This window comes from Xiphophorus hellerii, chromosome 10 (genome assembly GCF_003331165.1).
Source record: "Xiphophorus hellerii strain 12219 chromosome 10, Xiphophorus_hellerii-4.1, whole genome shotgun sequence".
NCBI lineage: Eukaryota > Metazoa > Chordata > Actinopteri > Cyprinodontiformes > Poeciliidae > Xiphophorus > Xiphophorus hellerii.
In genome coordinates, this window is record NC_045681.1 from 7,800,862 (window position 1) to 7,861,809 (window position 60,948).

Consider the following 60,948-nt stretch of genomic DNA (forward strand, 5'->3'; position numbering starts at 1 on the left):
TTGTATACTTAGGCATATTGAGACATGCCAGTGAAACAAGTCTGAAGTTGGATTCTTCAGCAAAATACACAGCTAAGGAACTTCTCAACAAAGCTGCTAGTGTCACCAAGTCAATCATTTAAGTTGAATCCAACTGAAAATCTGTGGAAAGAACTGAATATCCTGAAGATCATAGTGCAAAAATAAGGGAGACAACATCATATATGTATAGTTTTTAAGTAACATTACCAAAGAACATATCATAGTTTTTTCTCATCTTCCTTCTTTCCTTATTTGGGCAAAACATCTGTAGCAACACTTAAGATTTTTGTAAAAATGTTCTGCAATATTTCACATTATAGAAAACAACTTGAAAATTCTCCGTCTTTGCTAAAAACTGCAACTGAATCAAAGCGATATGTCTGTAATGACAAATAACATAAAATACCAAAATGCATCTGTCAAAGAGTCATGTGTGCATTTAGAAGCCAAGAATCCCAAAGGCACGAACTCCACAGAGAATAAAAAATAGGCCATATGGCATCCACGTCTCAGGCCCCCATCCACGATTCCACCCAAGCTGACTTCCCCATGCGGTGAAGAAAAAACTGATTTCAGGGTGCCAAACAGTGCCGGTCTCCTGAGGATATTAGTGGGGCATAAAAGATAAAGAACAACCCATCCCAGACAGCCAGTTTCAACAGATAAGTGCACAGAACCCCCGAATCCCTGTACATGATATGAATCTCTACATGTCTACTGCAGGCTTGGGATCTCACATCCCTCTATGAAGCAGCCACTGTGTTAACATATTTATGTTTTCATTCATTTCAGATTATCTCCTGCTTTTTTAATTTATGAACAAAAGACTAATACAAACCTAAACTTGGATTTTATATAGCAGCACAGCATAGTACAGTGTATGCAACTTTTGTTGCGTTAGTTTTTTGTAGTACCTTTGTTTCTATCAGCTTTTTATGACTGATATTTCCAAATTCAAACAAATTGCAAGAAGAGGGCTTGTGAACATCAGCTTTCAAATCTTGTCTCAGATTATCAACTGGATTTAGGTCTGGACTTTGACTAGGCCATTTTAAAACAAGAATATGTTTTCATCTAAATCCACTGTTATTAGCTCTGGCTGTATTAAGGTCATTATCTTGTTTGCAACTGTGCCACAGTTTCTATTTTTGGAAACAGTGAGAGGTTTCTAGCTTGTGGTGGTTCAAGACTAACCCCGTCTGGTGTGTTTCTTTGTCTTCATGTTGTTTGTTCACTAATGCTATCTTATAGCCCTCAGAGGCCTTCACAGAACAGCTGTATTTACACTTGAAACAGGCAGAGTCGACCTCTATTTACTAATTAGCTGACTTATGAAGGCAGTCGATTAAACCTGTCTTCATCCAGGGGTATTCAAGTATAAAAGGGGTTAAACAAAAATGCACATTTTCATTTCTAGAATTAATTGTAAGCCATGTATCATTCTCTTATGCACTACTTTATGATTAATCAAATAGTCTCTCATTAAAACACTTTGAAGTTTGTGGGTGTTATGTGATGGAACGTGAAAAAGTTTAATACTTTTTCGACACACTGTACATTTACTCTGTGAGACGTTAAAGTTTAAACCACACTTCTATTTGTATCATTGCTCACTTTAACAGTGATATAGTTTGACACTGAAGGACACTGGGGAGATGGTCTTGTGTTGTAAGTGATTTATACCGTGGTCTATGAGGTATTGTTTTTGGTGTCAGCAGTCTGCATCAGTATCATTTTACTGAACGCTTACACATCAGTAAAATGGCTCCGGCCTCAACTGAACAAGTGTTAGCTCCTTTACAAACCGCAGCATCAGCAGAAACCAGATTTAAGAATAACATACATTTTTGTATTTATGTATTTCATTTATGTTTGGTTTTGTTACAACAGAAATAAGTACGATTCAAAATTTCCATCAGCATAGATACTATTTTGTTTATTTCTTTAGGTAACAAACAACAACAATGCTAATTGCACATCATCTGCCACTCTAAGATATATAAATCAGTTAAAAGGGATCTGTCATTAGAGTGTGTACATTCACAATTAACAACTGGTGAATGTGTATGTAGTACAACAAGTTTATGTTATATTTTAAATAGTTATGCAGCATGAAAATATATTTTTGTTGGAGAGGAGAGTTAGTCAGTAATGTTCATATCCTAAAGATCCATGGTCTTTATGACATTACTTAAAGTTTTTGGATTAAAACTGTCAGAAGTTCAGATTTTAATCACTTTTCATACATTCAAATGTAACACAAAGTGCTTTAGAATGATAGAAATGAAGGAACAAGGAGACACTTAACACTTCAAAATTATCTCAGAAAAGGTCAAACTAGGTAAAGTATTTAATATTATAAATCTAGATTGTATTTTCACTACCTAGATTTTCAACTGTATGTTGACCACTGGTTTTAAAGAAAGTGAGGTATGCAGAGCTTTATGTTCTGGATTCTTTTGTGACTTTCTGGATAATGTGTCGGCGCAAACTTGGAATAATGTTGGAATGACTGGGAAGATTCACCACTGCTCCATGTTTCTTAAAAATTTGTAGATAATTATTCTTCTTGTGGTTTGTGGGAGTCTCAAAGCCGTACACATGCCTTTGTAACCCTTTTTTGACTGCTATGTTAATGTCTTTATGGTCTTTATTTAGATATAAGAGTGAGTAGCAAAATTAAACCCAGCTTTAATTTTGCTGGGTGACTAACCGCGCTTTTTGTAAAAGCGCGGTTAGTCACAGTTTAACAAGGATTGTAATTACTAATAATTCACCACTTTTAACTATAGATATGTAGGGCTTAAAAGAAAAATGAAATACTATATGTATCACACTGATATTTTATTTAAATCACGCATTCCTCTGGATTTGAACATTGTTTTAAACCCTGAGGATCCTTCCACACATTTGCTATTAATTGGTCTTTCTACTTTATGGGCTGGGATTTTGAAAATGCTTTAAAAAAGGAACAGACAAATAAAAATCCTTGCTCCACCACACTGGCATTATACTCAAGGTTATTTCACAATCAAGATTCACAGCAACGTGAAATTCCTTGTGCCCTTTCACTGCTCCTCTCCCAGCTCTCCTTTCTCCCACATGCCTAATAAAGGCATTTCTGGCCAAAACATTGGTCACAACTCCCCCTTCCTCTGCTCTATAGATGCTGGTCGGTTAATGAAGTAACAACAAATTGGGCCGCAAACTAATTTGGAGTGGCGTTTCTTGGCCCCTCTTGGCCCGTAGAGATGTGTTTCATTTTCTCTTATCAGCGATTCAGTCATGTGGATTTACGCATGGACGCCTCTGTCTCCCCTGATCGTTGTGCTAATGGAAACTTCGTTAATGTCATTAATCTGTGGGCTGAGACTTGTAGCAAACACATATTTTGTTGTTTGTGCTCCATTTGTTAGATAATACTGAGAGCTTCCTTTATGTGAGTCTTTATAGAGAATTATAAATATGGGACCGCATGGTGATATTAGTACATATAGAAGTTGAAAAGGTGCTCCAGACTGTGTGGGTTAACAAGAATAACTTCTAATATACAGCACAGAAATCAAAATCTGTGCAGAAGATCTGTCATTTTAGGTATAAATGCTAGAAATAAAGTTCAAGCACCTAACTACTCAGGAGGGAAATCTCGCCTCCTCTTAATTCTGATTTTTGTCTCCATCCAAAGTAAAACATGAGACGACCGTGCATCTTACAGCATCCACCAAGCATAACAAGATGTGATCTGTGATTAAGCCACAACACTGAACTCTGATCTCTGTTGCCTGGACGACACAGGTTCAACACAGTTACTCACAGTTTAGCACCCCACATTAGTAAGAGGGCAAAATGCATCTGCCAAGATGAATCCTCATCATATTTATACTAAATACATATTCTCTATTAGAATGTTGGTGTGTTTATATAAGGTAAGTGCTCAGAGTCAGGCTCAGATAGGTGTGGGAGGATGAAGGTCACTCGCTTTACGATTGGGACTAAAATACAAGGCATGGGTCTACGTTTAACACGTGAAGCCCTCGTAAATGTTCTGATACATGGAGGAGATGTGGATGCTTTGCATGACAAAATATGCTCTTAGTGTTTGTGAGTACAAGTTGGCTATCACCCAGAGAAGTCATCAAATGTTTTAAAATCTTTACAACATAACTTTTTGGCACTTTTATCAAATTATTATGATCCTGATCAATTTGTAGACTTCATAAAGTAATGTTTATTCTCACTTTTTATGCAACCTCTTGTTTATTCTATATTTTTAATGGATTCATATTTAATTATTAATAATTCCCATGACATATGATGACAAAACAAAAGCAGAAATATTCATCATTTTTAGCCCTGTCCCTATTTTTGCTCTTCAAAAAACAGCTATTCATTTGTTCTCTTTGAAGCCTTGCGCATGTACTGTTAGAAATCCAACTGAGTGGCATGTTGAGACAAACATAATCCAGCCATGGGGAGCAGGAAAACGGGTCTCATTTTAAGAGCTACTTGTGTCATGAGTGCTCATTAATTTCAAGAAAATATGCTTCCATCTACTATATAAAGCAAGAAGAGTTTTACATCAAATTAATAAACATTCTAACAATGGTACCAATCATGTTTCCTTGGATCAGGTTTTGGTGGATGAACAAAAAATAGTGCCCTCACAAGTTGAAACTAGCTTTGTCTTCCTGGCTCTGAATTAATTTAGGACAAATGTCACAAATGTTGCAAATGTCACAATGATTAACACTTTCATTGTTTTTATATTCTCTCTGATTATTTGTGTCATTGTGTTTATTGATTTAATCTTTTTTTTCATGGACAGTATTGTCATTTCTCTTTATTATTGTTAATTTCTTTATTCATCTATTAATATTATTGTTTATAGTCCAAACATACATAGTCTTGTACATCTGTAAATAAATATTTATATCTCATAGAGCACTTCTGGATAGATGCAAACTACATCTCGTTGCTTGTACTTGTGACAGTGCAATGACAATAAAGTTGAATTCTATTCTATTCTATTATTTATTAATTTATTATTATTATTATTAAGTTAATCTAATCACATGCTTCCTATACACCATGCTCTGGAGCTCATAATTACAAAATGTGGCTGAAACTTCCAGATATTTTGCATCGTCAATCACTCCGCTCTGAGGCTATGCCTGACTTTAAGTATAGCCCGGGCAATTAAGAAAATTTGTTAAACCCTTACATCAGTGACAACCATAAAAACCTTTAAGAGGTTCATTATCTTCCACAAGAAGTATATCTCCACCTCCAAAATCTGTCTAAATTGAGCCTCACAGATTTTTAAACATCCATGTTTAATCATGCAGATTTTTTTTTTAAGTCCAACATTATTTCTTGCTTGGTTGATCGACACTTTGATGCCTGCGCTCACAAAGGCACTGTAATGTTGCCATTAGTTATGCTTCTCTGGTGGCTAAAAGATGGATCCTTAAGTCCCGGGATCCAATAAGTTTGTATGTGAATGGTTGGAGGAGATAAACTACATCACATAAATGAAATAACTGATGGAAGACGAAGGGGGGAAAGCCTCTTAATTAAAAATATGAAAATGAACAAAATCTCTGACTCAAATTTTAGGCCCATCTGAACAGCTACAGTAATTCTCTCTTCGCCTTATGTAAAGTTAATTTCAAAAACAGTGGAGACAGTGGGCTGAGAAAAAAAAAATCCATTTATTCAATTTCTTATTATTGTTCCTAAGCAAGACTTTACAGATGCTGCCTGAGTCCTCTAAGAAAACTGTATATGAAAACTATATACTGTATATATCTATATATAATATGTATGGAGAAAATTTAAATGTTAAGTTTCTTTGATTTTACTTTTTATACTACTGACAATATGTCTCAGAAATTCCAAGCAAAAAGTTTATATTAGCAGAAAATGAAAAATGGTCAAAATAACAAAAAAGATGCAGCACTTTCAGACCTCAAATAATGCAAAGAAAACAAGCTCATATTCATTTAGAAACAACAATACTAATGGAATAACCATGAGGTTTTCAATGGCGTTCAGTGCAGTGGTCTCTTAATTTTTTCCAGAGCTGTATACATGAATAAAGAGTTCTCATCTTGTACTCCATCCTTGTTTGTGTAAAAGAAGAAAGGAAATGGCACAAGGATGTTGGTTTTATTCTCTGGGGGGACTCAGTTTACTAGTGTCTGCCCTGTGCTACAGAGTGCAATAGACCAGGTGTAAACAGAAAGGTTGATCGTATAAGAAAATCACCCCACCTGCCCCATATCCCCCTCCAAAAAATAAAATCTAACATACGATGCACTCATCCAATCATTGCACCTGTTGGCAGAACATTCAATCTTTTCTATTTCATTCAAACGAAATTAATAAAATAGAAACTTTTCATTTAAAATGTCTGTTTCTATTACCCTGAATGTAACTTTATTCATCTCTCCATCAGATTTGACCAGCTTCCCAGTCCCTGCAGAAGAGAAAACATCTCCACAGCACGACACTGCCCTTCTCATGTTTCACCTTTGCATTGGTGTGATCAGTAGTTAGTTTTCTACTCCACAAAATAAGCCAAAAACTGTTAACAGGGCTTTTTTCCCCTCCACGTTTTATTGCCAAAAAATATCAGACTCCCATGTATCATTTTGATTTCAATCATAATTATGCACCATACTTTGTTGGTCATTGACTTGTCATTGTAATTTGAAGAGGTGTAAATAAATAAAGTTTGCATCGATTTTCAAGAGAATATACCTGAAATTGATTTCCTCATCCTGTTGAATCCAAATAAAAATCGCTCAAACATGCTGAATTACCAAAGAATCAAAACATTGATAATCTTATTAATATTTTCTAATATGAACAGAATGATGAAAGTCTTCTTTTATTCTTGTTATGTGACTCAGCAACCACAAGAAGCATAAACATACCCTCCAGATCTCTGGACAACATCTTTACTATATGCAGTCAGAGAATAAACTTAGATTTATTCATTGCTTTAATGAGTACCATATATTACACAATGCCTGGAGCTAAAACTGCTTCATGAACGGAATGGACCAACTTCATTGCTGAGCCTTTGTATAAAATGATCAGCTGCTATTGATCAATAATTTAGACAAGTGCCAGATTATTGACAGGAAGACAAAATATGTTTGGCTGGCTGTGTTTGAGAAATCCCCCCCATACACTCAATCACTGGAACAGAAATTGCTCCATGGAATATCATATTGCGGCAATGTTTCTTTTCCCTCCTGCAGATCAATGCTAATTGAGGTCCTAGATGATGAATGTAGCCTGAAATGTTTTTTTTTAACCCACCGAGCGCTGCTCAGCAACAAAAACTGCGGCCTTTTGGGTCGCTACAGAGATGACTTTTAGAGGCACAGAGGTTGCATAAAAAAGAATCAAACTTTTTTTTTCTATATAATGATTGAAAAATATGAAATAAGTCTGACTAAGTTGATTTGGATATCCTTAAGTGTGCATATTAAAAGCAACCAGCAACTGTACAGGCTAAAATTGTATGTTTTCTAACTAAGAGCACCATGCAGCCTCCTCTGAGGGACAGTAGTAAATTATGAAGATCAACACAGCCAACAGAAGGATGCTGCTCGATCCCTGAAGCCCTGCAAACACAACCAATGCGGACAGCACGCAGCAGATGGGGTAAACCATGCCATCATGTGGAAAATAGACCTGTTGTGTTGTCGCAGAGACTAGACTCGGCATAGTCTGCCAAGTGGACCACCAGAGGAAACTGCAAGAAGCTGTGACAACAAGGGGAAAGCTTTAATTCTTGTTGTGCATTCGCTCCGTCAGACAATAACAAGGCCTTTAAAGCTGATGTTAGTTGTCACAGCCCGCTAAACAAGTCAGTTACAAGATTTTTGCTTCCAAATCCCTGAAAAGCGCAACATTTTATGAACTATTGGTGATGTATCTGTGCTATAAAACTGTAATATTTCTGTCATCAATTGGAGTTTAAACCAGTGGAGGCTCTCAAACAGAACTAAAGACAAATATCCTGACTCGTTGCTGCCATCTTGTGTCTCTTTAGGTTTTAAAAAATAACTCTTAAGAAACTTGAGGAAATAATGTAGTTTTTGCATTCTTTTCGGGTCAACATGCCAGACATCTTTAGCTTCAAATTAAATTAAATTCAACTGAGATTTGTAAAGCACTTAATTTACAAAATTTACAGAGGAATGCCATTTCAATGTACTATGAAATAAACAGAGCCAGACTATATTCAGAAACATATAAACAAATCAAGAGAGGGCAGTTAAATCATGTAGAGTTGCAGTACACTGCAGTCAGTTCATACTGTAATTTAAGGAAATTGCTACATTTTTTGCAACATTTTAATAAATTATGTCCAAAATTAAATGTGGCACCACTAACAGTATTCACAAGTCAGTAAATCAAAAAATACACTCATTTTGTATTGGATTTGATCTCAGTAAACAGTTGATCTGTGAAGGCCTCTGAGATTTGTTAGATAACATTAGTGAACAAACAATTAAGGTTTGGATGAAAAACAATATTCCAAGTTTTTTATATCTAACAGAGCATTGTTCAAACCATTATTTGAAAATTACAAAAAACAGAACACCCTCAGATATAGCAATACATTGCTGTCCACTTACAGTGGGGGGAATGAGAATTTGATACGTCACAGAATTTTCACTATTTTCATCTGGAACAAAGAATGGAGAAGTAGGTAATTTTCTGCAGAGTTTTAGACTTCAACATTAAGAGACTAGATTATTAAAGAAAAAAATTACCCCAAAAAAGACACCACAAATTTTAAATAACTAACTGCCATTTTATTGCATGAAATACATATTTGATCACCTACCAACCAGGAACCTATTTGAACTCCTCACCTGTACAACATACACCTGTTCACTAGTGACAGCAAGACAAGGCTTTGAAGCACTGAAACTTTCTTTCCAATTGGTCCACTCATGAGCCAAAGCTTCATGATGCTTCATTTGCTCCACTATGCCATCAAGTGGACAATAAATGTAAAACAGGGCTATTATACTATTTTTACTTCAGTGTTTGAAGCTTTAAATTGAACTGACAAATGTGCGTGATGTCAACACATTAATTCTGAATATGGTGTGAATATGATCTTAATCTGTCTTTATGATACAATGTCTGGATCAAAAGGGAAAGTGGAAACAAATAGAGGAGGATCCCTTCAAAAATTAAAAAACAGTCACTCCCACAGTTTTTAGACTATTGATTTTTTTTTAAAAGACAGCATACATAAAAAAGTTTTGCTTTACAAATTACAGCAGATTAATACACACTTTTTGGGTGGTATTTTTTCATTTAACTGCTTACATAATTCATGTGCCGTGTCACAAGAACAGTAACTGCTTAACACGTTCTTATAAAATCTACTCAGACTTAAAGGGGGAAAGTCAGAATAAATTCTTGTGTTTTAAACAAGTGCTGAGGCTGTATATTTACAACAATATAATTTTAAGGGTCACTTCAATCACATCACAAAAACAACATATACTGATTCAGTTATTTCTAAGTGCTTCTGGTCTGGCAAAGTGTGATAAAACCTACAATTTTTCAAGAAAACATGTCAGTGGGAATACAAACACTGCATTCACCACTGTAGAGATATTAAATCTTAAATAAATTAAAACAAATATCTAGTGTTGCAGTGACAGCTTTGGGAATGCATTTGTGTGCCCTGGGTGAACTGACCCTTTCTGCAAGTAAACTCAAGCGAAACAAAATGTTTAATTAAACTCAAACATTGTAAATGTTTCTAAATGAAACATAAGACCATTTGTAGCTTTGCATTTTGTTTGGAACAAACAACAAAAAAATACATTATGGTTTTGGTTAGGAATGCAATCTTGCAACATTAAGTGAATAAAAAGTGCAGTAATATATTTTGGACAAGAGGCAGCAAGGCTAAAAACATACATGGCTTTCTTCTTTGAATGTTAAATTCAAACTTATTTTCAGTTAAATTCTAACTTTGCAGCGTTGACCACATTCCAGTGAGGTTCTCTTTTTGTTTTTTATTCCATATCCATACTTTTCTGAAAAGTCGAATCATTTCTCCATCACGTGATATGGGTTTGACAGTGACAACTGTCAGTCGCCTGCAACAAAAGCAAGATGAGTCTGTAAACCACCATGTCAATGTAACTGGTGAAAAAAGCTCAACAACTGCTGTTCTTACCTCACTTTGTGAACTCGTTCTTAAGTTTCTCCCTGTGGCTAGATCTGCAGATTGATAAAGGGAGCAAAACCCAGCATATCCTGAAGAAGCACCAGAGCCCGCGGTAAAGGCGGCTCAACATCAATCACTACGTTGCGCTTCCGGAGAGGATCGAGGCTCGACTCGGTCACGTTGTGACAGTGATTCACCCTCAGGGACTGCAGCTTTGGGCAATACTCTGCAAGAGTTCTTTGGGGCATAGGAGTAACAGGGAAACTTATGAACGGATGATCAAATCAGACGCTTTAAGAAAAATTTTTTTATATGTATAGGTGTACAGTATATGAAATTATTGCGATAAACAATAATATTGTTTTGAGACCATTTTCAAGTAATATCTTGATAATCAGGCAAGTTCACCCTATTAAAAACTAATAAACTTTCATTTTGTAAAGAACACTTTACACTGGAACTGGAAGATATCTTAAATATTCAATATAAACAACAACTGAAACAATAAATAAAATGAATTATGATGTCTCTGTAAACAAAACTGTCTGACAAAAATATTAATTACCGGAAATGAAAATTATCGAGCTCATTTTAATCATGTAATTAACTGCTTATTCACAATTACTATGTATTAACCATAACATAACAAAACTTGGAAAAAACCTCAAGGAGTATGAAAACTTTTGAAAGGCACTACAACTAGGCATGTTCTATTGTTCAAATTACTACCCTGACTAAAATGTCAAACATTGTTGCCTGGAGGAAGGTTAAATGTGTTGTCTTTTCTCTATTCATCTGTTTATGTATGTCTGGATAAAAGGCAGACGCTTTTATCCAAAGTGACTTACAAATGAGGAAATAACAATGCAGTTTACATCAAAGCTAACAATAAGCTACTTATGACATTGTTTCCTCTTTTAGAATCAATACATTACAAACCTGATGGACTGGTTCCGGACTCGCAGACAACCTGTCAGATCCAGCTGTTCCAGACCCCTGCAGTTCTTGGCCACCTCTTCCACCGACTCGTCTGTAATGTTGGCATTGACCGCCAACGACAGCGATTTCAGCTCAGAACACTTTTTGGCCAGGTAGCAGATGGCGTCATCCTTCAGCTGGCGGCAGGCGGTGAGATCGATCGACCGAAGCCCTCCACAGTGGTCAGCCAGGCTGCGCAGAGACAGGCAGTCCACCCAATCGCAGTGAGCCAGGCCGAGATGCTGGAGATGCGTGCAGCTCAAGGACACGGCCACCAAGGAGTGGCGGGTAAGGGAGGCACAGCCACTCATGTCTACCCTGTGCAGATGCTGGTTCTGGCCGATAACTGGAAGCAACTCCTTGTCTGTGACCCAGTCTGAACAGTTTTGAAGGGACAGGTTCTGGAGAACTTTATTGTCTTTTAACATTGTGCAAAATGCTTCCTTGGGGATGCATGGTCCAATCTGTAAATATTAAAACGGAACATGGAGCTGAAATATTTTTCAAACCAATACACTCCCCCTTGATTATTTAACCTACAATGTTAATAAATTTTTATATATTACAATGCAAATCTATGTGACAGATCAACACAGAGTAATTCAAATAGAAGGAAAATGATAAATGTATTTTTTTAAATAGAAGTCTGAATAGAGAGACAAGGAATTGTATTCACCCCTTAAACTTGACTAAAAGTTTGCTGGATATCCTGTGAAAAGTAGATGGGGATGTTGTAATCAGGATGATGTAGTGATTTGCAAAAAATCTATTGGATCTCCTGTAACTAAAGCACTTTCTTCCACTTGTTTACTGTGTCATCAACACAGCTTGTGGCCAAAAGTAAACAGGGCTTCATATGGCTTTATTAAACACCTGGGTTTCTCCTAGTCACTCTTCAATAAAGGACAGATTTATGGAGAACACAACTTATAGTAGTTATATATAAAGATCCTCCCCCCATAGGCTGTTTCCTCCACAGTGACCACTAGCCTCTTGGCTTGACTGGTCATGTCTTGTTTGGTCACTAATGATCTCTAACAAAGCTTTACAATGCATAGTAACTGTATTTATACTGAGATAAAATTACACAGAGATGGACTATATGAACTAATTAAGTTTCATCTGAAGGCAACTGGTTGCATTCAATTTATTTAGGCCATTGGTCTGCTAATTTCTCTTAGAATCTTCCACAATAGTTTTTAATGACTTTGGCTAAAAATTATTAACCAATTGATGTTTTTAAATGCGGGTTTTAGCAGTACATTACTGCTTACATCATTTTCCACAAATATCGACATCCCAAAATTTTATCTATTCTGTTTTTGCTATTATGTTTTTTGTTTATTCTAATTGATGAAAACTTACATAAATTGCTGTTTCTTTAAAAACGACAATGCATTTATTATAGGAGACATTCATTAGGAATTATGTTGTTTATTTTCAATATATAATGGAACAGTTTAGCCTCTGGACAAGCTATATGACCTGGACTGAGGGCAAACATGGTTCTTTGGATTCCAAATTCAATTCAGTTTATTTGTATAGCAATAAAGGCACTTTACAAGAAAAAGTCACTTCAATTCAATGAAATATTCGTTCCAGTTAATTCTAATTGTCAAACGTAGCAGGTTGCAATTTAGGTATGTCAGAGTGAAGGGGGATGAACACATTTGCACCTTTCAGAATTCTACTTTGTACAACTTTGAAAAGCATGCATTCCTTTCCCTCACATTTGTAAACTACTACAATGCACTGCTCCTTATTAAAAGTATGTACTTTATCATTACTTACGGTGGAAAAATTAAAAGTCCTGCAGTTGGTCAGGTACACCTGGACGAGGCTGTGGAACTGCTTGCTCACCCTCTGCAGGCTGACAATGTGCTGCAACGGCAAGTAGGACAAAATGTGTGGAACGAGAACATCCTCCCAAGGCAGGTCCAAGAGATGACATCTGCGGGAAAACAAACCCTGTTACAGCTGAACTTTGACTCTGCAAACCCTTAAACAAAAACAAACGAACACGAGTAAACGCACAATGGGCTAATTTAATGCATTAGCAGTGAGTGCTGTTGCGTTTGCCCTGGCGCTGCTGTATACAGTTAAAATTAATTCCAGCTATAAATAAATGGCACGAGCTGCGTTTCAGTGACTGTTAGTTAATATTCGTACGCTTCCGCTGTTAGCCGAAGAGCTAGTCTGCCGGGGCCACCAACTCAGCTGTTTTTTAGAGATATGCATTCCTTTTAAAAGCCACTTACGTCTGCCATCTGCCTTCGTCATCCATTGTGAACCAGCTGAGGAATAAGCTGTTTTTCAGGACGAGCTGTTCTTTACATTGTCACCTAAGGAGCGTATTTTGCCTTAGCATCTTGGAAAGCGTTTGAGGCGTAACCTAAACCAGAAGCTGCGTTCACTAACTGTCGGAACAATTATTGTCAACAAAGAAAAATGCTCAAATCGTCTCAGAAGATTACGGAACTTCGTAAAATTGTCAGAATGCATACTGCCACTAAAAAACACAGCATAATGGGGTACCTGATTAGACTGAGTTGCAATTTAGTTAGTAAATCATGTAGCCAGAAAAGCAAATGCACCTAAATTCTACTCGTTTACAAAAATAACGTGCTAATCCTTTCTGATGGAGTAATTTTTACATTTATTTTTAGTCAAATCCAGATTTTTTTTTTTTTGTAGTGTTTTAAAATAGTAACCCGGGAAATACATCAGTGGTATTAACATTTACGGTGAACACTTGAATGCGTCATGACTGATTTTTTGTGTTTTAGAGATGAGGGGATTATAAATAGACTGATTTGTTACAGCTGTCATTTTGTTAAAAATGTCACCTGATGTTATGCTCATTTCCCAAATCAGGATGTTAAATATTATTTCTTCCTTTTAAAATCCCCCCAAACATATTTTATTCTACACATCAAAATTAGGTGTTTCCAGAGAAACTTATATGTCATTTTAATGCTTTAAACATCAACAATTCAAACACAACTGGCACAAAGAAGCATCTTAAAAAGCACACACACACAATTATAGAGAGAAAAACAGCTAGAATGTGTTTATGAAAATAGTAAAAAATAAATTTGAGTTCTTTACGCAATATCTTCAAAAACAAGTGTTTATTTACATTTGTTTAGTAATGTGAAAGTATCGGCACTGACTATGTAACTACAATAAAATTATGCATTTTTCAATGTAACCACATTTGTTGATAATAACTAAATATTTTTGAATCTCATATAACTCAAAGTCACAATTCAAATAATATGTCAAAATATATCGAAAGAAATAACTGTTCTCTTAATCCCCCAGTTCCAAAGAGCTGTTTTAAGTTCAACAGTTAGCTACTCAGCCAGCTCACCTCTGTCCAGAGGAACAATGAAGTCAATCATGCAGAACAACTGCTGACCCGCAAGTTATGTTTCAGTGAATGAGAGCAGCCAGCAGAGTAGCTGAGTGAATGCTCACTCCTCAGTAAACATAGTCCATAAGCAAGCAATAGAACAAGAATGGCGTACAAGTCGATATATGATTTTTCCGCTGAGACGCTGGAAGGAGAGGAAGTCCCACTGAGCATTTACAAAGGAAAGGTGCTGCTCATTGTCAACGTTGCCACCTTCTGAGGGTCAACGATTGAGGAGGTGATTCTTCAAGAACATTGAAGAGCATAATGTTCTACATATTGTACCTATGTAGCCTTACTGAAACCATTATTTTCCATGTTCTCTCAGTACCACCGAATGAATGCACTAATGGAAATGTTTGGCAACCTGAATTTCACTGTGTTAGGTTTCCCCTGCAACCAGTTTGGTCTTCAGTCACCTGGTAAGTAAATCCTCTTATTTAATTAAGCTAATATTGCTTTCTTTATATCTTATTATATTCATCAAGCAAAGATCAATGGACTTATAGGGAAACGTTCTTTGCTTGCATTGTGTGTATACTGAACACTTGTTTTACTGATAGGTCCCTCATGATAATAAAAAGCCCTTGTTCAGGGCGTGCCGTGGTGGTGTAGTGGGTAGCGCGACCCGTATTTGGAGGCCTCGAGTCCTCGACGCGGCCGTCGCGGGTTCGACTCCCGGACCCGACGACATTTGCCGCATGTCTTCCCCCCTTTCCTTCCGCGTTTCCTGTCAGCCTACTGTCATATAAGGGACACTAGAGCCTACAAAAAGACCCCCTAGAGGGGTAAAAAAAAAAAAAAAAGCCCTTGTTCAAAAGTAGAGATTGAAAGTATATAAAAGGTGATTTGTTATCATATTATTTTGTCTTTTGAAGTGATATATTGAAATTGTTCTTTTTGATGATTAAGCAGCATGCAATTTTTATAACTAATAAAGAGAATCAAATGCATAGGTGTAGATTTATTATAGTTATTCTCTAATTTACACAGGTTTTAAATTAAATCAGATATTTAATTAAAGGCAGAGTCTTGGGAAGGAAACCAACCAATTTAAATTAACTCTACTAATTCAAAGGTTCATTAAACATTAAACATCTAGCCAGAACCTCCCTTTACCACTTCAAAATGTGGTTTCTCTGCATTTTGTTTTGAGGAATTTAATCAAATGTTAGTGGGTGCATATGTATTTATTTGAACCTGCATATAAGATTTATAAACTTAGTGGATCAGAGAAAATTGAGTTCAAACTTGTGAATCCATTTTAGATTTTAAAAATTTGTTGAAGTTGTTTGTGGTATTATTGTTACACTCTGTAAAAAGAACAATTCAAATGCAACTATAAAAGCCCTAAAATTAACATAACATTTATGAGAAGTGAATGGAAACTTCTGACTGGAACAAACATTTTAAGTACATTTCTTGAGAGATAGTTGACTTCTTCCAAATGTAACAGTCAGCACTTTTTGTAAGTCTATGATTAATGTCAGTTAAGAAGAGTTTTTATTTGTGACATGTGCTAACACAGAAATAAATAAAATGCATACATAATTTTACATGCATCTGTTTTTAGAGGTGAATGAAGAAATGCTCAATGTACTGAAGTATGTGAGACCTGGTGGTGGGTTTGTACCAACTTTTCCTGTCTTTGCCAAGATCGAGGTGAATGGGTTGAATGAAGAACCTCTTTTTACATATCTAAAGGTATACTGCATTCTACAAAGATTTTAGATGTATGCATTCAGAATTGTTCCTGTTAACACAGCTGTACCATCTCTTCTTGTTCTCCACAGGACTCTCTGCCATTTGTTAATCCTCTTATTGGAGATATAAAGAAGTTCTACTGGTCCCCAATATGTGTCAATGACATTAGATGGAATTTTGAGAAGTTTCTTATTAATTCAGATGGCACCCCTTTCAAAAGGTAAAGATCACATACAAAATCTTCAGGTAATTTAAGGCTGTTTTTTCTGTTACACGCTATCGTCCTTGTTGTGCAGGTATGAACTTCACTGCCCCATTGAAATGGTGGAAAAAGACATAGCAGACCTTCTCTGATGGACATTCAGGAATCACTCCCTGATGGCAGAGTGATGATCACTCAGTAAATGCATATGTGCACCTGAGCTGAATCTGATTGGAAGAGGAACATGTGTAGGAGATTCAGTGCATTCTCTCTGAGAACAAGTTCTTTTTCAGCCAATCAAGGAGTTTCCATGTCAGTGTCATGCTTCTTGGAAATGGACTTGGAATTGCCAGTCAGAATCTAAATTAAAATAAAACATGAGATTTAGAACCTTGTTTTTGTTATCGTCATTACTGATGAACCCTAGCTTAAGACATAGCTAGGGTTAAATTTTCCCTAGCTTTTTTTAAGCTAAGGTAAAATTTTCAAAGAGACTTTGAAAATTTTACTATCTTATCACAGTTATAAATGGTATGTTGGGCTTAAAAATATAGGGGCTAAGCACAGCAGTAGTTATGGCCTGCAAACAAGACTTGTGTTGATTTCTAAGAGTTGACTAAGGAAGTTGCTAAGGAAAAAGGTTCTGGCCTCTGACCCATAATATATGGTACAAAAGGAGTCTTACTCCTTTATGATATTTACTTTATGATATTTTGTCACATTACACAACCACAAATTTTAGTGTTTTTTAATTAAGTGTACATGTGCGATGCAACACAAACTCGTGTTTGTTTGAAAAAACTACTTTTTTCAAATATGCAAATAATACCTAGCTTCACAATTATTACTAAATAGTATAGATTTTACAATGTCCAATAAAACTTAAGAAGCACAATAGTTATAGTATGCTATAACCAAAGAACATAAAAGGGTGTGATAAAAAAACATAGCATATCATCACAGAAACTTGAATTGACCGCCTCTCTGGCTGCAATGCACGTTCCCAACACAGGGGGAACAGATTTTCACAGCTGAGTGAAATTGACTCCCCCCCCCCCCCCCCCCCACCCCCCCCCCCCCCACCCCCCCCCCCCCCCCCCCCCCCCCCCCCCCCCCCCCCCCCCCCCCCACCCACCCACACACACACATCAAAAAATTCAGCAAATAGTCTGAGTGGTGCTTTGTCATATCAGAATTTGCAAAAAGGAAAAAATAAATTCTGGTCAGGGGTATGTAAACATGGCATGAAGCTATTTGCCTTTGGTCTGGTCTTCAAACTTTCTCCCTCAATTTTTTTTCCCTCACAGATCTGCTGTGTATAGCACTGCATATGGCAGTATTTTCTTCTTTTCAGACACTGTCTTCACGACATTTGCTAGGTCATCATAAAGCTCCCACACAGATGGAGCTCTCCGGCAGTATGCAGTATAATGTCCCAGGCTATCTTTGGTCAAGCTTCCCCTGAAAGCGACGACTGCTCTCAAAGTAGGTGTTTTTCCTTGGAGAACCATAATGGAGGGAAATTCATTCAAGGCAAATTCAGTTGGATTTGTAAGGTCAGTGTCAATCCATGCTATTTCTCCAATGCTGTAGCTGTGGGTAACGGTTCCTGTGCAGAGAACATTTCCTGAGGTGCTGGCTCCTGTTTTGAATTCAGATGGACATTCTGATTCATTCTGCAGTGGTCAGAGGCAGGGAGACTGTGGAAGGAAGAGTCTTTTTTCTAGTGAAGTGCCAAGCTGAGCCATGCCAGAATTCTTCAGGACAGAAATGTCAGGTAAAACAAATGGTACTTCCCTGGTCATTCCTTTGTTTAGGTGGCAGTATTGTGAAGAGCAGTGTTTTGAGAGGTAAACGCTTGATACATTTCTCATTGTCTTCCCAATAACAGTGGCAATATTGCACTGGGCATCGATTTGGTGGGTGCCAGATCTCAACTGTGTTTTTGCAAACATTGAACTAAGCAGATCTGCCCTCTGCAAGTATGTCTTTGGGGTCACACCATCTGTAGTTATGGATTTCACCAGCTGCAAGAGTGGGTTATCACTGTCATTCATGACAACATTTTTGAAATGCAGAGCTGTCGCAGAAAGTACAGCATTAGCACTGACAAAAGGCATCAAAAGAGCAGGTGTTTAACACAGAGAGTGACAATTTCCCAACTTTAACACGCTGATGCATGTTTCCATTTTTTAATCGTCCTACTTTCACTCTTTTGGCCCCAGATGATGAATCTGCCAGTGATATCTCATAAGGGATAGCGGCACAAACTGAGCAGTAGCCCACTTTGGCTTGTTTTGGAGCAAGACAGGGGGTGGGAGAGCGGAAGCTATAGTTCTATTTTCGCGCATGCGTACTTCTCATTCTGTCAGACAACAGCAGCCAGTAAACATGGCTGGTGTTGGTTTCCAACGTTTGGTCAAGGCTCTCGCTAAGAGTAAAGGTTCTGGCCTCTCAGTCCTTGCATCGGGATGTAGAGCAGGTAGGTCGTGTTTTAATCTAGTGGGTATGAAAGCTTTCTTTAAACATATTTATCATGGTTTTTAGTTTGAAGCTTCTCATGGACGTAACCTTGACTAGCGAACATTAGCTCGAGCTAGCAGAGAGTCGGTGGCTGTTCAGAATGAGTGGAGCGAGTCTTTTAAGTTGGGTTGTGTACACGTTTATTATTGCTTTCATAAATGCACTTTTATTGCTGTTTCAGCGTCTGGTGCGACAAAGGGCAGTCTGCCTGGTCCATTCCCAAAGACCCCAGAGGAGAGAGCTGCTGCTGCAAAGAAATACAATCTAAGGGTTGAGGACTATGAGCCGTTTCCGGATAACGGAGAGGGGTGAGCTTCTTTTCGAAAACCTTTTAGCTTATGTCGCATTCCAGTATAATTTAATAGGCATTGCTCATTTAGAAGAAGCAGTGTTGTATAAAGTACTGGAATCTCAGAGTCAAGTAAAAGTACAAGTACCTCTCCAAAATACGACTTTGGTAAAAGTCGAAGTCACTGACTGAAATGTTACTTGAGTAAAAGTCTTAAAGTATCTGAAACTTCTTGTACTTAAGTATGGAAATTACTGTAAAAATGGATGTACTCAAGTAATGTAATGAAAAGTACAAGTAAAAAGTAAAACAAGGCAAGTTTGAATGACATTTCTTATATCTTGGTAAACTTGTCAAATAAACTTAAAATAATGTACCCAACCAAGTGCAGGCAAAATGAAACCTGCTAATAAATTGTTCCAGTTTTAAAGAGTAGCACATGTTAATGGTTTGTGGTTTTGAACTTGCATGCCTTTCCTATATTCGTTAAATTTAGTCTAAATTGCTATCGCTATGGCTTCTGTCCCCCATTGAACTAGGGTGACCAGACGTCCTCTTTTTCCCGGACATGTCCTACTTTTCAGACCTAAAAAGATGTCCGGGGGGAATTTAAAAATTGTCCGGGATCTTGGTCAATTGCCTCAAAACACATTACATAGCTTACAGTGGATTATAGGGCACGGCGCTGCGTGTCACGTAATCCCTGAGCCGCGTCAGTGCGGGCAGCACTCTTCTCTGTTCGACCCACCCTCCCACCCGATGCAAGGTGTTCTGATTTCCCCAACAATGGGAGAAGCGAAACAGGTGTATCCTATTGGAGGTGATGAACAAGCCAGGCAAGCAGGCTACGACTTTGTTCGGTAGCCTGCTTGCTAATCAGTAGGTGGGGTCAAAACACTTCGTTTCTCTCTCTCGCTTTTTTGTAACGAGTAACTAAACCACACATTGAAAATGTATCGGAGTAAAAGTACGCAATTGAGTTCGGAAATATAGTGAAGTAAAAGTGAAAGTCATCAAACATTTTCATACTCCAGGAAAGTATGAAGTACTCCAAAATGTACTTAAGTAAAGTAGTGAAGTATTTTTACTTCGTTACTATACAACACTGAGAAGAAGTCCAATGAATGAACAATCATGGACATTCGGAACTAACACTTTAATTTTATTGTTTCCATAGCTACGGTGATTACCCAAAACTACCAGACAGGTCCCAACACGAGAGAGACCCCTGGTACCAATGGGACCACCCTGACTTGAGGAGGAACTGGGGAGAGCCGGTAAGACAGGAATGAAATTCCCTTCTAAAAGACATTGTTTTATTGTAGATATATTATTATTTCTTGATCATTAACATACATACTGGCAATTTAAAGCTTTTGTTATTTATATGCATTACTTTCTTTTAAAAAATACAAAGTCCTATACCATACAATTTTACAGTTTGCATGGCTGGACAGCCATGAAGAAGTATTCATACATTGACAACTTTTTACTTTTTTTTCACCTTGTGTGTTTATTATAGGAATGAACTACACAAAATAATGTTTAACTGAAGTGGAAGTTAAAAGATATTCTTAAAACTGAACTTTGTTTTCTTGCAGTCTGGTGATTTTCTCCTTGCACTTTCATCTTATGGAACATTTCATACTCTGTTGTTTTTGGAACATTTTGGATCAAATAACTTGGATTTTTTTTCTTGTTCAAATAACACAATGGCTTTTAAATTAGACAGAGCTGCATATTAATGTTAAAATGGCACTGTCAAAATACATAACTAAATCCATTTAGCATTCTGTGGGAAGATGTGAAAACCGATGTTTAGATGCTCTCCACATAATGTAACATTGGTTGAGCTACTATGCAAAGAAGAATTGTGACCAAAAATTTCTGTCTATATGCAAATGAATGCTTAAAACATATCTAGAGTCATCAGATTAATTGGTTGTTCTGTTGTGTCAATATTTTAGATGCACTGGAATTTTGACATGTACATCAGAAACCGAGTGGACACATCTCCAAGCCCTGTGCCGTGGTCATCGATGTGGAAACAACTGTTTGGTTTCATCGGGTTCATGTTGTTCATGTTTTACATGGGGGAAAAATTACCATCCTATCAACCTATTGTAAGTACACACCCAATTTCAGTGTATAAAATTACAGTAGATGGACTCAAGTAATGTGTATTATTTTAGGCCATTCTATGGGCTTTTCTATGTTTAGATGGGCTTTTCTATGTTTAGTAATGCTAAACATAGAAAGTCCATTTACTATGGTTGTCAAAATAATCAATATAGCTAAATAATTGATACTACAAATATGTAATTATAAAGCATACTCATTTGGATCCTTACTGCAAATTTCCAAATCACACCACACTCTGCTCTAATCTTCCAAATCTTTTAACCTTTATTACTGTGATACAGTGAAGCTACAGTATTTTTACCAAGGGTTTTCATAACTTGATAATCTCACATCGACCGATGCTCACTGCAGGGTAATGCAATGTGCCAAAATGAGTCGTCTGCAGTATGTGCCTTGGGTTATCTTAAGGATTAGAGGCCAGCAGCTTATCTTGTATGGAAGAGGCACCAAAACAGTCTTCAAAGAAAACTTGTTTTGGTGATTTTGCCATCTTATAATGCCAAAATGAGATGTGCATTAATGATGCTTAATCCACATCTCACAATGAGATGTTCAAAACAGGTCTTAAAATCACATTGGGGAGAGAGCAGTCAGGGAATTTCATTTTAGATGATGGTGCTTTAACCTTGTCTCTGATAAGCTGTGGAAAACTTATTCTCCTGTAATGGTTACAGGATGTTAAGACAATACATACACACCCTGATAACTTTGGGTACTTGTTCCTTTTTCTGCTTCAGATTGCCTTATTTTTGCATTTATGTATTTAGTAATACACTCATTTATTTCTCTTGTTTCAGGCCCCAAAGCAATATCCCTACAACAACCTGTACTTGGAGAAAGGAGGAGATCCTGCAAAGGCACCAAAAGAAGTTAAAAATTATGAAATCTAAACCTAAAATACAATTTTGCTCTTGTATATATCTCTGGCAAAAATAAAGACTTATGTTAATGTCTAAAATATCTGTGTGGAATTGTATTTTGTTCTGTGTAAAGACTAGATTTGTTTCATGAAATAAAAACAGCACTTGATGTTTTTAAATATTCATATGAAAAAAATAATTCTGACAATTGTACTATCCCAGATATGGTTCCGATGAGTTCAGGGTGTTAGTTTAGCTGAAATTTGAGGCTATATGTAAAATGTCCCTGTGGACGATCCGTAGCTTAGTGACAACACGGCAGTAGCACTTTGGTCTGGGCAGCTAGCTTCGCTGATAAGTAGCACTGGAGCGCGTAGACGCAAATTGTCAAGCTGTGTAACACAGTTTACGTAAGTTGCTCTTAAGAAACACATTTCCCTAACCAGGAGATTTAAATTGAGTTTTTTTAATCCTATGTTTTATTTGCATTTGATGTACTGCAATTGAGGTGGTGGCTAACGGATAGCTAGCTAGCAAAAGCAGCATCGGCTGGGAGTATAAAATGAAAAACTTAAGATATAGTGTTTTCATAGATTGGTTGAATATATAACATTTTAACCCTAAGGCTAAATAATTAATATTATTGTAATGTGAAATTTAATTAAGGCTACGTTTGAGGTGTGCTTGCGAAATGCTAACTCGCTAGCTAGATAAACTCGCTGGCAGATAAACAGAAAAAATCTACTTTGGTAGTAGTCTGGCAACTTGACAATTATAGTACTAAGAACTACATCAATTTAAATCAATTGTAGATGAGCTATAATTATGGTGTGATTATTTTGTTATTCCAGTTACTGCTGTGTGAAGTAGACTGAATTTAAAGGCATTTCTTATGGCAGGTAACAGTCAGAAATAATCTGAACGGATGTTGCTGTACTTCAGCAACATGGAAAAGGAGGAATATAACCAAATCGCCAGCTACAGATGATTTGGGGAGCGATGTCGTCTTCTGGTGTCGGTCCAATGTCCATCCATCCATTTTCTGTACACCTTTCTCCTTAGAGGAGTCGGGAGGGGTGCTGGTGCCTATCTCCAGCGAACGTTTCGGGCGAGAGGCGAGGTACACCTTGGACAGGTTGCCAGTCGGGCGCAGGGCAACACAGAGACAAACAACCATGCACACACACACTCACTCACTCCTAGGGATAATTTAGAGAGACCAGTTAACTTGACAGTCATGTTTTTGGACTGTGGGAAGAAGCCGGAGTACCCGGAGAGAACCCACGCATGCACAGGGAGAACATGCAAACTGTCGGTCCAATGTGTTTTATCAAATCCAGAATCAGGACATTTTAGCGCTGTATGCATTTATTTTTCTACTAAGAGCATCAGATTTTATTCATCTGTATTAGTTATGTTAACCTGTGCAGGAAAAAAAATGCTTACGATAAAATAATATAGTGGTGGTCTCACTTTCCTAGGTTTTGAAACTTGAACCTCTGTAGTGGAAGATGAGGCTGAAGGAAATTCAGAGGACTGCCCACCAGGCATGGAGTCCTGCCGGACACCATCCGATCTACCTGGCCTTAGGAACATCAGCACAACAGCTTGATGCTTCTTTCAATACCACAGCTGCCATAGAGATATTTGAGATGGATTTTGCTGACCCCTCTCTGGAGATGCAGCTCAAGGGTTCATTACCCACCACAAACAGGTACTCTATCATACATTTACACATTTCAATGTGCAAATCCTGCAGTCTCCATCAGACAGTACATAGAACTCACATTGTGTTTTGGGTTTTGATTGTGCTTACTGGCGGCTGATGCTGCATTTTTATTACAGGCCATAGCTGTTTACTATTGTTGTAAATGGTGTATGATTTCTGAATTATTACTTTATTTGAGAAATTGCAACCGTAGTGCATTGTAAAACTATTCACACCCTTGGAACATTTTTACACTTTAGTCACAAGCTTTGATGTATTTTGCTAGCATTTTATGTGCTAGACTGACACAAAGTAGCACATAATTTTCAAGTGGTATGAAATATTGGGTGTATTATGTTTTTGTTTTAGTTACAAGCAAACTTAAATTGTAGTGTGCAATTGTTTTTAGGATTGTCTCAACCTTCTTTGCACATGTAGAGGCTGACCTTTTATTTTTTACAGGCTTTGGGGGTAATATAGTAATGCCTGTTTTGCTCCCATAGGTTGCACAGCATTGTATGGGTAAATTTCGGGACGGCGGAAGATGGAACTGGAGGGAGACTCGTTGGTGGAAGCGAAAATGGCACATTGACAGTATATAACCCAGAGGCTATTATAAGTTCTGGAGCAGAGGCAGTCGTTGGGGAGTCTGACAAACACACAGGACCAGTCCGTGCACTTGATTTCAACCCGTTCCAGGTAAATGCATTGCGATTATAGACAGTCTATCCAAAGGCACATCTCTTATAATTCATAATTTTCTATCTGTGATCTTTTCTTTTGCAGAGTAATCTTCTTGCCTCTGGAGCGAATGACTCTGAGATCTACATCTGGGATCTAAATAACTTCAGCAGCCCAATGACTCCAGGAGCAAAAACACAGGTAAGTACTGGATTTAGAAAAGTCACAGATTCTATGTACTATATAAAGTTATTTACAATTGAAACCACAGTCACTTTCAAATTAAATTTCATATTTTTGTAGTTTGAAACCTGAAAAGAGTGGAACCTCTTTTGTTTATAGTGTCTGCTTTGCTCTTATTTGCGAAACTTGTCCGCTTTTTTCAAGAGTTGTCAAAGTGCGCTATAACACTCTGACATTAATTATTTGATTTGTATTTGACAAGCAGCTGCTTTCTCTTGTTTCAGCCCGTTGAAGACATCAGTGTTGTGTCGTGGAACAGGCAGGTTCAGCACATCCTGGCTTCTGCTAACCCCAGTGGGAAAGCGGTTGTGTGGGACTTGAGGAAGAATGAGCCCATCATAAAGATCAGTGATCACAGCAACAGGGTTGGTTGTTTTTCTTTCTTTTTTCTATTATTAAAAATAGATAATAGAGATTTGCCTGTTGTCCATCAGGGCATTTAATATAGGCTCCCTTACTAATTTATTTTAAGCAATTTTTTTGTCCATTCGTAATACATTTGCAATAATATAATGTCTGGTAAGTGTTTCTTCTAGTACATAGAAATCAGACTATACTGTTCCCTAACTTTCCCAAGTATATCCGTGTACTTTAAAATATAATCAAAAAGGCAATAGTATTTCACTTGGAAAAAGGCTTTATGTTTTTATTTATTTAACTTTTTTACTTGCACAACTGAAATAAAGTAACTTATCAATTTTAATTTTATTCAGATCTGAAATTTTTGAAATAAAAGGTGCAGGCCAGTAAATAAAAATATAATTGAATAGACTTTGATGGTAAATGGGTGTTGTGATTTTTGCGTTCTACCTTATTATGTGACTGAAGATGCACTGTTCGGGAATGCTGTGGCACCCTGACGTGGCCACCCAGCTGGTGTTGGCCTCAGAAGATGACCGACAGCCAGTCATCCAGATGTGGGACCTTCGCTTTGCTACGTCACCCCTTAAAGTGCTGGAAAATCACAAACGGTACAGTTTTATCGATTTATCTCTCATTAGCATAAATTCGATTGAATTTTTATTAGATTGTTCTGAATTTTGTTCCGCTTGTGTCTTCCAGAGGAATTCTGTCCATTTCATGGAGCCAGGCTGATTCGGAGCTCCTCCTGAGTAGCGCTAAAGACAATAGGATCCTCTGCTGGAATCCAAACACTGGAGAGGTATTTGAGATTTACCTGTATGTAGTTCTGAAATTAGCTCTCTTGGCTACATTGATCTTCAGTGGTGTCTTGTTTTTTATTTTAGGTAATTTATGAGCTTCCAACTACAAACCAGTGGTGCTTTGATGTCCAGTGGTGCCCCAGGAATCCGGCCCTTCTTTCAGCAGCGTCGTTTGATGGGAGAATAACAGTTTACTCTGTGATGGGAGGGAGCTTGAAGGCTCAGCAACAAAGCACAGCTGACATGGTAAATACTAGTTTAAAGTTTAAATGTTAAAAGTTTTGAACATTTAGTTGTCTGTCCACAAGATGGTGCTTTTGTAAAGGAAATCACGCTGACTAATAACTAAATTTGAAAGAGGAAACAAATACTTCCTAGAGAACTGGTGTTTCCCCTGACAAACATCCATAGCAACAGTTTATTATAAGTGAAGTACTAAAAAGAAAGAGTTGATGCAAATATTTAAACATATGAAAGTTTTTCTGTGTTTGTATTTATTTGGAAATGAAAAAAAAGATATTCTGTTCTACAAATAACTTGAATTAATTTAGCATGCAGTTGTTAGTTAAACAAATCATGTTCTTTATAATTTACCAGATATCCTCTTCATTTGATACCATGGATCCCTTTGGTACGGGACAAGTGCTGCCTCCTCTACAAGTTCCTCAGCCCAGTGTGCAGGAAACCATCATTCCTCCTCTGAAGAAGCCACCTAAATGGGTGCGCAGGCCAGTGGGAGCTTCCTTTGGGGTAAGTGTGATATTAGAATATTTCATGCTGTGTTTGGTTGGCCTGGGTTTTATTTAAGAGTATCCAAACAAAGGGGTCTGAATACATATGCAAGGCTGGCTTTACAGATTCTTTTATTTCTTTTTTTATTATTATTATTTTAAGTTTGAAAACCAAACCATATATTTTTTACCTTCCTTTTCGCCATTATGAACTACTGTGATCCCAGTAAAATACATTTAAATTTGTGGTTACAAAAACTTGAAAAAAATGTGAAAATATTCAGGGCAGAAGAATTCGATTTGGATTTAGATATACACCATGTTTTTTCATAGTATTGAACTTGTTTTTCTTCTGTTTTTGTTGTTGTTTTTTCAGTTTGGTGGAAAGCTGATAACCTTTGAGAACTCAAAGCTTCCTCTGGTGCAAAGCCCCCAGCCTGTCCCCAGACAAGTGTTTGTGAGCCAGGTTACCACAGAGACAGAGTTCCTCCAGCGCTCCAGGGAACTTCAGGCGGCGCTGAAGTCGGGTTCCTTCAACAACTACTGCCAGGCCAAGATTCAGAACGCCACGTCGGATGCAGAACAAGACATATGGAAATTCCTTCTGGTATGAGTCTCCTCATGTTTAGACACAAGCTAAATCTCTCACTCAGTCTGGGGTTATGATGTGTCATATTCCTCGAATTACAGGTCAACTTTGAGGACGAGGCCCGTATTAAATTCCTTAAACTTTTGGGTTTCAGCAAAGATGAATTGGAGAGAAAGGTATTCTGCTTTTTTAAAATGGTTTCTTACCTTTTCTTTGAGTCATACCATGTCGTAGCTGTAAAAACATTACCTTGATGTAGATTTCAAAATGTCTGGGGAAGAATTTTCAATCCAACGGCCATGGAGTTGATGCCAAAGATCTTGCAGAGAAGATGCAGCGTCTCACAACTGAGGTCAGATGTTCTCCACAGTTGTGTGTTTTGAAATCATAACTACTGGAAGAATTAAATCTCCTTTTTTCTGTCTCCAGAGATCAGATGAAGCTGCAGCTGATGCTAGAACCTCAGGGTCCATTTCACCAGCAGACTTCTTCAGTCACACTCCAAAGGAAAATTCCACCTTCCAAATCCCTGTATCATGTGGTAAAAACCATTCTTTAATAAATACAACAAGAATAACTTTCATCTCATTGCTGTTTGGTTTTACTGTAATCAAGGCAGTTTCTTTTGGTCACCTGATTCATAATGCCAATCATTTCTGCAGACACTGACGGTTTGATAAGCCAGGCGCTGCTGGTTGGCAACTTTGAGGGAGCCGTGGATTTGTGTCTCAATGATGGTCGCTATGCTGAGGCCATTTTGCTATCCATCAGCGGTGGAGAGGATCTTCTCAAGAAGACACAGCAGAAATACCTAAGAAGGCAAAAAAGCAGCATATCAATGGTAAGATTGTGATGCAGGTGTATCTCAGTAAACTGGAATATTATTGACAAGTTAAATAATTTCATCAGTTCAAGTCAAAAAGTTGAACTTGCACATTATATGGATTCCTTACATTCAGTGTGATATATATATTAAGAGGTTATTTTTGCTGATGATTGTGGGTTACCACAAAAAAAAAAACTTCAGTTTTTCAGGAAATTAGAATCTTACTGATGAAACAAAGGATTTTCAATAGAAATGTTATACTATAGCCTGGATAATAAGGTAATACATATTTTCTACTACACCTTTTCGTTCCTCTCAACTTTCCTTTAGTGTGCAATGGCTACAGTACTCTGTGAACAGCCAATTTCTGTAGCAGTGACTATTTAAATATATATGCATGAAGTAGCCTGAATATATCTGTGTGTAATCAGTCTATATAACTTTATATAACATAATGTTTTGCAAAATAATTTTTTATTCCCCACAAACTCCAGCTTATATCATCAGTGGTGACCCAGAACTGGAGGGACATCGTGCAGAACTGTGAGTTGGACAACTGGAAGGAAGCTCTTGCTGCTCTGCTGACTTACGCTCACCCTGAAGACTTTGCTTGTTTTTGCGGTAAGTTAAACATTTATTGGCGTGCAACTCAAATTCTGACATGTCTTGCTTCTGGGGGAATTGTAAAATTGCAGTTCAGTGTTTGACTTTCTCACTAACACCAGCCTATGCTTGCTCCATTTCCAGTCTTTCTTCTATTTTTAATATTTGGGAGTTTTGCCATTTGTCCCGCCAGATACCTTGGGAAACCGGCTAGAGCACGAGGGCACAGAGAAGCGCTGCCTGCAAGCCTGTTTGTGTTACATCTGCTCTGGGAACATTGAAAAGCTGGTGGAGTGTTGGGCCTTGCACAGAGACTGCTCTTCCCCTCTTGGGCTAGAGGTACAGTCTCAGTATGGATGTGTGCATCGGTATAGAAGCAACTTTAACATTTTTCTAGATCTTTTAAGAAATTACCAAAATGTAAAAAATATATTTTGTCATTTATTATGTTCATTTTCCTCATAAGAACTAGTTTTCTAGTTGATTGTTTTTGGAGTTAATCTGTGATAGTACAGATTCATACACTCATAAAAACTACGTAAAATTTTTTTTTTTAAAGTTATTTAATTTGGTGTGATGGCAAACAAAACTTTGAACTTCTGTTCTTATGAATTTGTACAAACTAAATGTTGGTTTCACAGATCAAAAAGTGAGTCGTGTTTTGTTTTAATACAGAGTAATCCAGCTCAGAAGTGTTTTAGTATTTGAAATAGACCTAATCTATGTTGGTCCAGTTTGGAACGAAAATTTATTTTCTGACTATTTGTTAGAAATCTGAGTCTTTAAAAGAAAGGAGTAGGAAGCCTGTGTTAAACTATGCATGGATTTATGTTTTTTGTAGGATCTGGTTGAAAAAGTAATGATGCTACGGAAGTCGATTGAGCGCCTCCGCAACAGTGAGGTGGCAGTGCAGAGCCCTGTGCTGGCTGAGAAGCTGACCTGCTACGCTGGCATCCTGGCTGCAGAGGGCAATTTATCCACTGCCATGACATACCTGCCTGACAACTCAGACCAAGTAAAAAAAAACTTATTTTAAAGCCTCTTGTTTGACTTTTTGTAATTTTTCACAAGTACAAACTTCAGTGTATTTGAGTGTGAATTAACCAAATATTGGTTTTTGTACAACTTTTTCCTCATCAGCCTGGCATCAGGATGCTGAGAGACCGGCTGTACCATGCTCAGGGAGAGACTGCTGCCCAACAGCAACCTCCAAGCTCCTTCAACAGGGTCGGCGTGCCAACAGCTAACCCCACTCCTGCAGCTCAGCCTCCTGCACCAAAAGCACCAATCATGGTAGAGATGGCTTAGCCATAAATTCAGTCATAATACCTCAAAGCATTTTGTTTAAATTGCTCAGCAACCTCTTTTTTTTTTCTTTTAACCTTAGAGTCAGTTCCAGCCATCTGCTCCACCACAGGTTCCTTCACAACAGCAGCCTCCAATGCCATCAATATTTACTCCTCAAGTTCCTCTACCCAACCCAGGCCCAGGTCTGCCATCATCCACTCATGCACATCCGCCCAGTTCCACCCGCCCAGTTGTAAGGCCTTCCTATCCGCAACATCCTGCTACAGCTCCAGGTTTGACAGCTTGAAAATTAGCTTAAAGAATCTGTCTTGCAAAATTTATGATATCTTCCTTTGAATTTTTTCATATTTCTTCACGTAATAACCACAAACTTCAGTGTATTTGAGTGGAACGTCCTGTGATAAGCATGCAAAAATTAGCATATAATTGAGAAATGAGAACGGTGAATAGTTAAAAAAAAATCTAAAACGTTTGGCATTTAGTGCCTTTTGATCGGATTCTCTGAAATTAAATCCAGTGAAATCAGTTGCCTTCAGAAGCCATGCAATTAGCATCATGACATGGACAAAGTTGTGGAGAATTTTAAATCAAGGTTAGATTATAAAGCAATATACCCCATTGCCCAAACATTTCCCAAATCGCAGCTACAATGCCACCAGCACATGTCTGCACACTTAAATATCCCTATTGAAGGCCATAGAGGCCACACCGCATGAATGTGGAAAAAATTGTTTTTGTCTGAGAAGACAAAAATTGACCTTTGTGGTTTACAGACAAAACTTTTGTGAAGTGAAACTAACACGCCACCCCCACTGTGCAAAATGGTGGCAGCATCTAGCTGTGAGGGAGCGTTTCATCAGCACAAATAAGGGCGCACAACAGAGTCGATGGGAAGATGGATTGATCTGAAAGTGTAAAAGACTCCCACCTGAATGCTTGCATACACACTCATATACCTGCTTGCACATTCGCTCTCTCATACACATGCTCATAAACATAAAATAAAAATTCATTTATCAGCAGCATAACAGTCGCCTTGTTCTTTCAGCAAGGTCAGACAGATTTAGCAGGTCATTCAAATTTGCTCTTACTTTGGCAAAGAGCTGATAAGGGTGGTGTTTTGTCAATTTACTTTCTGAAAACTCTGATGTTCGTCAAAGCTTTTGCTTTTAAATCTTCAGGACCACACTTCTTTTGAGAAGCATGCTACTTGTAAACTCATTAAAAGAGAATTAATTTGCTCCTAAATCACTGCTCAGAGACGGATATATTAAATTCTTAGCTTGGGTTTTATTCAGTGTTTGATTCACTGTGCTGCATCTGCTCTTTAGAAGACATTATGAGAATAGAGCTAAATATATGATTTAGTTAATACCATGCACTTATTGTTTTTTTTTATTATTTTATATAAATTTATAAACTTGGGACTGATAGATTAATGCATAAACCCGGAACATTATGAAGTTAAAGTTTACCTGTTCCTTCTGGTGATCTTAGTATTTTGTGGGGTTTTATTAAATGTGAAACACATGTCAACATTCTCTTTGACTTAAAAGTGAAGTTCCTACCAGAGCATATTAAAAAAAATAAAGTTTATTCATATGTTACAATGATCATTTTCTAGACTTTGTAGTTTAAGTAAATATTTCCTCTTTCTGTCCATTTCCAGCTTTCTCTTCTCATCAGCCATTCCAGCCTCAGCCCGTTTCCAGTGGTGGTCCCTTCTCTCCCACTGGCCCGCCAATGCCAGCTGCAAACCTAGCAGGGCCTCCACTGCCACCTTCATCCTCCACCGCTGGAGGCCTGCCCCCCACTCCAAGCCCTGGGGTGCCCCCTATGGGATTTGTACTGTCTACCTCTTTACCTTCAGGCATGACGCCGCCCAGCTCGCAACCAGGAGCACCAGGTCCAGTTTTCCCAGGCAGCTTCCACAGCCAAGGCCCAGCACCCCCCATGGCATCTAGTTCCTTCCCTCCTATTGGAGCTGGATATCCCCAAGGAGGCCCTGGAGCTCCTGCAGCAAAGCCCTTCCCAGCCCCTGTAGTTGCTCCCCCTCCTACAGGTACACATGGGATCAATTATGTTCCAGTCAGAAGTGAAATTCCTTTAATCTGGTTACACTTTTATTTTATCCTTTTAACTAATAAGGACATTATCTACAGGGTGATACTGATGAGAAAACACTTGTATTCAGATGTCACATCGTTTTTAATTTGCAGGAAATTTTCCCTGGCTGAATTTCGAGTGTGATCATCAAGGTGACGCATCGAGTGCCTGATATAGAAAATAGAACAGCGCGAACAGAAAAGCAGAAACATGTAGACTAAGATGCATATGCATAGCTGAAACAAGTTTCCTTTTTGCTGTTGAATTGCTTCTGCTTGTCTGTTGCTTGTATCACCCAAAAATGGAAGATTTCAAAGATTTAGATGATTGAAATGAGTTTTTATATTTTAAAATAATGTAACTAAAGTGTATTTTTCATTAAGTTAGAAGTAATCAATAATCCTAATTTTGTGGTCGATTTCTAGCTTTTATACACTTCTGACTTAGCCTATTTCTATTTATTTTCAAAAGTATAGTATTTAACAACAATATTCAGAACATTGTTCTAAGGAATAGTAATTGACTTTTTAAGGCATCATTAGCACCTTGTCGTAGTGATTAGCATGGTTAGCATTGCTGACAAAGCACTCTTAGAAAACTTAGATGTTTACCTTAACTGTCTCCAAATCCAGCGTATTCTGTGACAGAACTGAAAGTTCAAAAAGATAAAACACAGGAACTGTGCTATACTCCCTCAAGATTTCTTGTTATTTCATGAAAGTCCTGATCGTACAAACATCTCTTGATGTGTCATAGAATACAGTTTCCTTTTAAATATCTTCTAACACCTCTTGGCTTTCTCTGACTGATATTGAAAGTAGGTAACTTTGACTCTTCTGTCTGTAACAGAGCTGTTGTTACTGGTTAGATATTATGCAATCACCTGTCAGAAAAACAATTGGACTTTATTTGGTTTCTGCCAATCACCAAATTCAAAACTTGCTTAATATGGTTTATTATTAAATAAAAGTGTAGGTGTTAGATGTCACCATATTTTTTTTCTAGCTATTTATTAACCTAAACTGAATGTATTGCTTGTAGTTTCACTTGTTATTTATGAGAACTTCATAACTTCCCATATATTTTGCCTTACTTAGCTGTTTGAATTTGCTCAAACCCTTAAAATCTGAGTGGTTGAAAAAAATGTTTTAACTTGCAGTGTGTTGCTATGCAGACTAACATTGGCTCAAAGCTCACACAAGAAATTGAAAAAGTCAGATTCAGACTTTATCAGGTTTATTTATCACTTTCAAGTCCAAAAGCCAAAAAAAAGCCAAATAACTGGGATGGAGGAGAGCTAGAGAACATATCTGCCATGCTAAAATTCAGGAGTTGATATGCCAGCTACAGTACCTTGAAAATGTATTCATACCCCTTGACTTTTTCCTCATTTAGTCACATTACATCTACAAGCTTCCAGAGGTGGGAGTTATAAGTCAGCATGGTGCTGTGGGGATTTGTTGCTTTGGCAAGAACAGGGAGGCTTGATGGGGAGTTGAGTGGATCTCAATACAGATCAGTCCTGGAAGAAAACCACACACCAATGTACACTGCACTTTTTGTAATTACTTGGGAAAAAACTTTTGGAAACCATGAATCACTTTCTTCCTGTGCACAATTATGTGCGTGATTTGTGTTGGTCTGTCACATAAAACCTAATAATGCACGTTAACTTGACAATTTTGGAAAAATTCAAGGGATGTAATAGTTTTGCAAAACACTGCATGAGTTTTGCACCTCAGCAGCAGACAGATCTGTGGCCAAGCAGTGAGCTTCACACACAAGTCAACACAAGTCTTGTCTGACTGGTTTCGTCTGCGGTGTTCTCACAACACTGTTTGTACATGTTATCAATAGCATGTAAGAAAGCAGCTTTCTACTTCCATTCTTGGTCATCTGCTTCTATCTGTTGGCTTTTTTTTTTTTTACATGTAAAAACTAACCTTATAATATTTTTTATGTAGGACCACATGATGGCTGGAATGATCCACCAGCAGTACGCACTGGACCCAGGAAGAAGAAGGTATTTATTCATTCACTGCTTAATAATGGAAAAAAAGAAGTCAACCATTTAAGGTTAATGTTTATAGCAGGGATGCATATCAGCATCAACATTGGCCAATGGTAGTCACTTTTTAACATATGAGTATGTTAGAAAACACTACTGTGGCTCCTGAGGCCAAATCTTATTAAATAAATGACATAAAATGTCAGTTTGGTTTTTCTGTGGTAATATTTACTGTGAATCTAAAATGAGTAAATACTCCTGTTGAAATGTCATGTTTCAATACGACAAAATAAAAAACATGATAAACGTTTTCAAAGCTTTTCTGATGTTTCACTAAAAAAACATGCAAATGTGTTACTTTTTAGTTTTCTTTTCAGTTTTTCTTTTGTTTTCTTGTCATCCTATCATGTTTTGAGATATTTTTTGTCCATCCTGTCCTGTAAAAATTCTTCTATTCTGTCAGATGTCTGGACACCTCTTGTTCATGTTCCACCTCAGGAAACTGCTGAGATCTTGATTTTGACACTTTAATTCATTCAAAGTGATACTGAAAAAATGAAATCCCTATTCATCTTCAGTTTCTCAGTGGATTCCTGAAAGTTTTGTGTCAGAACTGATTGTAACAGTTCACATTCATCCTACTGAACAGAAACCTACAGTTCCATCTGAAGTTAAGGCTTCATGTTAGGAAAACAGAAGTGCAGCAACTCAGAAGATCATAAGATCTTTTATCTTCTACCTGCTTCTTTGTGAACAAATTGTGTTCAATTGGCATGACTATTTCTTTTTTTTTATTTTTAGTTTTTTACTTTTGATAGTCTGTTCAAAATAAATAAATAAATACTCTGAGGACAAACAGCCCCACTACCAGTTTTACATTTCACTTTTTGCAGCCGAGGAAAATAAATTAAAAGGCATATTTCTAGGTATCAAATTTAAACTTTGACCTCGTGCCTTGCTCAACAACCATGTTGAACCGTTCTCTGTGTACAGCTCCCTGATAACTACACTCCACCAGCCCCCATCACTGCTCCTGTGATGGGTTTCCCAGTGGAGGCCCCACAGCCACACAACCACACCCAAGTCCCACCTGGAGCCCCTCAGGAGCCAAACGTACAGGTTTGTTTCCAACGAAGGGGCGGTTACTGGAATCCTCAGCAGTAATGCGCTCGTCAGGAATGGCATCAGCTTTTATTGTTTTTTTCATTTGTGCGTGTTTGTTGCTCAGCTCCTCCAGCAGCTGCCAGCAGAGAGAGTGGAGCAGAAAGAGATCCCATCGGAGCACATGGTCCTCAAAACCACCTTTGACAGTTTGGTGCAGCGCTGCCAGCTCGCTGCAGGAGATCCTGTAAGTCAACATGTTTTCATTCTGCTGTTGGTTTTGTTGTCATTTCACAGCCTGTTTCCTCTGCAGAGGAAAGTATGTGGTTAGATAAAATATATAAATCTTTTTCAGCAAACAAAAAGGAAGCTTGATGATGCTGGAAAGCGTTTGGGACACTTGTATGACAAGCTGAGAGAGCAGTCGGTAAGGATTGTTTTGTGTTCAAGCAGAATAATTCATATCTCGAGTCAAACAGGAGCAGGGAGGGTTTGTTTTGGTAGCAGATGCTCTGCGGCAGACGGCTCATGGTCGACATGCAGGCTGCGTGGTGATCAATATGTTCTCAGAGACGTGATGTCAACTAATTGAAGATGATTAGTGTCTCCACGACGACAGTGCTAAACAAAAATGTCAGAGGTTTCTTGTCTACAGCATGTTTTTTTTAACTGATACTCTAACTTATAGATCAGAACCCAAAACCTTTTTTTCTGGTAGCAAAAAAGTAATCTATCTGTCTATCTTTTTTTATTAAAAGCCTGACAGTACTATAAAATGTATTTAGAAATGTAACAATTTTTACTCCTCTTCAGCATGAAAATAAATTGGGGGGGAAAATACATTTTCATAAACAGTTCAAGGAAGTCTCAGAGTTTATACTCTTAAAAAAAAAAACATGAACGGCAAAACAAATTGATTGTAATGGATTTATTGGCTTAAACCCAGAAATATATGACATCCATTCCAGTAGACTGGGGATTTTAGGGGTTAAACTTAAGATTAAGTTCCCTGCTTATTTGAGAAAAACATACAAGAATTGAATAATCTGGAAAACATAACTATGGCATAACAATTTACCAAATGCTACTTTGTTTTTTTTAGCTCTCTCACAACATTCTGGGTGGACTCCATGAAATCAGCCGCTGCGTGGCGAGCCAAAACTACCAGCGGGGCCTGGAGATCCACACTCAGGTGGTCAGCAGCAGCAACTTCAGCGAGATCTCTGCCTTCATGCCCATCCTCAAAGTGCTCATGACCATCGCCAACAAGCTGGGCGTCTAACACCCCGAAGACAACACCGACCACTCTTCAGTGTTACCATGTTGTTGTATACATATTTATTTCCTTAAAGAGCTGATGATGTGTCAACGATGCGAATAATGGCTGATAGCGTTACGGAACCCGCTCCCTCCCAGAGGACGCCGCGGCTGTTTGAGCCAATGAGGTGGAGTTTGTGTAGATGTCTGTTGATGTTGCTGTGCTAATTTTTACAAAAAAGATGAATGTATTCAGAAAGTGGCTGAGTATATGAATTGAAAATAGTGATGTAATACATAAAACCGGTTGATGCAAAGCAGGTGTATTTCCATAAAACGCGTTACATCGTACTGCAGTGTGTATTTTTCCTTTATGGCGCTTGTGGATTTTGGGGGTGGGAGGAAAAGTGTAATAAAGTGCATGCAGCGCTTCAGCTGCAAAAACAACACATCCAGGGGCTCACACTTTCATAAATCATGAGAATAAAATCTGGGTCGTCATTACAATCTACTCCGTCTGTGTACTCTGTGTGAGGGAGGCACAGACTGACACAACTGTGTGAACCATTTTGTAAAAACAAACGGCATCAAAAGCATTTGAACAAGAACTTCTGATTGTTCAGAGGATTTATTTCTTGTAATGACAGTGTGGGGAGTCTTTGGGCCAAAGCACTGAAGAAGAATGTTCCGTCAAATGTTTTATTTTCTATTAGATTGAACCTTGATAGCTTGTGTGAATGATTTTTTCCCCCCCCTTTTACCTCCATATTTGCATTAATGTGCATGCTTTCCTCTATTTATCCTAAGATGAATTCAAACAGTAGCTTTTAGAACAAAACTTAAAATAATTTCTGTTGAACCATCAAGAAATTAGCCACTCTCTCTGTTTAAGGTCCTGTTACTCCACCTTTCATGCAGACAGCAATGTTTCATTTTGTAACATCTGTTGTTTTAAAAACGGTCTTGGATGTAATGATCGAGTATTAACAAACTGACAGATTACAGATGATGTTCATAGTTTTGTAGCTACTTATAATAAGAAAAACAACTGGGCTTGTTTTGTGGCAGCAGAGGGCAGGAAAGTGCCTCACTGTGCCTGTTTTGGTTGCACAGATATTTATACAATCCATGTTGCTTACTTTACTCATTTCGGTATCTTTTTGAAATAAAGTTCCACTTGCAATATTTGAAGTCTTCAAACATAAAATGGCTCTTTGATTCACTGAGTGCAAGAGCCCCTTTTAGCCACAGGATGGATTTAATCATTTTTTCTTTTGATCCGTGAGATCAGACTGTTTTTTTTCCAATTGATTAAGATCCATCATAATTTCCCCAGCTGCATTTACCTTTTTGAGGATAATAAAAATCAGATAATGGTGAGGGTTGCATTTGTATGCATAAATGGGGATAGTCTAGTTTAATTTAGAAAGGGGCATATATTTATAGATTTGAGTAATATCAAGTAAAAGTCTTTAAGCAATAATTCAGGATTTTGACATTTTCAGTGAAGCATTCAGACGTCTTACCAGCATTGCTCAAGAAAATACTCTTGGCATCTTTATTTAATTTAACTCCAGATTCAGGTGCCAATACTAATCTTTTGTACTATGTTAGTGGAGTGAAAAGCCAAATTTCTATAACAGTTGTGTTATTTTATTTTTTTTCCAGTGACTTTTCTATCAGACAGTTACTCCGACCAAATACACATCATTTCTCAGCATATATTTTGCATGGGAACCTGTATGAATAAGCATCAAAAGCAAATGTGATGCTGATTTAAAGGTTCATTAAATCACATTTGAATAAGTCATCATTTTTCGGACTGGAATTGTTTTAAGACAATGGAGGTCCACTTTATTTTGGCCTTGTTTGGACGCTACCTTTAGCATAGGAGCTAATAGCCTGGATTCTCAGTAAGTAGCCAAGAGAGTTATATACTGCAGGTAAGATATTAACTTTGCATAACCTCGTAACAGCTAGAATCACTCTTGAAAAATGATGGACCAACTTTTTATTAGGACCAGCTGTAACAAAACAAGCACCAGTCTTTCTGTATCTGTTTAGTACATTTGAAAGAATCTTTAAATGTAAAATGTTTGCGTTGGGAAAACTCTCTAGGTTGAACTAGACATTTTTGGAAACTTTTCAGCACATTGCGATTACAGTCATGATTTCGTGTAAGCATCAAGTTTTAAGTAAACTTGTGGACAGGTATGGACAGGTAACCTCTGTATGCTTTCAATGGGGGTCTGTCACAGCAACCGCTCATTTCAGTTCCTACCCTGAGTCAGGGCACATGAATGCACCAGGCTAATTCAGGAACCTTCCCCGGCCTCATGTTAAGTGTTAAAGTCATTAATCACTCGGCCCGTGGGCCACTAATGTTCTTAATAAATTTAAAGTCTTTCCAGCTGTTTCTCACGCTCTGCTTCGATTGGTCCAGGGGAATCAGAAGTGGAAACCTGACTGCTGATTGGTCGCTTTCAGTCGCATGCCGCGAGCTGCGTGATGCGATTATGAACACGTGATGGTTTTTTTGGGAGGGGGGGAGGTTGAACTTTAGTGAACTTTGTCGCCTCTCTACAGGCTCATGGAAAGCTGATGAAACATCTCCACACATCACACCACGATGCGTTCCGGATCGTGCCAATCAGGCATCAGGGTTGACTCGGTTTATCATGTGGGAGAAATGTGCTGACGGGACTGAATATATCGCTGCAGTGCTGGTCGGTTTGTGGAGTCATGGTCCTGCGAAATCACTCAGCTGGGACCACTGTAGACATAGAAAGATATTTTATATATTTGCATAATACAATTAAGTAAAAATAAAATAAAATCCATCTTTATTTTTACAGAGTACCGAGTAACTGATCAAATCATTTAATATTTAAAAATCCCATCATCAGATGGATCAGAATAAAAAAACAAATGTTGGTTTTTTAACCCTTTCATGCATAGTGGTCACTACAGTGGACAGCTATCTAAAAGCCATTTTCTTGTGCTTCCTGTGGATTTTTATGTTATAAATGCACACAGACCACTGAAGTGGACACTAATGCATCATAAAATATACCATCAACTACTGGCCATCAGCTGCAAATGCAAGAAATTATTTTTGTTAAATACAATATGGCCGACAGACAAAAAAGCATGAGAACCGACCCGGTCCCTCCTTCTACTGTAGACGACTCTTGCAAGTAAAAAAAATATTGTGACATCAGATAACCCCTAAGGAACAATACTACTGATGTATTTTTCAAATAACAACTTTGTATTTGGACAAAATTACAATAGATCACATAAAAAAAATAAAATAAAAATTCTTTTTACAAAAAAATGTTCCTACCTTTTTTATGCCGTAAGAAAAGAATTTTAAAAAATGGAAAAAAAATTCTGACACAAAGGATCATAATTCATGCATCAGAGGGTTAAGAACCAAAATGACAACAATTCATATGAGAAACAAAAAATAACAAAATCAAGCAAAAACAATTTATTTATAAATCAGTTTGTTTCAATATAAAACTTGTGAAACTATAACAAAAACTGCAGTTGTGTGTCTTTGTCTGGTGAATTTTTGGTTAGAAGATGTTTGTTTTGCATTCAGTGAAGTCACTCAGTGGGCAGAGAATCCAGAAATTTTACTCAAGTAAGTAGCGATACTTCATGAAAAATAACCAAAGTAAACAGTACAGCATAGTAAAATTACTACTAAAAGTACATTTCAGAAAAGTTCCTCAAGTAAAGTAATTGAGTAAATGTAACTTGTTACTTCTCAGCTTTGCTCATAGTCAATTCCACATCATACTTACTGCTGCTGAGTTATATAAAGATGTTTAATGTGGCGCTAACTCATACTGTAAAACATACACCTCCTCTTTTTTTTGGTATTGTGACTTCAACATCTATATCAAATTACAGTTTTGAAAAAGGTTTTGGAAGGAGGGATATAATAAACCTGATGGCTGCACCTGTCAGTTAAGATATTTTTTACAATATAATGTAATATAATGTAGTTATTGTGCAATGTTTACTTTAATGTTTGCACAATAACGCAATGATGAAAGAAAAATACAAAAAGCTGCAAAAAAAACCCCTGCAAATCACATCTTTAGCATAAATTTAGTCAAATCAAGTTTATTTGCGTAGCCCATTTCAGCAGTTCGAAGTGCTTAACATTATAAAAACGTAACACACGTAGCAAATAAAGCAATAAATCTTCTTTACGTGACACTAGGAAATTATAACAGCTAAAACTAAATGATTTAACTTTTATGACGGGAAACCAAAGTAGTCCTGGCCTGGCAACCTGATGTGAACTGGTCTCAGACCAGCATGCTGGTCTTACATTCCTTTCTGTCCTGTGTGAAGCCAGCCAGTCCGTTTTAAACAGCAGGGTTTTATTTCACAGGGACTTGAAATAAAACCCTGCTGTTTCTCCTGTGAATCATTGGGCGAATTCTTAAACACAAAACATAAAAGCGTCTCAGGGAACCGAAAATCCTCTACAGGACTCCAGATTGACATCACATAAACATTAGTGGCATAAATCAGTATTATTAACCTCCAAAGTGCAAGAGGTTTGTGTTTTTCCATAATAATGCAGTCCTCTGTGTAAGTCTTTCCCTTCTGGGTGTCTGATCAGAAGAGACACAGAGTTGGTTGCTTTTGAGCACAGTGGCAGATTACTCATGATGTGGACTTATGTTTGAGGTTGCGCAAAGGTTGATGTATTGCAGGTGAGGAGTTTGGTGAAATACAACTAATTTGCTGAAAGAGACCCTGTTAGAAAGGTGAACAGGAAGATGAATTTCTCCAGCAATGCTGAAGCTTTAGAAAGAATTAGCTCAGAGCAGACAGATGACTGCACATCAAATAGTGTCACTAAGATATATAAATAAAACCAGTTACTTTGATTTTGTATTGTAATATGTGACCTTTTCATATTTCACTCAACCTGAGATTCGTATATATTACAGTGTTTTTATCAGGTGTTTGCAAACCTTTGGATGCTGCTGTTCAGGAAATAACATAACAGAGAATGATCATTTTGAGTCCATTATTCTAAATTATTGAAATTTGTCCGATGAGCATGCAGCCTTCACACATTTAGGTGTACCCATATGTTTTAATATTAATTTATTACACATTTATGTTAACGTATTAAGAGGTATATAATAACTGTGGAAATGACTACTTTTGTCTTTACAGGGCAAAACCAAATTGTTTTATTTTTGACATTCATACTGCTTCCTCAATGTAAACTAAAAATATTTTAAAATGAACCAGATGAAGATAAAGGAGGCAAATCTGCAGTGAAGTGTTTATAATACAATATGACACACACAAAAAGAAGCAACAATCAACATATTAGATTCCAAGTGTATTGAAAATATTGTCATTTTTTATTTCAGAATAGGAAACAGTTGAAATCTGACAAACTGGGAACCTTATCAATCCCTCCTGAAGCTATGAAAATGCTTACTTTTGTACTTTGGGGGAGCTGCACAGCTGAGTGACACTACTGGCTTGTGATGACATTTCTCAAGACAACATGGCGTCTCTGCTCCTGTCCTCTACCAGGACCCTTATTTTACGAGTTAAAACTCCCAAATGAACATTTGCACCAGTGAAAGTTTTTTCCAACACAAAAGCTTCCCTTCACTTTCCAGTTGTCCTCCCAAGATTTGTCAAATGGAACTAAAACGGTCTTGCCTTGTATTTCAGCCTGGAAGCTATTTTTTTTTAGTATTTGAACCTTGGAGCTGCTGGAATGTGAAGAAATGGATTCATGTCATAAGGCATTAGGAGGCACAGTACCTTGAAAAATATTAATATACCAAGAAATTTCACAATTTGTCATGTTTCAACCCTGAACTCTTTTTTATTGTTATTTTATTAGGATGTTAATTTCTCCAAAATATCATGTTGAAGTTAAAGGAAAATAGAACACAATCTCAAAAGTGTGGTGTGCATCTACGTTCTGGAGGAACAGCAGACATCCAGAAGGATTTAGATCAAATAAAAATGTGTGCCTACATCGCAATTTTACTTCACTTTAGCTGGTTTCTAAAGAAAACATAAAATTAAAATAACTGGCAGAGGACCACTGATTTATGGCAGTTAATATTGCCACAAAGTATCAGATTCCTTCTACTTTGTAATTATGCAAAACCTTGTGCTGGTTTATCCCAAAATCCCAATAAGATTCAGAAACGTTTGTAACTGTAACGTCACAAAATAGCTAAAGGAAGGTGTGAATATTTTTGCACGGTACTGAAGTCTGACTGCTGGCAAAGAAGAAAAGCAGGCGCTGCAGTTTGATAATATTTCACATATACGACACAAGACTCGGCCAAATCAAGGAGCGCAAAAACCATCAAGTTAAGAATATTTCAAGTCAAAAAAGAGAGAAATATCTTTTATACATAAATAATTAAAGCATTCCATAGACCAGAATCGCAGATAAACACTAACATTAAAGCACCTACAAATTGAAAATGGCAGTCTCTTTTTTCAGACCGTCTCAAAGAATCACCATGACAACAGTCCTGATGATACAACAGCAACAAAATGCAGTTCTGCCATGACAGTCACTGACACATCACCTCAGCACAACACCTACTACAGCATATGGCCATTCAAAAGGAGTGGCATGTTTTATTTTTCTAATAGATCTGTCACGTGACTGGCTGCTGCACCAACCAATGAGAGCCCGGCCTTCACAATCGTGATGTGAGAAAGAAACTATAGATTTTACCATAAAAGCGGCTGATTGGAACACTATCTGCAAAATTATGCAAAACTGAACAGGAAATATTTTGAACTTTATCGAAAACATATTATCACTGAGATTAGTTACATTAATGAATAAATGCAGCAAAACTGAACATTTTATCGAGAACTTCAAGTTTTGCTTTAAATTTGGTTTCGTTTCTCTGCACAAGGCAACTGTAGTAAACATCAACGCAAGCTGCACGACTTGGTTTTCAAATTTCAATAAAGCCAACGAGTATCAACTACGAAGATTTTTTTTTTTTAAATCTTAAAAACTCATGAAGTTAAGCTTTAGAACAGAATTAATTTTAGAAAGTGCTATACACAAAAATAAAGTCCAGTTTCCAATCAGCGTTAAATAAACATTAATGCAATACATAAAAATGATCAGCTACATTGTTGAATGCTGATGAAGACTGAACAGCGGTGAAGAATAGTCCACTTTTAAAACTCAACAGTGAAAAAGCTGAAACAACTGAGCACTGGGTCTGAATCTAAATCGCAAATCTCAAAATTGTAAAGCGTTCTTTTGAACTTCAAAATTTTGTGTGGCTACAGCTACAAAAACCCCCCACCAAAAACAAGCAAACTGTGGTAAAGGCCCTTGTGACGCTGAATTTCAACCTCAGAAGATGAGCAAATGAGCAGCTGTCAGAGCGCTGTTATTCATCTTCTCTTGAAATGGACATTGTCTGTTCTGTGTTTTATCCTTCCTATTTTTATTTTTTTTTTAGCCACTGCGGTGGCTTCCGTCTCCGGTGCGCTGTATCCGGGACAGGACCACCTCGCGGGACACCCTCTTGCGGTCCTTGGCCAGGCCCAGGAAGCACATGAAGTCGATGAAGCAGGTGGTGAGGTTCAGCTTGCAGCCGTACTCGCTGGTGGCGTAGTCGTAAGGGAACGTATGGTGGTAGTTGTGAAATCCCTCGCCTGGATTTTAAAACAAGAGTTTGAAAAGAAGGAATTGTAACATTTGTATTTCAATGTCGGAATTTCAATAAAATATTTAAACTGTTTGCACTTATGTAAACTAAAAAATGCTTTCACTGTTTTTTTGGTTTTTTTGACAGTTTAACCTGGAAGGGAATTTTGTCAGCTTCCTTTAGGCCTACTTGACTTCCTCTTGTCATTCCAGACTCGGCCATGCCCGTCCTGTCAGATTTTTCCGCCTCATCATCCTTCTGCTATTCACTTAATTCAATCCGGATCATTAACCAGCCCCCGTGCCATGTTTGTGCCACGTTCTATGCACCGCTCCACACAGGAAGTCGAAACTGGGAGTCACTTTCGACCTCCTCGCGTTTGATGCACGATACGACAGAGGGGGGGGAGGGAGAAAACGAACATGGTTGCCTCCATTTTTTTCGCTTTGCAACAACAAATGCAGTCACATGTGCATGCCTATGTGAGGAGAGTGGGTGAAAAGCGTGGAAACTGGAAATACGAAATAAATATCATATGCTCACAGGTTCAGATGTATCGCATTGTTAAAACATCCTATAATGTCAAAATAGTAGAAGTTCATGCCTCTCAAAGTGGATGGAAAATAATCCACTACAAAATGTGTTTTACACATAAAATATCTGAAAAGTGTGGCATGCTTTTGTGCTTCAGTGTTGCAGAAGCTTCTTTTGATGCAACTACAGCTGTAAGTCTTTAAGGACTGTCTCTCCTTAGGTAAACAGGCTTAGGTTGTTTACCTAAGGTTGTTTACCTAAGCCTGTAAGTAAGCATCTACAGGCTTAAGTGTTTACCTATTCTTCTGCTAGCATCAATTTTCTAATACTTAGGTCCAATAACTTTTATTCAACACTAAAATACACTTAAACAGGATTAAACTAATCCCTGACTTGGTCTATTCAAATTGTAACTTGAATTATGTATAAATTACAGTTAAAACAAGTGTTAGGGTTATTTTTATATACCTATGGCGCTGAAAGTGACAAATCTGTTCTCCCTCGGGTTGATGTTCTGGTCGTACGGCCGGTTTCCCCACATGTGCGCCGCGCTGTTCACCAGCCAGGAGGCGTTCAGCACCAAGGTGTACCTCAGCAGAGCCGGGACGAAGTACGCCACCCACAGGGGCTCGCCCCAGAAGTACCAAGGCACGAACGTCGGGATAAAGAAGCACGTCAGCAGCACAGAGAGCTTGTAGTGCCTGGTGGAGAGACAAACAGGAAGCAGAAAACAGCAAATTAAGAAATACAGATAAGAACTCTGTTCTCTTCAAGACACTTTTAGTTGAACTTTAAGTTACTCTGCAGGTCTTAAACCATATTTTGCTCTCTACAGCACTTCTTCAAAATATTCATAACCCTTCATTTTTTTTTGCAATTTTTCATGGAAAATTTTCTATGTATTTTAATTGGACTTTATTTGATGGATCAGTATAAAGTAATGTGTGATTGTATGTGGAAGGAAAAAAGGATACAAGATTTTACAAATACAAATCTGAAAAGGAGGTATCCACTCATCCATTTTTCTCTGATGCCCCTTAATTCAACCATGAGCAACTAGTCGGAGTCAATTTGTGTCTAATTTGTTGTTTGTACGAAAGCCTCACAGATATATGGATTTTTTTAAAGAAAGACAAAAAGCTGCGGGAGGTTCTGGATGTTCTACACTGTCTTCACTCAGGAACGCTATAAAAAGACCCTTCCACTTCATAATTATAGGCAAATTTAAGTTGAGCTAACAGACAAAATTCAGATACAATGCATTAAGGTTTATAGCTGTGTCATGACCAAATGTGAGCATGAATACTTTTAATAGGGATCATATTTGACCTCCTTCTTCAAGACTCAACACAAGCATATTTATGTAAATTAACTTACCTCCTCTGAAACATTACAACTTTGTCGCCTAGCAGGTCGCTCAGCTCCAGCTTGCTCCCCTTCTCGATGACGTCGGGATGTTTGCGCACCAGCAGCCAGCCGATGTGGGAGAAGAAGAAGCCCCTTTTGGCGTTGTGAGGGTCTGCGTCTGTCTCCGAGTATTTGTGATGAACCCGGTGGTCTCGAGCCCATTCGAATATATCGTTCTACGGGTTTGAGTTGAAACAATGTTTGCACCAACTGAGATATTAACAACAGTGTGTTACTCTTTTTTTTTTTTTTTTTTACACACCTGAAAAGCCATGGAATTACCAAAAGCGAGGAAGATCCTCAGAGGTAATGAAGCTTTGTAGGTCCTGTGGCTCCACAAGCGGTGAGCCCCTGCAGTAATTCCTAAAGCACTTATCAGAAAGCAGGTCATAGCTGTGGAGAGACATAGCAAATATACAGGGGAAAAATAAAGCTAAAATATGACAAGGTCTTGTTTTCTCTTTATTAAGGCTAGATTTGATTATAGACTTATCAGAAAATAACCCAGGGTTATTTACTTGCACATACCCTTGAGTTTGAGATTGTAAACAAAACAAGACAAGTTGGTGCCGGACATTGGAATACACGAGTCATCTTCCCTTAATGCACTCAGATTTTCACCTAAATGGCAATTGTTTATCTGAAACTACTTCCTGTTCCTCAAGCAGCGCTGCGATGTACAAGTTAACCAGTAAGCCAAATGCATATTTAGAAGCCCACAAACACAGACGTTTGTGTATAAACATCTGCACTGTTTTTTTAGTTGCACAAAAGGACACCATTTGAATTAATGAAATGCAGTGGGGTTACTTTTGTTTCTTTGTGACACCAAAAGTTACATAACCTTGTGACTGAACTCACCCCTCCATTACTGATAATGGAAGAGGGATTTAATTATTTAATGTGAATATAGCGGTATGTATTTTTCCAACTAGCCTACATTTATTTGCTTTCACATTATGATGTTACTTGATTAAAGACCTAACACTGTGAATCTAATGTTAAAGAGTATTTCCTTTCTTTCCTGTCACTCGTGCATCTCAGCTATAAACATACACTGCCTTGAAGAAGTATTCATACCCCATAAGATTTTATTTTATGACCGGAAACTTCAACATATTTCACAGGGATTTTATATTATAGGCCAATACAAGGCAGCAACTAATTGTGAAGTTTGACTGGGCCATTCTCACATGAATAAGTTTGATATAACCTATGCTGTTGTAATGTTGGCTTTGCATTTAAGGGTGCCAGCCCTGTTAGAGATCAACTTCAACCTCAGTCCCAGATCCTGTGCTCCAGCCATCTTTTATTCAACTCTGTAAAGTATCCGCATCTCTATCTGCTAAAGAGAAACATCCCCAAAGTTGCCACCATGCTTCACTGGATGTTGTATTCAGGGTGACGTCCGGTGTCATTTTTCCATAAATCATAGTGCTTTACATGTACATGAAATTATTGTATATTAGTCCTAACTGACCAGAGCACATTCTTCCACATTCCAGATTTTAGGTATAAAAAATGTCAAAAGCCATTTATGCATTTCCTTCCACTTCACATGTGTCCACTAATATATGTTGACATATTACATCAAATATAATGAGTGTTGTGGTTGTAAAAATGTGAACAAGTTCGAGGGGTATAAATACTTTTTCATAGCTTTGTAACTGCATAACGAGAAGATTCTCCGTGAGCAACTGAGTCATGATGCTACTTTTACAGCGGATAATTGGATGTAATATGATCCTCAATAAAAAAAAATAACAATGTGCAAGCATGCTCTGACATGTAGCTTTTCTCACCCGCTCCTTTAGTTTGATTTTACTTACTCCAAAGCAACGTAGAGGGAGATGCAGAAGGGATGAGGAATAAGCCGTAAACTGCTCCTAAATGCAACAGAGTCATGAGGATGATATTTCTCCAGACAAGGATCTTAGAAGGTTTCGGGCCTTCCTTCTCCTCGTAGGTGTGATCAAACGCATCTTCTCCGGCTGCCTCTGAGCAAACGTCCCCGTTGACCGACTTGTGCTGTTGCTGCTTTTCAAACGGCTCCGACCCCGTCATGTTGGCTTCGGATGAGTGATGCTCTAAAGGAAACAATTAAAGAAACGAAGCAGCGACACAGAAGGTTTAAAAAATGCTGCGCACTGAGAACATGCTAATTACTGTTTTAGCTAACAAGACTGGCAAGTTGCTAGTTGGCGCTGGTGAAGAAAAAAAACGAGTGGTCATGTAACGAAAATGCAGGCAATGACAACGTTGCGTAACACTGGCTTAATATTTAATAGTAATAATAAATTATAAACATAACTCACAACTCACCAAGTAAAGAAAGGTAAAATGAATATTTCTGGGGCTATAAAAGGAGTCAAAATCGGTGTCTGACCTAAAATTACAGTAACCTAGAAAGAGAGTGGTAGTCAGCGCTGTGGTGAGCATCAATGAGAGAGTCAGCCTCCGATGAGCTCGACCAATCAGAGCGCTGATGCCGCCTCACATTTGATGCTGATTGGCTGTCTCTTTATCTGGTGTTTACCTTTTATTCATTCGATGACCAGCCGATGTATGTTAACCTCCCACCGTAGAGCAGCTGCTGTGGTGCCTTTCCGCGGCTGTCTAGACTTGTATTGAATTAAAGTGCACTCGTATTTCCACTACCCTGGTTATAAAACGGGTCACGGAAAAAACCTGCAACTGTTTTTGATAAGTTGGTTTTAAATACTGGTTTTATATTTTAAAAAAACGATGTAAACGACTAGTTGTATATTAATGTGCTGCGTTGAACTTTAACGGCCGTTAACTATTTTTAATGGCGCGTGAACCAAAATGTAATGCGGATGTGCCGAATCGTATTTCCCCTTCGAGATGTTTCTCCGCTAGCTGTGCGCGCGCATTTACTACACTTTACGGGCGCCTCGTAACTCCGTGGTGCATTTAAATGAAGTTATGTATGAAAATATTTTTTTCTTATAAAAAATAATTAATTGTAATAACTTTTTAATATGTTTGTAGCATAACCATTTTCTACAATAAGTCTTTCATAGTATGTTTCTTTGTGATTTGCAAATATAGACACATTTCCCATCCTTTCCCAGCAAGATAGCTCAAGCCCACACATATTTAACTGAGAGAGTCTGTGATGAGCAGTTTGACATATTTTTATTAAATAGTGACCACTTCAATTTCTGGTTTAATATTAATTATTACTTATCAGCACATAAATAACAAAAATAAAATATTATAGTTAGGCATACTTTGCCACAAAAACATCCATTAAGTCGTAATTAGTGTGGGAAGCCTGGGGTCTCCCTTGAAACTGCCACCTGGATGTGCTGTTGCATATGGGCAGTTTAAACTTTGATGTTATTCATTTGTAACATTTAAAATAATGACTAATTTATTAGGGCAAAATACAAGAGTAAAACCAAGTGAAAGCGATCAAGTATCTTCTATGGGAGGCATTGACTAATACTGCTCTGGCATCTAATCATAAGAATAACTCTTAACTAAAATAACATCACTGTTGAACAATGTCTCCCATTCCATACATGAAGCTGTTGGTGAACTGGAGAGTTCTTTCACTGTCAGACTGATGCATCTTAAGTGCACAAAGTAGTGTTATCAGATATCCTTCTTCTCAGAACCTGTTGGACTGTAACCATCACTGTGTCACAACAAACTGAGTAAATGTCTACATCCCTGCTGGTGTTTGCACAGTTATTTGCACAGTTTTACTAATTTCAAATAAAATTTCTGCTTGTATTTGCATAGCTTTGTTTGCACAGTTTTATATTGTGAATTGTCTACTGGTTTAATGCACAAATACACACGTGCATTTCACATATATTTTCATTATTTTAATTTGATATATTTTAATGCCTTTATCTTCAGTACTTGTATTTTTGTGTGAACATAATTGCCCCGATGTCCTTTTATGTTGCTGCTGTTAATTCTGAAATTCCCCCAATCTTGGACAAAAAGGTCTATTCTATTCTATTCTATTCTATTCTATTCTATTCTATTCTATTCTATTCTATTCTATTCTATAAGAATACATCATTTCAGATCCATTTCAGTACAAATGATCAAATGTGCGCATTGTATTTGAATGCATCATTAGGTTATAAAATGACCGTAAGCCAATGTGTAGTTGCGCAAAAGTGTAAAAGTGAAACTTGACTCTATGTAACTCCGGCTTGGCTTATCACAGTTTTGCGTTTCTTCCTGGCTGACCTACATTTGGAAAGCTGGAGACTTTGTCGCCATCTAGGGGAGATTTCAAGTATAGCACCAATGATGCCACCTTAATCATTTTCATTAAACAAACGGGACAAGCCTGGGCACCGGCAGTAAAAATTTGCTCCTATGCTAATAAGTAAATATTTTCATAACTGAATGACTTTAGTCTATTTACAGTGTATTCGCATTTTAATTAGGTAGCGGATGTATTTATAGTCACAGTCGTTGCCGCTGCTGCTGCCGCCGCCGCCGCTGCTGCTGCTGCAATGGAAGTAAACAGGGACGAGGCGGAGCGCTGCATTGACATTGCTGCCGCAGCTTTAAAGATTCACCAGCCTGAAAAGGCGCTGAGGTTCTTGGAGAAGGCACAGAGACTTTTCCCAACAGAGAAAGCTCAAGGTAAGCAAGAGTTATGATGGTGGTGCGTGATGAGGACTCTGTAGTTGCAGCATCATCACCTGCAGCAGCACCTCCATCCCAGAGGAGCTGCGCATACAGCATACAGCCAGGGCCTGTAATAGCATTACTAGCTGACTCCGTTACTATTACACTCTAATGTTAAGCTTGACAATACGCAAAGCTGATGTTCATTTTCATTAATATTTTGGGTTTGAATGTGTCAGTAAATATTAATAGAAAAAAAAAACCTAGACATCCGGTCAACAACAGGGCAGGGGAGGGACCTAGATTACCAGCATCCTTAAATAGCAGTTTCCTTTGCATGCACTATCCATACTGTTTTTTCCCCGAACACCTTTTGTCACATTACAATCACAAAGCTTCATGTTTTATGTAAACTATATGTGATAATAAAGCAGTACAAAATTACAAAGTGTAAGGAACATAATATTTAATTACACACACACACACACACACCAACACACACACACACACACATATATATATATAACAAAATTATTTTCTTTTTGTCATGTTGTTGCTATAGTATTATGTATGTTTGTATTCAACCTCATTCACTCTGATCTGATACTCCTAATTAAAATAAAGTTACCAAACCGGCAAACAGATTCCAGTTGTGTTTAGAGTTGTGCAATAAATAAATTTTTATAGAATCAAATCTCCTATTTAGGAAACGTTTTGGAAAATCTGGATTTTATTTTATTTTTTTTACTGTTGAACTACTTGGGCTTCCGTAGTTCAGAGTGACGTCAGCCCACCCAGGGCCTACCACCTTGTTTCACAAGCATGTTTAACAGTTTGTATTTTCTTTTATTTGTAATTTCTGTTTAAGAATAGAATGGGGACAAACAAACTGACTATAATTAGAAATTGGATTAAAATAAACTTTTAGAGGTGTGAAAAGACTTGGGATTGGTGTGGAAGTTCACCTTCCAGCTGAACAACTGTACTGTAACTGAAACAAAAGCTGGCAGAAAAATTTAGACACAACAAGCAGTTAAAGGTATTTTTAGAAAAAGCTTCTAGAAAATGACCTTATGTAATTCCTAAAATATGATAAGTATGATTAGCTAATCTGTAAAACAAGGGTTTGTGTGATTTTAGGTGCTGTCTTACTGCTTCAGTTAATAACAATTTGTCACTGTATGATTGTCAGCACTGCTGGACCTTATTGCAAGGAATGGCTTCACTCCCAGACATGGCGGCCACTCAGACTTCAGCGACGATTCTGGGCCTCGACAGCGACAGGTCCCACATGAAGACACCAAGCCAGAAGAAAAACCTTCAGACACCCTTAGATCTTACACAGCAGAGCAGCAGGAGGCCGTGAGAAGGTACTGAATAAATGGAGGTGCTGTTGATGTAATAAAATTTTTTTCTTCATCTGCCCTTCACATTCCTAACCATGTTTTTTTTGCACACAGAATAAAACAATGCAAAGACTTCTACGAAATCCTCGGGCTCCAGAAAGATTTCTCTGAGGACGAGCTCAAGAGGTCGTACAGAAAACTGGCTCTGAAATTCCACCCTGACAAGAATCACGCGCCGGGCGCGACAGAAGCATTTAAAGGTGATTCAGTTGATTGTCATGTTGACAATCAACAATTTGTTGTTGATTGTCAACATGAATCAACATGAACGCGATTCATGTTGACAATCAGAAAAGTCAAACATGAGACAGATGCCAACTGAACTTGTAGAAAGTATAACAATTGTTCATGTCTCACAGCTATCGGAAATGCCTATGCTGTTCTGAGTAATGCAAACAAAAGAAGACAGTATGATCAGTGGGGAGAAGAGGGAAGGCATCCATCAAATAGCAGCCCTGAAAATGGAAATTTTGAGCCAGATATCTCACCTGAAGATCTCTTCAACATGTTCTTTGGAGGAGGTTATCCATCAAGTAAGTGTCACCTCTCTTTGTCTTTCAACAGCCATCTACTTGAGATGAAATTGATAAACCATACTTTATTATTCTAGGTAATGGTCATGTATACACTAATGGGCGGATGCGTAACCAGAGGCGGGAGAGAAGAGAGCGACCAAGAGATGTAAGTTATTACATTATTTGTATATTCTTCTGATTAATTGTTTTATTTTTATCTATTTATTTTTATTTGATCTGTCTTTGTTCTTTGATTGCTTCACAACAACCTATTTTTTCACCATTCATGTATCTATTGTTCATGCAGTACAGCAGCTTAAACAAAAATTGATTACAAAGTTTTGTATTTTATGTATAGCATACTTACCATGAGTTCTTCTTCCTCTACATTACTATTATCATTATTACTATTTTCATTATTATGTTTTACTATGGTTGTTAGTTTGTTATGTTATGTTTGTTTTTACAAATTGCCTTTATTTATGTATTACTGTATCAGTTGTTGATTACATTTTTTACTCCATTAATTAATTACTTTAACAGTTTTCTTCTATATTTTTATGTCTTCACATGGTTTTCTTTATTTTGACTATTTAATTCCATTAGTTATGCTTTAACACATTTAGTTTCTGCATTTTCTTTTTTGCATTCTGAACAAGCAATGGCTAATATTAGAGTTGACTAAGAGTTAAAAAATATGTGTTGAATTTTGACTCTTAGAGCACACTCGATACCAAGTTGTACAGTCAATAGTATGTGCTGTGTCTGTGTTGTGTTTTCGATTTTTGTTTGCTCTAATTATGGCTCTCAGAGTAAATGCAGTATACAGATAATGTGGTGTCGCATAATCGCCAGCAGGGGGTGGCATTTAGTCGCTCGCCATTTTACAAGGTTGAGAAGACGTTTCCCTTCAGAGATGTTTTTCTGTCACACCCGCAGGGAGGTCTGGCTGTCTTCGTGCAGGTCATGCCCATCCTCATTCTGGTGATTGTGTCGGCTCTCAGTCAGATAATGGTCAACAGCCCCTCCTACAGTCTCAGCTTCAGGCCGTGAGTGTGACCTCCTGTTCCAAAACGGTGCACAAGAGTGTTAAATAACACAGTGAACGGTTGTTCTGCCTGACCGAAAAGGACTTAATTTAGCTGTGAACTCTAGAACTTTTTCACAGTGTCTCACGTTACAGCCACAAAACCTTAGCATGCTTTATTAGAACGACTCTTGAAAATGGCTTGCAAATAAAATTTGAAGGCTGTGAGGCTCATTTGTTTTCAGACATGTTTACTCTGATATCCCTAAATAAAATCCAGTGTATCCAGCTGCCTCAAAAGTCCTCTAATTATTAAATAGATTTCACTTTTATGACGGAAAGAAAAAAAATCATTGTTAAAAGAGCCATAAAAGCCATACTACAACCCTATGGTACAGTTGTGGGGGGCGGGACAGATGAAACCAGGGAAAAGGTCCAACCTTCCAGTAAGATAATGATGGTAAATACCTAGAGCTACAATAGATTAAAATGTTTCCAATAGACCAGTGCAGGTTTAGAGCTAAATCCAATTGAAAACCTGTTGCAAGACTTGGAAATTAATATTCCATTCAATCTGACCAAAACTGGGCTTTTTTGCAAGGGAAAACCCGACACAATTTTCATATTTTTATATGTCATTTTTTTTTCCTTCCCAATTCCCAATTATGCTCTATTTTATCTTAGTTCACCCCATCCTCCACCCAAAAAAATGCTTTGGGATTTACGATTTAAATGTGAAAATTAGATTTTCACAAGGCATAGTAAAGTCATTGCTCTAAAAAGCATATAAGTTGCATGAAAACAATTTCTTAATTTTATTTTCAGAAACAGATGGTTTTAGAGATTTTTTTTTTCATTTCGTTTGTCTTATGGAAACTCTTGCATTTGCAATCTGAAATATCCTTTGAATTGAGCCAAGTTGATTCAGGGCCCAGTGGGTCATTGCTGCGCTGCCTGCTGTCATATGATATGTCTCCCACACGCTGTCTTATCTCCTGTTAGGTCAGCTGGCTACACGCAGAAGAGGCTGACTGAGAACCTGAAGGTGCCATATTATGTGGGGGAGCAGTTCTCCAAAGAGTTCACGGGCATGAATCTGAAAAATCTGGAGCGCAGCGTGGAGGATGACTACATTTCAAACCTCCGCAACAACTGCTGGAAAGAGAAACAGCAAAGTAGGGCTTCTTCTTGCATCAGGCCAGGCTGAAGCTTTTGCAACGCTTGAAGAGGTTTGGCAGCCCTCCTCGTATATCTCACATGATTTGTTTGTGTGGTCTGTTGCAGAGGAAGGAATGCTCTACAGGGCTCGCTATTTTGGAGACAGTGAGCTGTACCAGAGAGCGCAGCGGGCTCGAACTCCAAGCTGCGCCAAGCTCTCAGAGATCACGGCCTCCTTACATTAAAACATTGCTAATCTTACATTAGTTCTCCAGAATAGAATTAGTTCTGATTATCTTTCCTCTTGTTGCCTTCAGGTTTCTAGAATCATCCCAAAACATGACTAACACAAAGGCTGTAAATACATAAGCTTCAACATCCTCAAGGCCTTACGTAGCTAAAGACACACGAGTAAAACACTTCCCTCTCCACTCTCTTTTCTAAGTTCACCTGATTGACATAGAATTCTTCATATATATATATATATTGCCATGAATTAAAACAAAGCCATTTATCACATCTTGACAAGGGAACAAGATGTAGATTTGATGAGAAGCCTGAAAGAACAGAAGCCATGAAGATGAAAAAGATTGCTTCACCTCTGTACGACTGAGAAGCCAGTGTCGAACCAGACACAAAGTTTAGCTATAAATAGAAATGCGGATGTTAACTTACACAGCAGTTTAAAAAATACCATGTTGAATGCTTCCTCTTGTTTTTTTATGAAGTCAGAGGAGAAGCTGCCTCCACTGTCTCTAAATGCACATTCTAACTATGCAGGGAAATTAGTGTAGCCTCTGATTAACACGTGCACTCACAGTTTGGGCGTAGTTAGACACGGTCTTTTGTTCTAATGTACTTGAGAGGCAAGAGTTGGGAGATAATCCTGTCACATTTTGTCCTTTGATTAAATGAAGGACGGCCATATGGTGTTACCTCACTTCACTTTGGATGCAAGGCCTTGAAAAAGTATTTACATCCCCCGAGGTTTTTCACATTATGTGAAATAAAATTGGGATTTATTGTGATAGACCAACAAAAAGCCTCTCAGAAGTCTTTTACGGCCACCAACTGTTTCTTATATTTTTGTATTTAGCTGAACACAAATGCATGCACTGATTTGTAAAAATAAAATGTGTTTTGACAATGTTCCCTGTCTGTTCTTAAGAAAGGCATGACATGTCTAACAGTTGGGATGATGTGTTCAGGTCAATGCTTTGTACTCGTTGTCCTTCACACATCGCATGTAATCCGAAAAGTTCAATCTTGGTTTCAACTGACCATCATCTCGTTTTTCTTCTACCTCTGGATTGATAGGGCCATGGATCTGTGCAGCTCCTACAGAGCTATATGAATGATGATTTCCTACAATGGCTTTCACTATTAGGTCACTTCTGAAGGTTTGCACTGGATTTTATTGAGGGGTATCAGTACAATTTCAGCTCACACTTGTCACTATAAAATTGTTGAAAGCCTTGTGTTCTCTTCCTTTTCCTATCCCAGTAATGCTCTATTTTGTGTTGGTATATCACATAAAATCTCAAAAAAACACATGACTGTAAAGTGTCAACATATGAGACGGTTCAAGGGGTGTGAATACTTTTGTAAGGTACTGTGCCAAAAGGATGAAATGTGTGCTTATACCCACCAGGTGGGACTACAGCAGGATGTACAGTACAGACCAAAAGTTTGGACACACCTTTCTAATTCAATGGGTTTTCTTTATTTTCATGACTATTTATAAGGCAAGAAATCCCACTTATTAACCTGACAGAGCACACCTATGAAGTGAAAACCATTTCAGGTTTGAAGTGAAAACCATTTCAGGTTTTCACTTCAAGATGAGCTACCTCTTGAAGCTCATCAAGAAAATGCAGAGTGTGTACAAAGTAGTAATCACAGCAAAAGGTTGATACTTTGAAGAAACTAGAATATAAGGGGTATTTTCAGTTGTTTTACACTTTTTTGTTTAGTGCATATTTCCACATGTGTTATTCATAGTTTTGATGCCTTCAGTGTGAATCTACAATGTCAATAGTCATGAAAATAAAGGAAACTCATTGAATTAAAAGGTGTGTCCAAACTTTTGGTCTGTACTGTAGGTCTTTGCTGTGTATTGTCTCTGATACATCTCATATTTAGTTCGGAACATGATATTTATTCTTTGTATCTTATTTATTACATACATCATCAAACTAAGAGAAAAGTAGAATTTTGTCTCACTTTTTTGTCCCCCACTGTGTTTCTACTCCCAGATTGAAATAAAGACGGATGCCTGAACGTGTTGAATGTGACTCATTGCTGCGAGCAGAACAAGCACGGAGGCGAAAAGAGACAACAAAAAAAACAAAACAAAAGCCTTGTCAGCATATTTAGTACAAACTGTGCTGGGAGGCTGACTAAGGCTGGGAAGTGGACGCATGGCAGTGCGCACGTTCACACTTTTGAGAGTGAGACGTGCAGCTTGTCCCGAGCAGCAGAGAGTGCAGCGTCACATTCTTTCTCTATAAATAAATTCAGCTGTTTTCGGCAGATGTTGCAACTTTTTCTGAGTGACTTTTTTTTTTTTCTCGCTTGAGTCATGAATTGGTTTCAACTTCAAGTTCTGCTCGTACTTGTGACAGCTGGTTTAAACTGTTAAATTTGTGGCTAAGAACTTAAGTAAAAATTTTATGCCTTGACCCAAAAACCTCTTGAAAGCCATGGTGGCTCGATTATGCTGACTTAGTGTGTGACTACTTGTTACATTCAGCAATAATGTCACTACAGATGAGTACAAAAGTTTTCAGATCAAAGTCAAGAAGTCAAGAATGGAGGAACATTTTCATTCATCTGTTCGAAGAAGTCAGAACTCCTCTCTCTAGCAGATGAAACTTTAACTTAGCATAAAAACAAACTTCAGTCAGAGAGCTCCTTTCTGATCGATGTCCCTCTAGTTCTGGGCCAACATTCATTATGTAATTTGGAGTTTGTTGCATCTGAGTTTTGATTCAACAAAACTAGTGTTATCCATTTTGTTGCATGAACTCAGCAACATTATATCCACTACATTGGAATAAATTATATAATCCAAAAGCCAATTTATTTCAGTAATTCGGTTCAAAATATAAAACGTATAAATAATAAGATTTTAAGATTACATAAAACTAAGAAATAGAAGGACATTTTATTAAGAATAGATATGAAGAATGCTAACTTGAGAGTCACTGACAAACTCCATAATGCTGAGTTACATTTGTAGTCGAAACTCGGAAATTCCGACTTCCAAGTCGGAAGAATCGACCGGAATGCCAAACCCAAGCCGGACAACTCGCTTGGAAAGTGGTAGAACTCCGACTAATCCCAGTTAGGATTTGAAGATGGCTGCTACTCACATTTTTAGTAGTAAACTGTGTTACTTTTACTCTTGATATTCATTCTTTTACTTCTTTTTCACATCTAAACACTTTTACAAGTGTGTCGTACTTGTGTATGTAGCAGGTAGTAAAACATAGTTTATTCGTATGATGTGTGGTGTGCAGCTCTGGTACTATTGTTAATCCCATCTAACTGTACATTACATGGACATACCTTTCAGTAAGTCTGTATTAAAAACCCTCCTTTGAGGTTTTGTAACATTCCATTTTAGGAAGCTAGATTTAAATGTTTAATAGTTGTAACCCATAAGCATCTAAATCAATAGAAGTAGAGGATTGAGATACATGTCACTCTGTGTATTATAGATCTTTTTAAAATATCAGTTTTACAACTTATTTTTTAAAATAACTGAGATTAACTTTTCTAGAATAGTCAGAGATGAAAGTTGTGTACACCTGTAACCTTGTTAATAATTTATATGACAATTATATTATTAAAATTGGGCATCTCCTCCTCATTTTCATGAGTCACCTAAATCTCACTCTAAAATGAACCACAAATACAAGAAATGCAAGAACATTTAAAAACACATCAAGGATTGTTATTAAAAAAACAATAATTTATTTGTGATCATGAAAGTACAAAAACAGTGCAACATTATGAAAATCTGAATATCAAATAAAGTTGAAAGCATGAGGCTCAAACACACAACGGAACACTGAATGAGGTTTGAAACCTTAGCTGTGGCTTGCAAATGTACAAGCTCTGGCTGGCTTTAACTCTGGGCGTGTCAGAGATACCCTAAGATAATGGTCTACAGTTCAATTCACTGACATGTTTATATAAAAACAAAAAATAAATCTACAGAGATTCAAAGAATACAGCTAGCTGCCTGAACAAAGTTTCAACAGAAACTAAGGTTCACACTTTAATACTTGCAAAATGCCCGTTTACCAAGATGAAGCACAATGGTTAGGCTAAAAAAAAAAAAAATGTTCCAAGTACCATAAACTTCAGGTCCTGAACAGTAGGAACAAAAGGCTACATTATGACAAAGGTCATCCTTACACTTCAAAAGGCATCACATATTTGAAGTTCTAAGGCCTTTCTGTGAGTTTTTTTCTATCCACTCAAGACATTCAACATTCCTCTATGAGCAGCCCTTCAGAAGAATACAGTTTCTTTTTAATCACGCGGAACCCAGTGCTAAGTTTTAGAGCTTGTCTGAGAGCTGGAGTGGAAGGAGATTTGGAGCTGAACAGTCCCTGGATTTTAGGCCACAGCCCACCCGACTCTAGCCTCAGCACCAGAGTGAGCTGAAATGTGGGGACGAGGTAAGGGTCCACGGATAGCTGTCCTATGCTCTCGCAGGCGGCCCCTTGCTCCACGCAGAGGTCGATGAGAGCCCCTCTTAAACCGCAGGGCTCGCTAGCTGCCAGGTGGATGAGCTCCTGTCCGATGTGCTCCAGAAGTTTCTCCGGAATGAGCAGCTTGGTACATCTCAACGCACAGTCTGAGTCTTTGGCCTCCCTTAGGCTCCGTGCAATAAGGTCCACTACTTCTTTCAGGATCGCTTCCTCCATTGGGTCAAAGAAAAGGTCATCATTCGCTGGACACAGATCACTGGAGAAATCAGAGCCTGCAGAGGAAAAGCAGGGTGTGAGCACTTTCAAGCTTTATAAAAAATACCTCCAATAGGATTTCAACAGATTTGGAAGGAAACGCTCACCTGAGTCTGAAAGATCACTCCTGCTGCCATTATTGGACCCTGATTCAATGCTGCTGTCATGTGTGCTGAAATCAGCCAGTCTTTGGACCAGTTTCCCCCAAGACAGTCTTCGGGGACTGCTGTCCACTGGGGACGGAGGTATACTTCCAACCTCTATGGATGCAAAGACTTCAGGCATGTTTGTCCTCTCTTTAGTGTTCAACAGATGCGTGTCAGATTTCAACTGTTTTATGAGGAGAAACAAAGACCACAAATTAACATAATACTTCAACCACTTTTCAAAAAAACAAACAAAAAAAACATTAAAAAAATAAGTAAAAGAGATAGAAAATATGCCATCTTAATTACAGTAAAGAAATGCAGACCTTTAAAGCTAGCAACAGCAATACTTAAACAGCTTAAGCTAGTCAAATTAGCTCTAATTTCAGCAAAACTAACAAATATTAATACTTACAGTTTTGAAATAAAACTGTTAAAGTGCGCAGTCGTTGTTTTAGTTGAAAAAAAAGGATAGTTATTGTCTAGAAACTTCCACCGTTCACTCCTCCTTCCCGTTCTTTCAGCAGCTGCCGAGCTCCGCAGTCTCTTTACCCCCGCAACAATGCTTATATAGGCCCTGCACGAGGCCACGCCCATTTTCCCCCAACCACCCAATCAAAAAGAGGGGCACGGCTTGTGAGCTGTATCTTGCCTGGTAACATGCCAGCAGAGAAGAAAGACTAACAGGAGGAGAAAGAGGTTTAGAGGGAGGGGTGGCTTCAACCCCACTGTAGTGGAAATGTACAGGGACTTGTCTGGGCTTGCAACCGTCATAT

General features: G+C 37.8%; 7 protein-coding genes across 8 annotated transcripts; 4 read left to right on the plus strand and 3 right to left on the minus strand.

The window, feature by feature from the left end:
* Positions 1 to 8,353: 8,353 nt before the first annotated feature.
* On the minus strand, positions 8,354 to 13,639 carry fbxl15 (F-box and leucine-rich repeat protein 15). Its single transcript, XM_032573874.1, has 5 exons — positions 13,477 to 13,639; positions 13,010 to 13,169; positions 11,180 to 11,682; positions 10,250 to 10,477; positions 8,354 to 10,169 (listed from the first exon to the last, which is right to left on the minus strand). Exons 1-4 carry the CDS (start codon positions 13,500 to 13,502, stop codon positions 10,288 to 10,290), a joined length of 879 nt encoding a protein of 292 aa, XP_032429765.1. The 5' UTR covers positions 13,503 to 13,639; the 3' UTR covers positions 8,354 to 10,169; positions 10,250 to 10,287.
* A 930-nt stretch (positions 13,640 to 14,569) lies between these two features.
* LOC116726926 (glutathione peroxidase 2) lies at positions 14,570 to 16,915 on the plus strand. Its single transcript, XM_075074333.1, has 5 exons — positions 14,570 to 14,871; positions 14,962 to 15,055; positions 16,207 to 16,337; positions 16,427 to 16,557; positions 16,634 to 16,915. The coding sequence occupies exons 1-5, from the start codon at positions 14,740 to 14,742 to the stop codon at positions 16,689 to 16,691; spliced, it is 546 nt and encodes a 181-aa protein (XP_074930434.1). The 5' UTR covers positions 14,570 to 14,739; the 3' UTR covers positions 16,692 to 16,915.
* A 1,958-nt stretch (positions 16,916 to 18,873) lies between these two features.
* On the plus strand, positions 18,874 to 22,451 carry ndufb8 (NADH:ubiquinone oxidoreductase subunit B8). Its single transcript, XM_032573875.1, has 5 exons — positions 18,874 to 19,021; positions 19,244 to 19,370; positions 20,529 to 20,628; positions 21,319 to 21,474; positions 22,291 to 22,451. The coding sequence occupies exons 1-5, from the start codon at positions 18,889 to 18,891 to the stop codon at positions 22,381 to 22,383; spliced, it is 609 nt and encodes a 202-aa protein (XP_032429766.1). The 5' UTR covers positions 18,874 to 18,888; the 3' UTR covers positions 22,384 to 22,451.
* A 183-nt stretch (positions 22,452 to 22,634) lies between these two features.
* On the plus strand, positions 22,635 to 37,864 carry sec31b (SEC31 homolog B, COPII coat complex component). The gene is made up of 25 exons (XM_032573873.1): positions 22,635 to 22,763; positions 23,835 to 24,067; positions 24,565 to 24,760; positions 24,848 to 24,943; positions 25,210 to 25,350; positions 25,814 to 25,956; positions 26,048 to 26,147; positions 26,233 to 26,394; positions 26,746 to 26,898; positions 27,256 to 27,486; positions 27,570 to 27,644; positions 27,728 to 27,820; positions 27,898 to 28,009; positions 28,131 to 28,309; positions 28,789 to 28,915; positions 29,091 to 29,236; positions 29,739 to 29,912; positions 30,038 to 30,190; positions 30,285 to 30,477; positions 31,875 to 32,267; positions 34,276 to 34,334; positions 35,313 to 35,438; positions 35,548 to 35,667; positions 35,776 to 35,847; positions 36,523 to 37,864. The coding sequence occupies exons 2-25, from the start codon at positions 23,865 to 23,867 to the stop codon at positions 36,700 to 36,702; spliced, it is 3,627 nt and encodes a 1,208-aa protein (XP_032429764.1). The 5' UTR covers positions 22,635 to 22,763; positions 23,835 to 23,864; the 3' UTR covers positions 36,703 to 37,864.
* Positions 37,865 to 42,047: 4,183 nt separating this feature from the next.
* scd (stearoyl-CoA desaturase (delta-9-desaturase)) lies at positions 42,048 to 48,774 on the minus strand. Its single transcript, XM_032574548.1, has 6 exons — positions 48,641 to 48,774; positions 48,148 to 48,405; positions 46,581 to 46,711; positions 46,289 to 46,494; positions 45,380 to 45,612; positions 42,048 to 44,384 (listed from the first exon to the last, which is right to left on the minus strand). The coding sequence occupies exons 2-6, from the start codon at positions 48,380 to 48,382 to the stop codon at positions 44,185 to 44,187; spliced, it is 1,005 nt and encodes a 334-aa protein (XP_032430439.1). The 5' UTR covers positions 48,383 to 48,405; positions 48,641 to 48,774; the 3' UTR covers positions 42,048 to 44,184.
* A 1,833-nt stretch (positions 48,775 to 50,607) lies between these two features.
* Positions 50,608 to 57,594, plus strand: dnajb12b (DnaJ heat shock protein family (Hsp40) member B12b). Of its 2 annotated transcripts, none has more exons than XM_032574454.1 (8): positions 50,608 to 50,956; positions 52,134 to 52,311; positions 52,402 to 52,547; positions 52,707 to 52,880; positions 52,958 to 53,028; positions 53,802 to 53,911; positions 54,892 to 55,118; positions 57,303 to 57,594. In XM_032574454.1, the coding sequence occupies exons 1-7, from the start codon at positions 50,824 to 50,826 to the stop codon at positions 55,094 to 55,096; spliced, it is 1,017 nt and encodes a 338-aa protein (XP_032430345.1). In that variant the 5' UTR covers positions 50,608 to 50,823; the 3' UTR covers positions 55,097 to 55,118; positions 57,303 to 57,594. The 2 variants fall into 2 exon arrangements, with proteins under 2 accessions (XP_032430345.1, XP_032430344.1); XM_032574453.1 differs by lacking the exon at positions 57,303 to 57,594 and adding an exon at positions 55,174 to 56,588 and having other exon boundaries at positions 50,610 to 50,956; positions 54,892 to 55,064.
* Positions 57,595 to 59,000: 1,406 nt separating this feature from the next.
* Positions 59,001 to 60,741, minus strand: ddit4 (DNA-damage-inducible transcript 4). Its single transcript, XM_032574455.1, has 3 exons — positions 60,588 to 60,741; positions 60,134 to 60,356; positions 59,001 to 60,043 (listed from the first exon to the last, which is right to left on the minus strand). Exons 2-3 carry the CDS (start codon positions 60,309 to 60,311, stop codon positions 59,544 to 59,546), a joined length of 678 nt encoding a protein of 225 aa, XP_032430346.1. The 5' UTR covers positions 60,312 to 60,356; positions 60,588 to 60,741; the 3' UTR covers positions 59,001 to 59,543.
* Between the last annotated feature and the right edge of the window lie 207 nt (positions 60,742 to 60,948).

Excerpts from the sequence above, each read along its gene's own strand:
- fbxl15 (XM_032573874.1), bottom strand. The coding sequence starts at position 13,502 with ATGGATGACGAAGGCAGATGGCAGAC. Across the intron at positions 13,170-13,476 it reads GACGAAGGCAGATGGCAGAC|ATGTCATCTCTTGGACCTGC; the intron begins GTAAGTGGCTTT and ends GTTTTCCCGCAG. Across the intron at positions 10,478-11,179 it reads GTCCGGAACCAGTCCATCAG|AACTCTTGCAGAGTATTGCC; the intron begins GTTTGTAATGTA and ends TATGCCCCAAAG.
- ndufb8 (XM_032573875.1), top strand. The coding sequence starts at position 18,889 with ATGCGTACTTCTCATTCTGTCAGACAACAGCAGCCAGTAAACATGGCT. Across the intron at positions 19,022-19,243 it reads TGCATCGGGATGTAGAGCAG|CGTCTGGTGCGACAAAGGGC; the intron begins GTAGGTCGTGTT and ends TTGCTGTTTCAG. Across the intron at positions 21,475-22,290 it reads TACCATCCTATCAACCTATT|GCCCCAAAGCAATATCCCTA; the intron begins GTAAGTACACAC and ends CTCTTGTTTCAG.
- sec31b (XM_032573873.1), top strand. The coding sequence starts at position 23,865 with ATGAGGCTGAAGGAAATTCAGAGGACTGCCCACCAGGCATGGAGTCCT. Across the intron at positions 24,761-24,847 it reads TTGATTTCAACCCGTTCCAG|AGTAATCTTCTTGCCTCTGG; the intron begins GTAAATGCATTG and ends TTTCTTTTGCAG. Across the intron at positions 30,478-31,874 it reads ACATCCTGCTACAGCTCCAG|CTTTCTCTTCTCATCAGCCA; the intron begins GTTTGACAGCTT and ends GTCCATTTCCAG.
- scd (XM_032574548.1), bottom strand. The coding sequence starts at position 48,382 with ATGACGGGGTCGGAGCCGTTTGAAAAGCAGCAACAGCACAAGTCGGTC. Across the intron at positions 45,613-46,288 it reads GTTGTAATGTTTCAGAGGAG|GCACTACAAGCTCTCTGTGC; the intron begins GTAAGTTAATTT and ends TCTCTCCACCAG. Across the intron at positions 44,385-45,379 it reads TGTCACTTTCAGCGCCATAG|GCGAGGGATTTCACAACTAC; the intron begins GTATATAAAAAT and ends TTTAAAATCCAG.
- dnajb12b (XM_032574453.1), top strand. The coding sequence starts at position 50,824 with ATGGAAGTAAACAGGGACGAGGCGGAGCGCTGCATTGACATTGCTGCC. Across the intron at positions 50,957-52,133 it reads CCCAACAGAGAAAGCTCAAG|CACTGCTGGACCTTATTGCA; the intron begins GTAAGCAAGAGT and ends TATGATTGTCAG. Across the intron at positions 53,029-53,801 it reads GAAGAGAGCGACCAAGAGAT|GGAGGTCTGGCTGTCTTCGT; the intron begins GTAAGTTATTAC and ends TCACACCCGCAG.
- ddit4 (XM_032574455.1), bottom strand. The coding sequence starts at position 60,311 with ATGCCTGAAGTCTTTGCATCCATAGAGGTTGGAAGTATACCTCCGTCC. Across the intron at positions 60,044-60,133 it reads GAGTGATCTTTCAGACTCAG|GCTCTGATTTCTCCAGTGAT; the intron begins GTGAGCGTTTCC and ends TTTCCTCTGCAG.